This window comes from Chamaea fasciata, unplaced genomic scaffold, assembly GCF_029207755.1.
Source record: "Chamaea fasciata isolate MVZ Bird 193981 ecotype frontalis unplaced genomic scaffold, bChaFas1.0.hap1 SCAF_7, whole genome shotgun sequence".
NCBI classification, from domain to species: domain Eukaryota; kingdom Metazoa; phylum Chordata; class Aves; order Passeriformes; family Sylviidae; genus Chamaea; species Chamaea fasciata.
In genome coordinates, this window is record NW_027094092.1 from 15,659,859 (window position 1) to 15,730,247 (window position 70,389).

The 70,389-nt window shown below is 47.2% G+C and overlaps 3 protein-coding genes across 3 annotated transcripts in view; all 3 read left to right on the top strand.

Moving 5' to 3' along the window:
- Positions 1 to 14,215: 14,215 nt before the first annotated feature.
- TH (tyrosine hydroxylase) lies at positions 14,216 to 37,047 on the top strand. Its single transcript, XM_066187698.1, has 13 exons — positions 14,216 to 14,314; positions 18,766 to 18,969; positions 21,813 to 21,987; positions 22,779 to 22,867; positions 23,089 to 23,156; positions 24,917 to 24,967; positions 25,745 to 25,890; positions 26,251 to 26,386; positions 26,520 to 26,589; positions 26,888 to 26,944; positions 27,526 to 27,621; positions 27,785 to 27,918; positions 30,231 to 37,047. The coding sequence occupies exons 1-13, from the start codon at positions 14,225 to 14,227 to the stop codon at positions 30,388 to 30,390; spliced, it is 1,476 nt and encodes a 491-aa protein (XP_066043795.1). The 5' UTR covers positions 14,216 to 14,224; the 3' UTR covers positions 30,391 to 37,047.
- Positions 37,048 to 45,565: 8,518 nt separating this feature from the next.
- INS (insulin) lies at positions 45,566 to 48,870 on the top strand. The gene is made up of 3 exons (XM_066186869.1): positions 45,566 to 45,638; positions 46,147 to 46,350; positions 48,631 to 48,870. The coding sequence occupies exons 1-3, from the start codon at positions 45,566 to 45,568 to the stop codon at positions 48,765 to 48,767; spliced, it is 414 nt and encodes a 137-aa protein (XP_066042966.1). The 3' UTR covers positions 48,768 to 48,870.
- A 19,319-nt stretch (positions 48,871 to 68,189) lies between these two features.
- The window catches only part of IGF2 (insulin like growth factor 2), a 16,768-nt gene continuing 14,568 nt past the window's right edge, over positions 68,190 to 70,389 (top strand). The window contains exon 1 of the mRNA XM_066187699.1: positions 68,190 to 68,677. Coding sequence (XP_066043796.1) covers positions 68,570 to 68,677 — 108 coding nt within the window. The 5' untranslated portion in view covers positions 68,190 to 68,569. The remainder of the gene's footprint in view (positions 68,678 to 70,389) is intronic.

Here is a 70,389-nt window from a genome sequence, read left to right on the forward strand (position 1 = left end):
GGACTTCTGCCTAATAAAAGGCTGCAAAATGCCAGCACATCCCTGAGCCACTTCAGCAGGTCACCATTTAATGCTGAAAAGAAATGCAGTGAAGCAAAACTGACCCATGTCTCCACTTACAAGGAAAGTAGTAACAACAGAGAAAAGAAGGAAAAAGCAAGTTTAAAAATTACATTACAAGGAACAAGGGGTTTAAAACATTTTAGAAATAGTTTCAGATGAAGCCTGTGGCCCTGTTTTTCACAGCAGAAAGGTAATTTTTAAAGGTTACCTTAGTGTCCAGCTTTTCCAAAAATCAGGCCCAGAACACTCGCTTCAATACAGGGGTCTGAACTGAAACCTTTTTGGGTGGCACGGATTTTGAGTGTGGCGAAAGGGAGAGGGGAAGTGACAAGTTCTGCTCTGGCCTGCCCTCCTGTGGGATATGCTCATCTTTGGAGCTGTTCCCTGTCTGCTGTCAGGATATATCCCCGGGCTGCAGGGGGGCTGATGGGGAAGGAGAAGCAGATGCCCATTCCCAGAGATTATTGACAGTCACCCTTGAAGTGAAGCAGGATCCCATTGGAAGAGTGAAAATGAGGGTGAAAGAGGGTGAGCAAACATGCTGTCATGAGAAGATGGGGGACAGGGAGTTTCTGTGGGCTGGGGCTGTGCATCCAGCTGGAATCAGCATGCTTGGCTTCCTGGAAATTCAACACGGGAATGAGATTTCAGGCTCCCTCATGCCCATCTCCACCCATTAAACAAATGAATGTTTACTGAAAGGCAGAAAGCTGTTCCAAGTCCCTCTTGTTTCAGGAAAACACTTCTTTAAGGACATCTCCTGAGTTCATAAGAAGCATCTGTCAGTGGAAAGGAGAACAGGAGCATGCTTGAGTGCTGCCCAAGTTTTGCAATCTTCCTTTGATGTATCCCCCCCATCAAGGCAGAGCTTGATGCCAGGGCATGAGGGCCCCGGGAGCAGCTCCAGCCTTCTGCCTCCCACTTCAACCCCTGGCTGACCATCAGCAACCTGTGACAGAAGGGAGGCTTCAGAGAAGTGTGAGCAGAAACTTGCAACATCAGGAACATTTTTGACCAATTCCTTTTGTGGAAGGTGAGTCAGGGATGCTGAGAGGATGGTTTGGATTTCACTTCCTCCCGGATGTGTCTCTGATTACATCTCCTTGAGACCTAACAGAATTTTGATAGCACTGACCAAAAGGCAGGGTGGAGATGGCCATGGGACTTTATACCTGATTTTCATACAAAATAAACACAGAAGGTTTCTACATCAGCTTTACTTCCTATTTTAAGGCAAGTTGGCCCTCAGAAGGAGATTCCAGGTTCAGGACCATCTTGCAGAGTTCTCCAGGCCACCAGTTCTCAGGAAACACAAGAATGGAGTTTCTTTCAACCATGCACGTGGGGGTGTGAGCAGAAATTTTTGTCCTGCACAGCTACGGACTCTGGGAGAAGCTGGTCTGCTTTTCAGGCCTTGCTAGCAAGAGTAGAAGCCCAGAGACTGACCTACCCATGGTCTATCCTACCACCTACAGTGAGACTGGAGAATAACAGAGGGATCATGAGAGCTGGTGAGGCACCACTAGGAAATCAGCCTGTTTCTCTCACCCTGTAGAGCAACCATTATGGGAGACAGGGAGGGGAGCAGTGTGTGGTTGTCATGATTACAGAAGGGCCTTAGAAAGGATGTGAATATGACTTTATGCCACTATTGAACAGAAATACAGCACCTTCCTGTTCTAGGAACTCCAAAGCCCTTACAGTGATGGACAAAGAACAGCCACCTTCTGAAGAATCCCATGAACCACCATTTGTCCTGGCCTACCTGTACTTCCAAGGCTGGAGGATGTGATGGAAGGTTCCCTGGCTGTGACTCAGTGTGGGGCCAGCCTGGAGCACTGAGTCACTCTGTGCCAGTGGAGGTGACAGGCCAGCAGGCACGTCACAAGCAGCAGCCTGTCACCTGTTCCCGTGCTCACTTGGCCCTGCCATGAGTCCATCTCCACAGCTCAGAACTGCTTCGTGGGCATCAGGGAACCAATGGGATCCACAGAGCCCCGTGGCTGATCTGGAAGTAACTGCAATGTGTCATTGCAATCAGAAACAGGTAGTAAGGTGTCATATTATTAACTAGGGCACTAAGTGGTCCTTATATAGAAATTTTCCCAGCAAACTGAAAAGTGTGTTGGCCAGCTGGAGGGAAGGAGACTTTCTTTTTTCATTCTTTTATTTTGCTTGCTTTAGGGTTTTTTAAATTTTTGGGGGAGAGACTGTTTCAGGTGGGCTTTTGAAGAGGATTTTTTTCAAGCATTGCTATATTCCTCTTCTTTTTTATTCTCTCCTCTGATGATCCCAGAGTGGCAGAGTGGTTGAAATTGGAAGGGATCTTAAGATTGCCCTGTTTTGTTCCCCGCTTGGGCAGAGCAGCTGCATGGGGCTGGGTACAGCTGAGCCCACCTGTACCCCTAGGACCTACTGTGCAAAGCTGCTTTCCAGCCGGTTGGCTCCCAGTATGTGCTGGGGCATGGGATTATTCCCCTGCAGGGGCAGGACTTTGCACTGTCACTTGCTGGGGCTGACGACTTCTTCAGCCTGAGAAGGTCCTTTGGAAGGGCACCATGGCCATCTGGCCATTCAGTGTGTCACATGTCACCTGGGGAACGGAGGATAGCCTCATTTCTATTCTAGTTTTTAAGCCCTTTTCAGGAATGAGGAGTCCCCCAGGTCCTTTTTGGGCCTGTAGAGGTGACCAAAAAGAGACCAGTGGGAATTACCCACAATGTGTTTTCCATCTTGGAGCATGGATTTCTCTGACAGAGATGTTCTAAACACCTTCTCACCTGACTAGCCCCAAACATGCTCCAAGGGCTGCTTGCACAGAAGGCCTTTCAAATAGATCTGGACCAGATAGGTTAATTTGTGAAAACAAGAAGCTAGGAAGGATAATCTAAGGATAACCAGTCTCACCCTTGCACTCAGGCCCCCATTATCTCTCTGTGACTAAGCTTCACTTCTTTGACCATGGTTTGGTGACTGCCTGCTTCTCTCTAGGTGGGAGAACAGTGCCAGGAGAGGAGGACTTGTGCACAGCTATATCCCACTGCTGGGTCCCCAAGCTGTGCTGGAAGAGAAGAGCATTCCTTCTCAGGAATATTATCCTCAAGGAGTAAACCAGGGGGCAGCATTTTATTTCAGCCATGCTCTCCACTGCCTGGCAGCTGCAAATCTGCAAATTGCCATGGAGACACCCTGTGAGTGGAAACAGGTGCTAAGCTGAGGGGGGACCACGAGAGGGAGACCAGGCATTCTGCCCATCCCAGGTGTGGCATGGCCTGTATTGCTCCTGCCCTGGATGATGTCCCTGAGTCCACGTGAGAAAGGTCTGGCACTTGGGAGGGGGGTGAGAAGGGTGGGATGGTGACCCAAAACAGACAGTGGAGCCACACCAACTCTGCACCATTTGCTCATTTAAGATGCCCCAGGCTGTCATCTTCCTGCAGCAGGGAGGCATTCCAAATAGTGCTGGTCCTGATCAAGCAGGACCTTAACAGAAGCCTTCTCTGGGAGCTGCCAGGGCTGAAAAGCAACCCTACACCATGGAACAGGGGGAAAACCAGGCAGTTGTCCCTGCTCCTGGCTCGCACTGCTTATCGGTGGCACAGTGGGAACAGCTCCATTGAGGGATGTTTGCTCTGCCTGACTGTGGCAGTGTGATAGGGAACATGGAGAGACATCAGGGCCCTGTCACTCCCCACTGCCACTGTCAGTGCTATGGACAGCCTGTGCAAAGGCAGATCCTCACTCCCAGCTTCACTGGGTCCAGCCCACGGCCATGTGCCCACCTCTTCCATGCTTTCAAGCACACCTGCACTGCTTAAATTTGTCCTGTCCACCCCAACCTAACCTCCACAATGGGGTGTGGGGAAGCCCCCTCCCCACCTCCTAACCCCTTAATCTCTTTGAAAAGCAAAAAGGAACACTCATCTTTTGCTCAGTTATCTGCAAAACCCCGGTACAAGGAGAGGAAGCTGGTTCTGCATGTGGTGCTGGGGTTGCACCTCAGTCTAGACCTGCTCTGAGCTCCCCTTGGTTCCTCCTCACCTCATCCTCACCAGTTTCTCTGCCAATTTCAGGAATTAACCTCTGGCTAGTGGCAGGGGACTCTGATTCAGTGCATGCCTTAATAACAGGTTATCGGCCATATTGATCCTGCTCCCATTTCTGGGTGCTGGAGAGGTGGTTGCAGCTCTCCTGCAACTCCAAGAAAATGATCCCCGTGACATCCTTCTGGAGCCTGTGTACCCCAGGCCAGCCTTTAGGACATGGAGAGCTTCCTTGGGATGATGGGGACTCTTGGAAGAGTTGGGGCTGGGTGTCTCTTTTGTGCTGTCATGGAGGGGACCAACTTTCTGCATTTTGGACACCATTTTTGAGCATGGAAATAGGGGGTCTGGATGGGATATTACTTGCTGTGCTGTCCCTTGCCTGCCAGGTAATTCCTGAATGGATGGAGAGCTCTCATTAGGGCATGTTCTCTCCTAGTGATGCTGCACTTGTGTCTCTCGGGGGTCAAAAAGTGCCCTGCACTTTCTTTGAGATTCTTTTGTGGAGATGCTTCTCAGCATCCCTATAAAATGAAATCTATTCTAGTGGACAGAAAACTGCTGTAAGATGGAATGCTTGGGGACCTGGAGGGATGTTAGGTGCTGAAACCAAGGGGATAAGTCCTTTTATACCCAAAGCTGTAAATTTTGAGTTATGCTATAGCTCAGTCTGCAGAAAAAAAATAGAAAATATGTCAATCTGTAGAAAGATCCCTGTTTTTCATGACAGGAGCCTTTGATCCTCCTAGTTATGTCACATGAGTGACTTGGGAAGCAGAGGTTTGGTTACAGTCCTGAAGAATATGGGATCTGTAACAGCCAAACCAACCTTAGGAAAGTGTTAAACTAACCTTCTGCCATCCCATTATCAAAAAAGAAAAGAATAAAAAAGGAGATAATCCTTGTTTAAATATCACAAGCAGCAGCTGAGTCAGTGGGAGCTTTAGACTGGAAATGTCAGGGAGGAATTTAGATTTTCAGAGCAGTCGCTGCTCTGCAATTATCATAAGGCACTTACAAGGACCCCTTGTCTCCTGTTGCCCTCAGCATGCATCTGCTGAGAGGGGGAGCAGAGAAAAAACACATGGCCCTACCGGGGACAGATAAGGAAAACCAAACTCCATCCCACTAAAGGCACAAGGCAAATCCCTTCAGGCTATGGTCAGGCTTCTGCTGCTGTTCAGGTCAAACGTAGGGAGGAAGGGAGCGGGGAGGTGGGGGAAGGCAAACCCACAGGAGAGGCAGGGAAGCAATATGAGAAAGAGGAGAAAATCACATCCTGCCTCCTCCTATAAAGGTATTTATTTGCTTTTGGTGATGTTTCGGAAGTAGGAACGAGAAGAGAGACAGAACAATGAAGATCCAGGGAGTTTTTAGCCTCTTCTCCGTAGTGCTTTTCCTCCTGAACCATCCCACCTCGTTGCCATCCAGCACGTCCCTGATGTAAATTAAATAAGTGAAAGTACTATTAAACCTCCTGATGCAGGCACTGCCAGCACCAAAGGGAAAGGGGAAAGGATGAGCACTCAAACCACGTAATATCTACCACACTAAGTGATGCAGAGAGATTAATTTTCCTAGCTGGTACGTAGGGAAAGGCCAAAGGCTTCCTCTGCAGGGGTGATGTAGTCTCACCTGTCTTTTCTCAGGAAAAATACGAGGTTTCTGAGACCAGTCTTGGCCAGGTGCAAGGTGGAAAGACCTCAGCCATGCAGGGCTAGTGGGTCCTGGTAGGGATCTACCTTGCCTTCCTGGGGCTTCCTGGCTGGGGGCAGTAGGTTCCCCTGTCCCAGCTTTGTGCCTTGTGGGTCATCACAGCTGGGTCTCCTCCTCCTGCACAGCTCGCAGGCTGTCCACCCCCATTAGTCTTACCCTGACCTGTCCCAGACAAAACCTTCACGTGAGGACCTGTTCTGGTTAGGACAGCTCAGGCAAAGGGGAACATGGTATTCCCAATGCTTGGTTGCCATCACTATTAAAAATAGATGTCCTACTGCTGACTTGAACTTTTCTTCTTTGCCTAACTTTCAGCTATTGATCTTTTTGTTCTCTTCTCCGCTAAGACCTGTATGAATCTAAAGATCCGTAGGGATCTGTGTGTGTAACCAGCAGTCCCACCATTTGGGAGGATAGGAAAAATAATCTCTTAAATGCTTTTCCATGGCGTCATCCCAGCAGTTTAATGGCAGAAGTATTGAAGTCAGGCATATTGTTCCAGTAGAGATCCCAGACTCTTTTCTTTCTTTACTTTCCATGACTGTGAATCAATAAAACATTGTTGATACACCTTGAAGATCCAGAAAAGAAGCACAGGGCTTTGATGACTCATCCCCTTAAGCCTGCTGGGTGGAATGAACCTTGCCATGGATGATGCATTTACATTCATCCTCTGAAAAGGAGAGGAAAATATTTTCTCATGCTCTTTTTCATGTATTTATTTACTTGATGACTACCTGTTAGGAATAACAGATGAGATCCCAAGCAGATGTGAATCAGTAGGAAAGCACTGACTTCACTGTGAAATGATGGTGATAATTTCCAGTGGAGAACTGGTTGTGTCTTTGTAATAAATCTCACTGTTCTATGCTGAATGCAAAACAGCTTTCTGTGTATAAACAGAACAATGAATAAACGTTTGTATGAACTCAATATGGTGACATTTTCATAGGTCTGAGACCCTTTGTGTGACACGTAATGCTAAAATCACATCAGACCTTTTGTTTGACAGGTGGATGGTTTTTATCTTCCAGTGCCTGAGGAGACAGGGAGCTGACTGGGTAAGAAGTGGATGATTTGCTGTTCACATGGAAGTAGCACTGAGCTGCATTTTGCTGGTCCACCTTGGTGACCTGAGCTGTTGTTACAGAAGATGAGAAAAGGGGTGAGAGGAGGGGGAGGAAAATGTATCTATGTCAAAGAAGTTACATGTTCATGAAGATGGAGTGTGTTGGGCAAACACTGACAAAGTGCTGATGGAAAACCTTTGTCCTCTTCTAGCATCATTTGCTTCCACAGCTGGAACAGCAGGGATGTGTGGCCAGCGAACTGAGTGGAAAACAACACTCAGAGGAAGGGACCAAGAGCAGGCATGGGGCCAAGACCCATCCCAGCCACACTGTGCAGCCTTGCAGTGAGGTCCTAAGTCACAGGTGACTGTGGGCTGAAGTCCCTTCAGGTCCCCTGTCATCAGTTTTGGCCACGCTCAGACCAGTCCAACACACAGAGAAGGTTTCCTTCTGGAAGGGCAGTGGGAACTTGCTTTGGTACCTCACCAAGGCTCATCTTTCTCCTTTCTGATGCTGCTTTGAGTTACATAAATTCTGTCTTACTCCACGGTGAGGGTGAATAGGCAAGAATGTTAAACATGCCAGATACCATGGTCACCAGCCACGAAGAGACTAAATTCCCCAAAACCAGCTTTCAGGAATGAATGCAGCAGGACTTAATGAACTTGGCAATAAAATGGGGACATATCCTTAAATTTCTTTTTTCATCTACAGAAAGAGTTGAAAAATTGAAGTCACTGAAAACCTCTTGGTGCTGGGACTTCCAAGAGTCTGGAGAAAAATAAGCAGCAGCAGGAGTCGCTTTTCCACATGTATTCAGCACTGCAAAGACCTGGTGGACTATCAGGCATCAGGTGAGTGGAATGAAAGAAGGTGAGAGCCAAATATTTCTATTGATTTCTGCATCTCTTGCCCACCATTAACTGGTTCTTCACAGCTGAAGGTCACAGCAATTACCAGCCTGGTGGCAGAAGGCAGGAAACGAAGCAGTGAGTCAAATGACTTGCCCACGGCCATGAGCTGAGCTATCAGAAAAGCAGTCCCTGTTTTCTGTGTTCGTCGTTGGCAATAGAATTAGCTGTGGACATTTGATTCTTCTTGTCATAATGTTTTGGATGTTTTCTGGCTGCTCTTTTGCTGCACAATCTTTTTTTTTTTTCTCCCAAAAAAGCAAATTCACTGTCAAACTCAGTGTTCAAAAGTTCTGTGCCATATGATAATTACTGTTTCCTGAAGGTTTTTCCACCCTCTGGAGCTTGCAGAACCCTCTTCAGTCTTTCCTCACTTCTCAAAAGGGTTGCGTTTTTTTTTTTTTTTTTTTTTTTTTTTTTTTTTTTTTTTTTTTCAATTTTTTTATTTAAAGAAAGTAAACTCCAGGAACTGGGACTAAATTATTTGATATCACAGACTTACATAAAATCAGGAGTACTGGTGGTGCAGAAAATCTGTTGCAATACACATGAATTACCTTTCTGCACAAAGATACCATTCCCTGATGATCTTGTTAAAGAAATTGTCCACAAGTTGAAATACAGTTGGCCAGAGGTGTCATCAATTAATTTTACAACACCACTGAATGGCATCTTCCAAGAGATGTGCATTATATTCCGCCACCTGCCCCTGACTCTCTGCTTTCTGGCCTTATTTCCGAAGAGAAAATTGCTCCTAAGTGCTTCCCCATTGATCTGAGACAAGATGGTTGTTTTGCATTCTGCAATGGCAGGTGAATCATCAATACAATATTTCTGAATTTTCACTTGCCTGTTCCAGGTCCATTTGCCTAAAGAAAGAGCTGGGTTTGCTTCTGAAAACTCAGGGCTAAATTCTTAGTTCCTGGGAAAAGGCTGTTTAACCCCTGCATCCAGGTAGCCTCCAGTCCCTTTGAAAACTTTCCCCTAATAATTTGTCATTTTCCTGGAGATCAGGTTCTTTTCCTCTGAAAAGTTGATTGCTGCAAAAACTTCCCGGAATTCTATTTCCACTATTTTCCAGTGAGTGGAGATTCAATGGGTTTTGAGGCAAGATTTGAACAACATGAGTACAGAATTTTGTGTCTGAATGTGGAGATGAAAATAGAGTTATGACACCAGCCAGTCTCATGCTTCAAAGTAGGGGCAGAAGGACATTATTTTGTGGGTTGCAGGAATACTCTCAGGTTTAGCTAAGGATAATCTGGCCATCTGAAACATGGAATGTCTGACATGGATGTTTGAATTCCAGCTGCTGAGGGTATTGGCCTTGGTCCTGAAGCCACTGGTTGGCGTCTGTGGAGCAGATCTCTCCTGTACACTACATTGTGAAAATGTACTGGCACACACTGAGGCGAAATGTCACTGGAGGAGGTTGCATAGCCCTGCTCCATCATCCCTAGAAAAGTGCATGTTTTGCCTTTTGTTTGTTTTTTAACATAGTCGGGTGTTTTGGTTTTGCCTTGGAAGAGCAACCCCTGCATGGAGACACATCATGTCCCAGAGTCAGCCTCTGCAGTGGAGGGAATGGCAGAGCTTTTCTCCCAGGGTGGCACAAAGCATCTCGCTGCCCTGACTGGAGAGTTAGCACATCTCTGCTGCTTGCAGCCCCCCTTCCCCAGGGCTCATCTCTTGTGACACAGTGTGAGCACAGAACTCCATGTTTTCTAGATAATAGGAGGCTGCAAAGTTAAGAGGGAGGTGAGGATTTTAATTATCTCTTTTTTTTTTCTTTTTTTTCCTCCCGGTGCTGGCCCAGTCTCAGGGAGGATGCAATGATGTGAAGGCCTGAGGTGTCATTATGGGTTATTAAACTCCTTTGTGGCACTTGGGGATGTTGAATGGAGCTGTGAAGGGAGAAGAGGAAAAAACATCTCTTGATGGAGCTGGCTCACCCCCCTATAATTGCTTCAAAATTACGGTACACTGTAATTATTTGTGCTGTGGAGGGTAAGAGGCAGAGAGAGAGGGTGGGTGGAAGAAAGAGCAGTCAGGGGGCCTGGGTACCCCTCATGGCTAGCAGAGTTGCCTTGGTTGTGATGGGGGATGGCAGCTCACCCTCACATCAGAGTACCCTGTCCTTTTCTTTGGGCCTTGCTAGGGGACTGTCACAGCACAAACCCTGTCCCTGCAGCTCCCTGGCCCAGAAGAGAGACCCCCACCCTTGCCCAGTGCCTTTGCCACTGGTTCACCCTGGGACTTGCATCAAGAATATAGGTTGGTTCATGGAGATCTCTCCAGCTCCCCACAATTAGCAATGGGTGTTTGGCAGGTGGGGTTTTCCCTTGGTCCCCATACCCAAGGTGCCCAGAAATGGTAATTATTGTACAGCAAACAATGCTTGAGGATGCACAAACTGATTTCAGGGATCCAGCCACAGATATTATTATCTTGTTTCTATCTCTGCACCACCAACCCCACATCCAGTGGCAGGTGAAACGAGCCTCCACAGGACCAGCAGTACTTTGCACCTCAAGGCCATTCCTGGATTGTTTTTGGGTCTGCTTCACCCTTGAGGGAAGCACAGTTACAGCATTCCAGTTTATGGACTTTTCTGTCTGGGGACTGGTGCAGTGAAGCAGTGTCCAACCGTGTTTGCTGTGGCTGCTTTATGTCAGATTAATCCCTTAAAACACACAGCTGGATACACACGGCACCCACACACATTCAAGGATGGTCGTGTGGTTGGGGTATAAAAAACAAAGCAGTGATGAAGACCCATCCATCTGTCGTATTTCCTTTGTGGAGCTTCCTAAAAGCTTCTCTTCCCTATTAGCAAATCTGGTAATTACTCAAACATGACAAAGGCTGAGACAAACCTGTCTTGGTTTAACCAAATAGGCTTACACCCCCCAAAAGTCATGTCTGGTATCAGCAGAACTTAAACATGGACCCAGGCAGGTGGTTTATAGAATGTAGACCCATGAAGAGATGAAAAATTCTAAGATATAGCTGGTTTCCAAAGAGATGGGAATTTGCCTGTGAAGGACACAGGTGGAAAATGTTGAACAGCTTTGCACTGAAGTGTCTGGTAAAAAAGTAATGCCTGTCCTTTTGCAGCTGTGCTGATATTTGCTCTTAAGGACATCCACCTACCTTGCTGTCCAAAAGGAGGACACGCTGCCACATGGTTTCTCCCAGCTTCCCTCCTCTGTCAGCTCCTCCAAGACAGGAGAACCAACCTGATTTTCCACTCTTATCAGAGTGAAATTCTTACCATAGCAATTCCCTCATGGCAGTCTGGAAATTTTGCCCTTGGTTGCATGGAAAGCAGAACTTCGGCTGTATGCTGGACAGCATTTCCATACAATGCAGGACTCTCATCACCAGACAGGAATGGGACAGGCAGATTAGCAGGGCTTAAAAAAGAAGAGAGTTGTATGACCAATTTGCCAACAGTGGGAAGACAGAGGATTAAAAATCAAGGGCTTTGGGATAACTAGGTAGAAGGACTGGTGATCTTGAATAAAGTACTGAATTTCACAAGGGAAGTAACATCATGTAACGACATAAAAGGAAAGCAGAAGATCTAGTCAGAGAAATTCCATCTAGTCATACAGTAATCTTGAAAACTTGTCTGATGTTATTGGCACATTTTAAAGCCTCTGCTTGTCAGAAGAGTTTTCATATGTGATCTCTGAATAGGTTACAGCCTCCAGGAAGGCAGAGTGGCTCATTCTGTTCCCTTGTTTATTATTTTGCCAATTTTCTCAATTCTTTACATGAACTGACATTTTAAGTCTATCCTCTTAGCAAATTTATTACAGATTTGGATAACTGGAACTTGCTGTGATGACCGATTTTAGGTTTATCATCACTGGCAGATACTTCTCTAAAGAGACCTTTAAACTAAGTCAGTTTCCAAAAATAAGAGGTGTAGCAAAAAGATTTCTCTTTCTGACTTTAAGGTAAGAAAACAGCATGAAGGAAAATGAATTAAATTAATCAGTTAATTTTAATTTTGTCTTTGTTCTTAAATTGAACTGAAAACCTCAAATGAAAAATGCTGTAATTCCATATTCTACATGCTGTTTTAAAGTGCAAGCCAGAATAATTCATCCACAGTTAAAACTTGGTTTGGTAAATATATTCAAATGCAATCCTTGTAACCCTCTTCCTACCCAAGTCCCTTTTTCCTTTCCAAATGAAATCCCACCAAAGCTGGTCCAATCTTGGCAAGGCCCTTCACTGACAATGCTTCTTTTTAACAGGGTATTTCACTAGCAAAGTCTCTGAATAGTTTTAACTGAATATTTCTGGAGTACCTAGTGTAACTATGGCTTTTCATCCTTAATATCCCTGCAGCTTCATCCTAGATTTTGAGGAAGAGCCCTGTCCTTTGTCCTCTTTATATGTCAGCTTTACTGCCATTAATGGTGTCACAGAATCCCCACTGAAGTCTCCTCACTGGTGCCTACCATGAAAGACATGTGAGTGTTATTTTTGTGGCCACTTTTGGAGTGGGTCCTTTTGTCCTTACAGTCTTCAAAGCCTTGTTCCTGGCACCCCAGCCTGTCCAGCAACTATGGTTCACCTCAGTCAGCAACACAAAAATAAATCAAACATAGCATTGTCCTAATCTGTATTCCCCAGCAGGAGGGTCCCTAAAGCCACCGCAACAGACAGGAGGTGACTGAGCCTGCAATGCTGCTCCTTTGACTACCTTCTGGGCTGAGGAGTGCCTTGGAACCTGCTCCCAAAATATTTTCCGAGAAAATCTTGCAACACCAGGCAGCATTACCCTCGGTCAGTTTGGTGGGGTTTTATCTTGTGTTTTGAGCATCCAGGGCTTAGCAGAGAGCAAATAGACAGTTTAGGAGACTCAGGGGGGATTAGAGATGAAATTAAAGCAGAAGCAAGGGCTGTTCTCAGTGTGTGAGGTGATACCACAGGGAGGGACACAGGGGCTGGGGATGGATGAGCCATGATGGCTGCTTAACTCCTTCCTCTGGTTTGTCCTGTACTGAACAGCCAAGTGCCCTCAGCACCTGCAATAAGAGAAAATACTCCACATGACTTAAAATCAATTTTGTCTCAACACTGGACCAATCCTTAGCTGCTGCCAAATGCTTACTGCAGCTTCAACTTCTACCAATGAGCTTCCCTAGCTGCCTTGGTGGGGCTGGCAGTGTTGGTCATGCTGCCTGCTCCCTGGTGTTTGGCAAACATCAACAGCTTTGCATCCTCCAGGAAGTCCACAGGCTGTTGGTCCTCCAAAGTTTTTGGCACTGCAAAAGTCATCAGTAGGCTGGGATGGACTCAGCTGTCCTGCAGAGTGCAGGATGAGCCACCAACCCTACCAGATGCCAGTGCCATGGTCAGCAAGGTTGTGGGTGAGCTCTCAGGCAGTCAACTGGTGAAAGGTCACCAGCTTCCCTGCCACACGGATTTGTGCCAGTCAGTGGCTTGTCAGCAGGATGGTGGTGGCTCACACAAAGCACGGCCATGCATTCCTGCAGCACTTGTTTGGGTGGGACAGCTGCTGCAGATCTAACCAGTGAAAAATGCCAGTTTTACTAGCAACAAAGCAGACACCCTGAGATGGATCTGACCTGTCACACTCTGTCACAGCCCCAGCTGTACTCAAGCGTTTGGTCTCTTAGGTATTACTGCAAGAGGAGCAAAGCACTCAGGAAGGCAGGACTGAGAGGGTTTTTCCGGGTTATTTCCTCTAAAGCCTTTTTCGTTTCTGAGGAGTCAGATTCTGCCCTCCTGCTGTCAGAGTGACATGGCCAAATCAGGCTCTGATGTGGTGGGGGAGCCCGGGAAGGCACAGCATTGTCAGTAGCCAGGCACCAGGAGGTGCATACATGAGAACGGCATCCAGTCCCGCAGCTGCCTTGCGGGAATCAGTGTTATTTTCCTATTACTTTACTGCCTCTATGACAAGGCAAACAAGGGGGGAAATAAGGCTGGAGAGGGCTAAATCTCTCCCTTCCTTTTGTTTCATCCTTCCACACACCAGAATCCTTTCATGCAACCCCCAAGCTGGGGAAGCAAATGTGTTGGACTGAAATATGTATTGAGAATAAACTCCATCCAGAAGTGGGGGGGAAAGGGAAAGGAGAAAAGGGGTAAATTAGAGAAGAAATCTTTTGGACGCAGGAAAACAGGTGGGGGATTGTCTGGTCTGTGAAGGCAGGGTGTCTGCAATCTTTGTAGCGATTAGATTTAATGGGACAGACACGTTTCTCTCCTTCACATCCCCTCCTCCTCCCAGCCTGAGGGGGAGAAAGGAGGGAGGTGGTGATGGGGAGGTGGCAGGGGAAGAGAAGATTTGAAAGAGTCTTTGACGTCATCCCTGCCCTATAAAAAGCTGGCAAGGAGCTGGAAAGCAGACAGCAGAGCTCGTGGAAGAGCAAAGATGCCAACCCCGAACATCTCCACCTCTGCAGCCAAAGGCTTCCGCAGGGCGGTGTCGGAGCTGGACTCCAAGCAAGCCGAGGCCATCATGGTAAGACAACCCTACCCCACTTCTTTCCCTCCCCCTCCAAAAACCACAACCTCTTCAATAGCTATAGGCAGAGGCAGGCAGGGATAGATGGACCAACACTTTGTGGGACTTCCCCAACATGGCACATCTGGGCTCGAGTCTGGCAAAGGGAAATTACTCCAGCTCTTCTCTCTACATACTGATACATGTGAAATTACAACATTTAAGGGGGTGAAAACTTGAAATAACAAAACCACCTCAACCAAAAGTAAGGTGAATAACCCACAGACCTAAGTCAATAATAACAAGGAATCCCCCTCTGAAAGGCAATTTGAAGATCTTAATGATTTCCAGTTTTCAAGGCATTCAACTGCAGAGATTTCACCTGTTCTAGCATAATAAAAAAAGTGGGCCTGTCATTTCAGGCAGCACACAAGGCACAAGCAGTTTAACTTGTTTGTTCATGGCTGTTGTGTCCAGTTTATCCCCCAGAACATCCTTCCCACATTTCTCTTCCCAGTCCTCCTTGGTGTGTTCTCAGCCCTGTGTTTAGCCCAGAGAAAGCTTCTGCACACACCAGATCTGAGTGTGCCAGGGAAGGGAGAAGAAAACTTCCCTCTGAGCTGTCCAGTGTCTTTAGAAAGCCAAGCCTGGCCAACCCCTCAGACTTGCTGTAGGGACAGGGACATTTCAGCTCTTAACTTCAAAGCCTTGCCAGGCAGGATAAGCATGAAGACTTCCAATATTGGATGGTCCTGTGGGGCAAAGATGTGGATAGGCAGCAGGTGACAATGCAGGAGCCAGAGCAGCCAGTGGCAATGGGTGCACCAGGAGGGGACCCCCTTGGGATGCTTGGCAGGAGGAAACTTAGGAACAGAGGCGGGTTAGGTAGCAGATATGTTTGGTAGATGACTGCAGTGTGACTCCAGCAGGTCACTTTTAGAGCTCCCCATTTCTCTCCCTGTTGCCTTTTTCACCCACTCTCCTCTTAACCCCGTGCAATGCTCTGCCTCACTAAAATCAACCACTACACTGGAAGAAAGGTGTTTTGGAAAGTGGAGTTTTCTGGAAAAGAAGGGAAACATTTATGAAACAAGGAGGTAAGCTTGCTTTCTCTAATAAAAGGAAATCAGGGAAGACTTCCCTCTGACACAGTCCTTTTCATTCTCGTGAAATAATGAACACTTGAGTGGCCCTTGAAAACCTTATATTTTCCAGGCAACTTGTAAAATCAGTATTTGAGATGCTCAGTGTCGAGAGAAATGAAGAGTGTTTGGTTATTACACCCTCTGGGGTGCTGCTCTGTGTTTTATGAAAAAATGGGCCACTGAACATAGGGGCCAGGGGAGTTCAGGTTCAACAGGTGGGCTGACAGGAGTGAGGCAACCTGCTTGGGGTGAGTGGCTCCTCCAGCCTGGATGGTACATAAAACCTTAGCCTGTGTTTGGTTTTGAATGAAAATTTTCAGGAAAGGGAAAACAAATAAAATTAAAACTTTGCCCTGCCCTTTGCTCTGAGAGTTGGATGCATGAAAAGCTTTTGTGTTTGCTCTCACCTAGCACAGGAGATCTCCACAACCCTGGCTTCTGCCTGGAAAGAGGCATGACTCTGCATTTGTATGTGATGTGTCATGTCCCTGGCCCTCAAGTTGTCACTGTGACTGTGGGTTATCTGCCACACAGCCATCACCCACCATCACATCACCTCCAGCAGGTCTGAGGTGTTCCCTTGCCAGGGGAACTGCAAACTGGGGGAAAAATCTAGACCTTTTCAATCCCAAACTCCTCTACACCAGCAGGTATTTTACATGTCAGCTGGGCCAGCCAAACATCAAACTCCGTGGGAAAACCTTTGGTTACATATTAAGTTTTTCTGCTGCTAATAGTTTTTGCAAGAGACCCTGGGACTGTAGCTGGGGTAGAGTTTGGTTACAGAGCCAGGCAGGAGGCAGCCATTGGAGCCAAAAAAGCAAGAAAAAGCACCCAGGAAAGCAGGGGTGGGACATCATTGTCCCCAGTTTTCACAATCCTTCCTGATTGCTGCAAATAATGAGCTGGGGCTAAAAAGCAACGGAATAGCTCGGGACACAGTATTTTTAATGAAAATATGCAGGCTAGGCACTCTGAGTTGCAGCAAATCCAAGGAAGGAAAAATGAACAAACCCTTCATAACAGGCGCAAACTAACCTTCAGAAGAGGTGAATGAGTCAGGCCCTGGTTAGCAAATAAATGCTTTGCAAAATCAAATTACAGTTCTCACTGTAGCTGGATAGGCACTCAGGGAGCGGGTCTGCAAGAAAATTCAGAAATGCCATATAATGGTGCCTTTTGAAGGAAGGAAGGATAGCATTTATCATGGGATCAGTTTGGTTAATATATATGCCACATTCCTAATTTCCAGCTAAAGGAGATAATAGCCCAGTGATCATAAATGTGAGGGGCAGAGTTAAGGACAGTGAGGTGGGGAACATGCAGTCAGGCAGCCTCCACCTGCCAGAGGAGGCAGCAGGCAGGCAGTCCCCTCCTAGCCCTCTTTTCCTAAGCAAAATTCAGCCTTTTTCTGCTTTTTTTTTTTTTTTTTTTTTTTTTTTTTTTTTTTTTCCAATTTACCTACTTAAACTATGTCACCATGCAGCAGCTAAAAAACTTCCAGGACCCCCTGACAGGAACCAAAGCCCCCACTCCTGCCTGCCAGGGGCCACCCAGTCCCAGCACTGGTGTAGGACTGGTTGAGTCTGCTTCTCCTGGTGCAGCTTTCCAGTTACCCAACTGTGGCATTTTAAACCCCACCCTGTTGGATTTTAACCTGATTTAAAGCCTAATTATGGGGGTCTAATTTCCCTCCTCTACCCTTCTCTAATCCAGAAGTAAAATCCTGCTGTGCCTCGGGGCACAGTGTGACAAAGCACCCTTAGGTAAAGCACTGCCAGGCTTGGGATGGCTGTGGAGCTCATTTTCTCTGGCTGGCACAGGGTTGTTTGCCCTGCTTATTGCAGGCACTTTAAAGTAAACACCAGCTTAGCTTAAAACACTGCAGTGATGGAAAACACATGCTTAAAGCCGAGCACATGCTCACAAGATTTTTAAAGTTATGAATGAGGTCACTTGTTAGATGCCTGCTCTCTTTGGGCATGAATATCACCAAATTAGACAAGTAGTAGCATGCACTTATTTGTTAAAAGGTTTTTCTGTGCCCTGAGGAATAAAGGGTGGCTCAGGAAACAGCATTTCAGAGGGGTATCTTTGCTGAAAAAGGGCCAGATAGAGGTCCGTGGGCTGGTGCCTCGATGTGCTGACTTTTTGAGGCTGTGTTTAAAATGTCATCTTTATACCACTGAAACATTCAAGAGGATTCTCCCAGGAAACATAAGTTACTGATAGTGAGCTTTGAATATCAGAGAGAAAATAAACTCAGTTGTCAATCAGAGTGTCTTTTTAAAAGGAAAACACTCTTAATTTTCACAAGAGAAAGCAGTGCTTAGTTAGCACGTGTGTCTTTTCTAAATATTTTCAATGCAATCACAAGGAAAACTGCAGCCAGTCCCACTCTGTGTCCTTCTTCAGTGCTGCCCCAGGTTTCTTTCAGCAAGCTCTGGAGGTTTGTCATCTGGTTTGGGTCTTGAACACAGAAAACTGGAACCAGATGCTTTGCCTTGAAATAGAAAATTGGTTGTAAAAAGACCAAGAACAAATAAGTTGGTATATGAGCTCTTTGTATAACAAAAGAAACAGCAGTGATTGAAATAGTTTGTAGTTCACTATAAATATAAACAGGTGTCCTAACATGACCTCAGGCACAGAGTTGCATTTTAGGTTCAATTCCAAGTAAGAGAAATCCGCAGGAGTTTGTTGAGACAAAACAAATCTACAGATAAGTGGGAGGAATTTATTTTCTGGGATATATGGTTGTGGTTTCAATTACACTTCAATGGATAAGCATCCACTTAATGTCTAAAGTAAATGTCATATTGGATCCTAGGAGCAGCTTTGCTAAGCTGCCCTGCTAATACACCTGCAAACAGTTCATGTTTCCTGGCCAGGCCACAGCTGTGGGCTTCACTTGTCCCTCACAAAGTATCTTTCCTCAGATGACTTCAGGTTTATCTGGTGTCTCTCCGGTTGAATTCATCAGACACCTGAAAACCACATGAGACTGTTTCTGGGTTTGGTTTTTTGGAGGGTATTGAAAACTGTTGCTAAGGGAGGTGAGGGGAGAAGCCCACTCTCCAGTTATGCTAGAAAGCTATTTTACACAGGTTTTTTTCCCCCCAAAGCCCCACATTTCTGAAAGTTCAATTCTAAAACCTCAGTCCTTATGAGCAGATCTTCCTCTACAAAGCCAGGCAAGTCAGTCCAGCCTTTCCCTGCTTCCTCTGCTGATACACACCTGTCACATCTCATCCAGCTGCTAGGAATGCCTCTGATCTCCTACCTCTTTGTAAGCAGTGCTATTTATCTCTGTTCTGCCTTCAGTCTCCACGGTTCATTGGAAGACGTCAGAGCCTCATTGAAGATGCCAGGAAGGAACGAGAGGCTGCAGCTGCAGCCACTGATGCTGCAGAGGCTACAGAGACCATTGTATTCGAGGAGAAGGATGGCAGAGCCATGCTGAACCTCTTCTTCATGCTCAAGGGAGCCAAGACTTCACCACTGTCTCGTGTCCTTAAGGTATTTGAGGTGAGTACATAACCTGTTGTGTGGTACCCAAGGAACACATTTCAGGTTTCATGACTGGGCTGTGAGAAGCATCACTTCACTGTAATAAAGAGGACTCAGACTAGGTGTGCCTACTTCAAATTATCAGTTAATTGTCTGATATCTCTGAAATCATGCTTTGCTGATGCCCCAGTGTGTTCTCACTTGCCATCACTAAGAAGGAGGTAAACCTCTCTCTCTTGTTAAGTTTTGGCCTTAATTTTGCTTATTATTTTCAGTTTCATACTCACATTCTAATGGATTGTAGCATACTTTGATAGGCCTCCCCACTGCTCAGCAGTTCAACTTCAGGCATAGGGCTCTGATCCAACATTCAAAGCAAGCTGTGTCCCCTGCCTGTCTACAGACCAAACTCACCTCACTTGTGAGTCATTACCACACTGGTCCTCAGCCAAACAGTTACAGAAGCAGCTTTGCCCTGGGTGTAAAACCGGCATATTTATTTCAAAATTGCCTCTCTACTTCAAGGATTATTCTGATTCACATGTTAAATGTTCTGTTGGTTCCCCTCAGAGATGCATCCTGTCTATGCCTTTACTACCAAGGAAAACTGGTAACTGAGCTTTTCCCCCCTAGCCAGCAATGTAATGTTGCATTATATACGATCTCAGTGCCATGAATGGAAAGGCTGAGATAACTCTGCCTATTTAAACAGTAATCCAAGCATGACATCTTACATTCATGTAGTGTGTTTTCATCCAAGATGATTCAAAAGTGTTTTGCAAACTGAGGTTCTGAGATGTGTTTTATCTATGGTAGTTTAATTTCATTGACTTCAGCAGTGAGAGAAGAGGACAATTTGTTCCTATTAATCAGTCACGTGGCTTGTAAGGCCCCTGGATGTCTCTGGTCCGACCTCCTGCTCAAAGCAGGTCCAGTCACAGCAGGTTGGTTGGTGCTATGTACGCTATACAGTAAACCTCCTACTTAAAACTGTGAACATACAAAAAGTGTGTTTGGAGGATAAATATTTCCCTGAAATTGTAGGGCATTGTAGTTATTCATTGCCCATTTAGTATTACCTCTGATAACTTTATGAAAAATATCTATGTCTTCAGCAATTACAATTCCTCTAAAGAACTGTTGCAAGAAAAGCTGTTTTCTGGGCAAAATATAGTTCTTGTCTCAAGACTGAAAGAACCTTTATGACAAGTTTTCAGACAAAACACGTGTTGTGATGACTGGGGTCTCCTTCCTAGAAGCACACAGAATGCCAGATAGAGCATGACAAATCCATCAATGTAACATTCAACAGGCTGCTCAGTGGGTATGAAACAGATGTGTAAACTCTTGTACTTGGTAGATTTTATGTTATACTGCATTTAAACTATGTAATTTAAACAATTTTAAAACATCAAGCGAGAAGCCATGGCAGCTTATGTTCAAATATTGTTTGTTTCTTCCTGGAGCAAAAAAAAAGCTCTTTGAGCTTGTCACAGAGAGAGCTTTAAATATAATAAAAAGACAAGCATGTCAAGTCCCAACAGAGGACGATTCATTTCCCAGATCCCTCTGGCAATGCAGGTACAAGATATGAAAGCAGACGGGCATAATGACATTTGCCTCATCATGAACCAGGCTTCAGGGAAGCTGGATTCACTCTTCTGTATGTGTTACATGCAGCTGAAGCATAGGTAATGCAATCACGGCTGTCAGATTATTGCAAAGGTATCGACTGTTGAGGGGACAATGTAATAGTGAAGTTGGTAGGTACATTAAAAAACACCATCCTAAACTTAATTTACCTGTGGCATCCCATCTGTTCCTTCTCATCGTTTTGCCTCTGATTAACAAAAGAAATCATGTCCTTTCCTCTATCAAAGGTCTTGAGGGAACTTTGGGAAGGTTGGGTCACTGCCTAGAGCCTTGGGGCTTGTACTTACAGTTTTTTACCGAGCTAAAGAAAATTCCCACAAGTCTACCAGGGCCCCTTTGGGAGACTACAGACATCATTTCGTCTCCTTATTCCGTGGGGGAGGTCAGTCCCGATAGTGAGTCCAGATGACATCGGCGCTGGTAGTGACCCCAGAGGCTGCCCCGGCGTTCAGCACCACGGTCAGCGCCGTGCCGCCGGCCCGCCCGGGCAGCGTCCGCCCCGCGGGACCCGGACCCGCGCCAACACACCCTCGGGAGGGGCTGGGGCGGGGAAATGCGCTCTGCCGCATCCACGGCTTCTCTTGGTCTTCTTTGCCGTGGTGGAAGTCTTCTGTTGGTAGTTACTGAACAGCCTCGGTGTTTGTGCAGAAGGAAAAAAGTGTGGAATTAAGGGGTAAGTGTGTTTATATGGGAGGGAGGTGGGGGCATGAAGAAAACGACAAGAAGAAATCCATCCCAGACTGGGATTGTTCATACTGGAGAAGAGAAGGCTTCTTGGTGACCTAATTGCAGCCCCCTAATAACTGAAGGGGATCTAAGGGAAAGATGGAGAGACCTTTTGCAAGAGCACATCGTGTCATGACAGGGAGGATGGATTCAAACTGAAAGTGAGTAGGTTTAGGTCAGATAGTAGGAAAAAATTGTTTACTATGAGGGTGATGAGGCACTGGAATAGGTTGCCCAGAGTTGTGGATGCTCCATCCCTGGAGTGTAAATGGTCTGGTTGGATGGAGCTCCAAGCAACCTGGTCTAGTGAAAGGTGTCCCTGTCCATAGCAGGGAGGTTAGAATGAGACAATATTTTAGGTCCCTTCCAACCCAAACCATTCAATATTTCTGTGTCCATATGGACATATTTGGGTAGTAACAGAAGGTGTTTCAAATGTTGCTTATTTTTATTTTTTTTCCTTCCTTTCCATGTCTCAAAAGACATTTGAAGCTAAAATTCACCACCTGGAGACCAGGCTTAGCCGAAAGCCCCGTGAAGGGACCGCTGAACTAGAATACTTTGTGCGCTGTGAAGTCCACAGCTCTGACCTCAATACTTTCATTAGCTCCCTCAAGAGGGTAGCAGAAGATGTGAGGACCACTAAGGAAGACAAATGTAAGGAACTTACAAAAATTTTCACTTGTGCGGAGAGGCCGAGCTCTCCCTGTAGAAACAGGGTGGACACTTTTTTATTCCCAGTAAAGGGAAAGGGCTGCTGTGTGCTGAATTTGAGCAAACCAGAAGGGACTGCCTCTGGGATACCTGAAACCTGAAAGTAATTTCCCTCCTTGCCCTTTTCTCAACAGACTCCATTGTTCATGGCCTATTGTTCTGGTAAAAGATTGAAAAAAAAATGAAATAGGAGTTTCAATGTCGTGCTTTGCTCACACCTCTCCTAATGAGTTCTTCATCCCTATTCCAGCATTTTATATTATAAATGCAAAGTAGTTTCCTACCTACGTATTAGGACCTCTGTACAGATTAAAGCACTAATCTACAAGACACTTCCTGTGCCATCCTGTTCTGAAGATAGGATGATAATAGTAGAATAATATTGTAGGAAAATATCCCTAGAGATCCCTAGAGATCAATGACCAGGAGGATCTCTGGGTGTTTTTTAACGTGAATCATTCAGTAAAATCTAATTTTCATCTTCTTTAATTTTGTCACAAAATACTCTGCTGAGAGATGGGCAAGGAAGTCATGAAATGCTGATCATGGCATTAGACATGACTCCAGGAAAAGAGCATTGAGATTGTGAAACTACTGCCTGGAAGTAGCTGCGCCATGTTGTACGTGTGGATTTGGTACACCAGAGCAGCTGTATCTTATTCAGCCTCAGAGCCCCTCCTCTTTTGGGGACCTTCACTTCCACAGACAGACTGTCACTTTCTCTCTCCCCACAGTTCACTGGTTTCCCAGAAAAATCTGTGAACTGGACAAGTGCCACCACTTGGTCACCAAGTTTGACCCTGACTTGGATCTGGATCACCCGGTGAGTCAGTCTGTGCGTGCACCCCCTCATGCTGAGCTCCTGAGCCATCCCTGAGAAGCAGGGAGCTGGGAACACCTCCCAGAATTAGTGCAGCTGATCAGGGGACTGGAGTGTGATTGCTGCCTTGAGAGAAGTCCCTCCAGCCAGTGATGAATTTTTCTGGGTGAGAAACTTTAGTAACTGATTAAAAGTCCTGTCTCTCTTCCTATTTGTCACAACAGGGCTACTCTGACCAAGTATATCGCCAGAGAAGGAAATCAATAGCAGAGATTGCTTTTCACTATAAGCAGTAAGTCTCCTTCCTAATATTCATGTGGGGATGATGACATGTCAATGAGCCTATTGGCAAGTCATTCTGCTACCTTCATGACACCTCTCTTCCTTTATGTTCTGTCTCCCCATTCAGCCTTTCCAGCTCCTTTCGTGTCTCTCTTCTCTCTTTGCATTCCAGTCTCTCTTTAATTTGAAAATATCTGTTGTCATTAATTCATTCATTAGTAAGGGTATAGTAAGAATAAACCTCCTGCACAACAAAAGTCAAATATATATATCCATCAGACCTCAAACTTCATTTGGAAATGTAGCATCTCTCTAGAACGGCATCTAACTGATGCCGTTCTTGTACTTCTTCAAGTACAAGAAACACTTGACTTCAGTGTTTCAAGTACTGAAAAAGCTGCCCCATGCCCAGAAAATTTGTTCCAAGGGTTCATTATCCTAGCTGTGAAAAAAAAAAGTGGGTTTTATTTCTAAGCTGGACTTTGATAGCTTTAGCTATTACCCAGTGGATCACACATCTACTAGATAAAATACTGCTATCAGATTTTTTTTTGTTATGAAGGTATTTATAGGATAAATGATTCACCTCCTAACTCTATCTGCTAAATTAAATAGATTCCAGTAATGTTCTCATCATTGTCTTATATAGATTTAAGGCATGTCTTGTACTCTTACTTAATACTTCTATTCTAATATGTGCAGTGATAGCATTCAGTGTGTTCACTACAACATCAAACAGAGTCTATATTCAGTTAGGTTTGTAAAATATTCCCCAGATCCTATTCAGTTATGCTGCCTTTCACTGTAGCATTCTCTCTCTGAGCAGGACTTTAAATGCTGAAAGCAGACTACAGAAATTATCTGGGTCACCTGATTGAGCAACCCCTGCAACTGGTGTGATCCCAGCAAGGGTTTCTACTATTGTTTTTCACGTTCTTTGCCAATTTGAAGCCCAGAATATGGACATAGATGTTTTTATCCTGTTCAAATACTAAACGCACAGAAAGCCACGGTTCCAGAGGAAGAGTCCCAAGTGACACAGGGATAAATACTGTCCGAAGATGAGGCACCAGTTTAAGAGGTCTTCTCTAACATGTCACCTGCAGGTTAGCATTTATGAGCCTGTGTATTTATGAGCATTTATGTGTAGCATCCCTTCAAGCACGCCTTCAGGAACTGTTCTTTACAATATTTGAATATCTCATTTGTCCAAACACAAAAAAGAAAGATTTAGGAATTACAATTGATAACTATGATGACAAAAAGCAAAATTTTCAGTCTTCTTTCATCAGTGCCCATTTACATCAATGTTGAGATTTCCTCTTCCTGCCATCCTTAATCTTGCTGACAATATATTTTCCTGCAGGTCAAATGCATTCAGTTTTCCTTATTATCTGCTTTTATTTCCCAGCCACTGGTTCATTCTTGGAGCCATCAGCTCCCTGAAGTCCAGACATATGAAATGAATTTATTTTCACACACAAAGTTTTTCAATTTTTTTCCAGTGAAAATGATTTTTTTTTCCTGGTAAATGTTACACCTGCTAAACTCTTGCTCATCCCTTGTTCATTTACAATCTCTGACTCCTGTTTTTCTTTGCATCTATATATTTGTTACACCTGTACTAAGGTTTTGTCTTTCCTGTCACCCCCTTCTTTGGTTTTTAAAGATTGATAACCACCATGCAGAGCTTCTCCAAAGTGCTTCCTTCTCAGAGGGAAGAGGAGCCTGACTGGGGCTCTGCTCAGTAATGGTGCCTTTGCCTTGCAGTGGGGACCCAATCCCCCATGTGGAGTACACGGCGGAGGAGACAGCCACCTGGTGAGTGCTGATCCCATTATTAGTGCTGATTTTACTATCAGTGCTTCACCACTAGAAGCTGGCAGTCAAACCCCAAGCATTTATGGCATGACCTTTTGAAAAATGCATCAGCAGTGCAAGCATCCTACTCAATGACTTGTTATGAAAAACACTTTCATGCTGCAGCCCCACAGGAGCTTCCTCCAAAGGAGCCTCTCCACAGAGCAAGGTAGATAATTTGGAGTCACACTTCTCTAAGGGTCCTAACGCAGTAGCAGCCTCCAAACAAGGAGCAGTTATCACAGCATAACTGCAGGAAGAAGTATGATACCCATGGTGACTATCTGTGTGATACCTCATGGGCCTCACTTAGGAAAACCCTCACTTTGAGTGTGATTTTTCCAGGAGTGTTCCTGCAGGAGTGTTTCTGAAAACAAGGCCACCTCATATGAGCTGAGTACACAGGCTTCTCAACAAGGTCATTTCCTAGTGCTATTGAGTCTCCACAGTGGAACTTCAGGAGTTAACCAACAGGGAATATTTTAATTCCAGTTAATACCTTTTATACAGTCATCTGTATAGGTCTGTGCAGACACAGCTGCTGCCTTTGCAGGTTGATTTGAATGTGTATCTGTATGTTTGCATACCTCCATCAATGTGCCGAGACATAGACTTAGGTGGAGAAAGGCAGAAGGACACAGAACCTAAAGACATGAGTCCCTGATAGTGCACAGCCAGACCACAGGAGAGGGACAGGGCACATTAACCACTGAATGTCTGCCATTTCTCCTCCTGAAGGAAGGAGGTGTACAGCACCCTGAAGAGTCTGTACCCCACCCATGCCTGCAAGGAGTATCTTGAAGCTTTCAGTCTACTGGAGAAATTCTGTGGCTACAATGAGAACAACATCCCTCAACTGGAAGAGGTTTCGCGCTTCCTGAAAGGTGGGTACGAGGCTGGGGGACCCAGGATCAGGGTCTGCCAGTGGGAGCAGATACAGATGGAAAGGCTGAACCCAAAGGAGTAGAGTGTGAGCTGAGGTTTAGGAGGAGAGCTGGTGACTTGTGCATTGCCCACAGAGGATAGAGGTAGAGCCCAGGTGGTGGGGTCTGCAGCTAAACACAGCGGGCTGTAACTGAAGGGCAGGACCATGGTCAAATGATCCTACCGAGCACCTGAAGAGCACGTGATGTTGTTCCTAGTAGGAGCAGATAGATTAGGTTGGTGTAGCCCTTTTGCTCCCAGTGCTGGGAGCAGCAGCCTGTGGGCTGTGCACCTTGCACAGATGGTGTGTGTTGTTTCAGAGAGGACCGGGTTCCAGCTCCGGCCGGTGGCTGGCCTGCTGTCAGCACGGGACTTCCTGGCCAGCCTGGCCTTCCGCGTCTTCCAGTGCACGCAGTACATCCGCCACGCCTCCTCGCCCATGCACTCCCCCGAGCCGTGAGTATCCCCCAGCCCCATGGCCTCCCTGCCCACACAGCCCCAGCTGGCCAGCAATCACCCTTTTCCCCCCACAGACACGCCCTGTCTGCTGCTGACTGTGTTTTCCTCCTTTCCCCCCTCCCGTCGGCAGGGATTGCTGTCACGAGCTGCTGGGGCACGTCCCGATGCTGGCTGATAAGACGTTTGCCCAGTTCTCTCAGGTAAGGTGTTATCTGCTTTCTGCCCCTTGAGAGGTGGGAATCCAAACCCCGGTGTTGTTGCCTAAACCTTTCTTCTCTTATTAACCATGGTGTTCCAGAGTTCTAGTGATGGACCAAGACCCTAATACTGACTCTGCAGCAACATGGTTTTAGTCTGAGCACGATAAAGTCCCAGCAGATGCCTGGCACTGCAGACCAGCAATATGTGTGTTCTTGAGACAATAAAACAGAGCAATCAATGTTTAAGGCCCTCAGACCAAACCTGTCCTGATGTTTGACCCTTCCCTTTTCTTCCTAGGACATTGGGCTGGCGTCTCTGGGAGCAACTGATGAAGAAATTGAGAAACTATCAACGGTAAGATTTTCCCTTTGCTGGATGGGGGGTACAACACCTCCAGCGATGCATCTGTGGTATCAAGGGGACTGGTCCAGCCTGGTATTCCAAGATTTGCAGGCTCAGAGCTCCCACCCAAGCTGCCCCAGCCCTGCTATTTTCATGATGACTGTGCAGACCAGAGATCAGTTAAACAGCAGAGCTCACTTGCACATTAACCCAATTTCCTCAGGCACCAGTAGTATCATCAAGCATCGTATTTCCAACAGCAGCACTGCTGGGACTCTTTGGGATGGGATTAAATGACATCTGCTTCCTTTAGCTCTCCCTCAGCAAGGTGACCTGTCCTGTTCCAAGGACACCAAACAACAGCATCTCAGGGCAGGTGGAACAAGCCCAGGGAGACAGACTCTGTCCTGGTGTAGCAGCAACTTACTTTAGCACTTTTCTCTGAAAGCAAAATGTGGAGAGGGAACAAAGAGGCAGGTGCCTGTTCCTTTAAACAACCCCAGACACTGGCCATGATTCAAGGGCTCAGAAATGACAGGGAGATGAAGATGAGGATCTGTGTCCCTCAGGAATTTTTCTTTTTCTTTTCACAGCTTTACTGGTTTACAGTGGAGTTTGGGCTCTGCAGACAGAATGGAATAGTCAAAGCCTACGGAGCCGGGCTCCTCTCTTCCTATGGGGAGCTCATAGTAAGTCTCACCATAACTTGCCTCTGCTCTAGACCCTGTAGAGAAAAACACCTTCTGCTTCTGCCCAATGACTTTCCTCAGTCTGTTCTCCACCTTTGCCTACCCCATAAGTGCTCCCCAATCCCCTGAGTTTCATGCTGGATTTTTTCTGCCGTGTCCGTAGCACTCCTTGTCAGACGAACCGGAGGTGCGGGACTTCGACCCTGATGCTGCAGCTGTCCAGCCCTACCAGGACCAGAACTATCAGCCCGTTTATTTTGTGTCTGAGAGCTTCAGTGATGCCAAAAACAAATTGAGGTAGGACTAGGCAATAAGAGAGACCCAAACAATAGGAAATTAAGATGTTATATTTTGAAATAGGGCTTGACATTATGGCTGCTTTCAGTCCAAGTTCTCAGAAGTGCTCTGAAAACTTTGATCAGGTCTCCCAAAGTAAAGCAGTTCTCCAGTTCCTACAGGGAACATGCTTGATATTAATAGATCTATCCAGGGGGAAAAATGAACTTTTGCCTCCTAGGCTGGTTGACATTTGTTAGTGGACCCCAGACAGCATCCCACCATGGTAATTGGATTTCATCATCCCATGGGACTGCAGAGGATGGTAAGGGTCAGCTCTACCCACAAACATGTGTTCAGAAGAGCATTTTCTTGGTCATACCCACAACTGCCCACAGGAGGAACGCTCAGTCCTTGGATTGCTTTGATTGACAGAGGAAAACTTTGCCTATACCATTTTTATCTTTGCTTAAGAAAGAGACAGGATGAGGTGAACATGACGTACATGACTTTACAGTTCCTGCAAGAGGGGTATTTAATATAAATAACGTGGTGAGGGCTGCTATATTTCAACTTCTGCTTTTATTACCCTCACTTTCACTGTTCATTCAACCTGGAGTCCAGCTGCTCAAAAGCAAGCACCGGGGGAGCCCGTGCTCACACACACACACACACACTAGGCTGTTTTAAAAAATCCCGAACTCCTGCCTAATGAGTCATTTCCTTGCATTTAAAAAGGGAAAATACACCACATACACAGCCAAGATTAGGCTAGAGGGTCTTGACTGTGACAAGCACTGTAAATGATCCTCTTTAAAGAGCTCAGAGACCACACAGATGCTACTCTATGAGGTGAAAACATTAAAGCATCGTCTCTTCTGCATTACTGCAGCTGCCATCACGGGCCTGACTATCAGTGTTACGTCTGGAGAAAAACCTCTTCTCTCTCTCTTCTCTCTGGAAGGACGCACTCCCCAGGGCCCTTCCAAAGCAGCCATGCTGTATCTATATACTTTAAAAGGTGTCAAGTGAGCACACCCATTTTAGAGGGCAGGTTTTTTGCCATTAGCAGCTGTGCTATGAGCCATCGCTGCGGCTGATGACATTAACAAGAGAGGCGAGCAGGACTTTGCCCGGTAGAAGTGAGAGGAACCACATCTTTTAGGACGAGGACAATGTGAGTATGCAGAAACCTCCTTTGTTTACACTTTTTTTGATGTTGTTTTCCTGCAATGGCATGGCAGCTCCTTGCCAGTGCCAGCCTGCGCCTTGGACCGTGTTTCTCCTTGGCCGTCTGTGCTGTGTTTTCCTCCAGATCCCTCCAATTCCGGCCTAGGCATGAAGTACCAGCTAGAGGAACATCTGTCTCCTTTGGAGAAAGGGCTGCGCTTCCCCGAGCCCTTGTGCAGAGCCAGAGCAGACCCGCGATAGCCACAAGAGGGTAGCCTAAGCTAAGCAATTCAGGAGCGAAAGGGTGAAGCCTCAGCAAAGGGCAGGAGCATGCCTGCTGTTAGCGCTGTTTGTCTCCTCATGTTCCCAAGCCTTTCCAGCATGGGTCTGCAGCCATAAGCACCTAACTATAGATTTTCAGCTCCATATTCACACAACCCCCACATGAAAAAACCCTCCCTTGTCAAGTACACAAATCTTAGTGCTGGAAGTGAGTGTGGGCGACTTTGGGCAAAGCCTACCCTTGATTTGCTTTCACTTGACCACAAACTTCTCCATTAGAAAGGCAGCAACAAGGTCTTGCTCTTGAGAGATACCAGTAAAGTCAAGTTCATCACTGAGATTCAGGCTGCCATTGGCTTTGGGTACAGCAGTGCAGCTTTGCTGAAGCACAAGGCTCTGGTGACACTGTTCTCATCCTCTAGCTCAGGTCTGAGCCACTGCCTGTCAAGTCTATCCTCAATGTGCCACACAGCTAGTTCCCCCCTCCCCAAGCAGAGATTAGTCAGTAAATGCATGTCAGAAAGGATTTAGTAATATAATACGATAATACCACGGGCTTTCCCTGCAATTAGCTTCTAAATCTCCTTGGCATTTTTGAACAAGGAATTGCAGCCGAGGATGCCTGGCAATGGCCATGGAAGTGACCTGTTTGATGTACCCTCCTGTTTGGTACAGCCCACAGAAAGCCACATTCAAACTCATGGTGCTCCTTGACAAACAGAAGAGATCTCATCTACTGCTCTAGTGGGGCTGGAAAGGTGAAAACTCTGCCTAAAGGAGGCATTAACCCGTGGTGATCTTCCTGGGTAAATGGTGGTAAGTAGGAGGGAGACTCAGGACACATCTGTTGTACCCAGCCTGCTTGCACCCTTCCCTTGCAGGAGCTATGCGGCGCACATCAAGCGGCCCTTCTCGGTGAAATACGAGCCCTACACCCACAGCATCGAGCTCCTGGACAGCCCTCAGACGATCTGCCACTCCCTGGAGAGCATGAGGGATGAGCTTCACTCGCTGATTAACGCGCTCAATGTTATCAGTTAATACAAGAACTGAGCGATTTCCGTCCCCTCTCAGCCCAACCCAGCGTGCCCGCCCTGCCCTGACCTAGTTTCCAGCTGATAATTCCTACCTGTCCTCTCCAAACATTGGCACTGCTGCCTGTCACCATGCAACCCCAACAGCTTTTCACTTTTGTATGTATGGCCAGCTCGGAGGAGGGCAGCGGGATGCACCCAAGGCCTACTGGCGTTTTGGGTAGCTTTTCTATTGACTTCTGGAAGAGGCTTAGCGGAGACAAAAAGCATGGCCAAGCTAAAAAGTTGAAGTCAAGAGCTGTGTGCTAGGTTCCTGGGTGCAAGGAAGAGGAGAAAATCTACTTTATTTAAAAAGAAAAAAAAAAAAAAAGAAAAAAAAAAAAGAAGAAGAGATAATTTTTTTAACTGCAATTTGAGAGAAAAAAAATCTGTCTTTTTTTTTTTTTTTTTTTTAATCCCAAAAGCAACTCCATGAGTCTTGTTTTTAGTTATCCTAATTTTAGTATCACCTGATGTAACTCAGGTGTGTGGCTACTGCTGGCCATTTCCAAGGAAGGTAAACGTCTGGCTTGGGTGCTCAAACCCAGTTTCATGCAGTTTACAGTGTAGATATTAATGGCTTGATCTGACCCAAAGCTCTCAGTTTTCCTCCCCCTGCTTTTGCCCTTCTTATCTTCTTGCAGGCTGTCTCATAACTTAGCGGTTTGCTCAGAAGTTTGGCCCAAGGTTATGCAGCTGTGCAGTATCAGAGCTGGGCTTGGGATGTGTAGAGGCTGCTAAACAGCTGTGGGGGACAGCGAAGGGGAGAATTACACAGAGTTGTTTGCATGATCATTTATAACATTTCTGTGTTGACTTCTGCCACCCTTATCCACAATATATGATTTTTATAATTTCCTCTTTAAAGAACTGCAAGACTTGGCAGTGAAGTTTTGGCTATTAACACGGCTAGCATTGTTCTCCAGTGTTACTTCTATTGTGGCTCAGTCATAATAGTTTACAATCCATTACTCTTTATCCCATTTCAGACTTCCACATATATATGCTTTACCCCCAGTTCGCTCAAATTTTAACTCCTTAGCTACTAACAGCACTTAGTCTCCTGCCTGCTTCAATCTCTCCTTTCTGTTTCTTTTCTTATTTGACCCTTCCTCCTAAATTCCTCCTAAATTGCTTAAAAGGCCATTACTGAAATCAGCAGTTCGACACCAGGGCTAGCTGCTTTTCCTCAAGCTGTTCCTTCTCATCAGATTTTCCTGTAAACTGATAAAACTACTGAGTTCATTCAGTTATTGTCATTTTAGAGCACTTTTTCCAAAACTGCAGCTATGATTTCCCAATCTGGGTGGATTCAGATCATGAGCTGTAACTCTCAAGACTCCCTTAAGAGCTGTAACAATTTTTCATTTGGGTACTTCAGATATTACTATTAGATTAAGTAGCTGGATCAAGATACACAAGACTAAAGCAGTCTAGGTCATAGTTTAGCTATTTAGCCATGAAAATCTTACTGGTGACTTCAGTAAAACAGACTAAAACAAAAACAAAAACAAAAACAAAAACAAAAACAAAAACAAAAACAGATATAAGACAAACAGGAAAGCTATAACAATTAAGTCTGTGTAGTTAATGCATGGGTTATGACCTTGTTAACAAGACCAGTGCCACTTTACTTCTCTGCAGGTTGCTGTTTCTCCTCTCCTTTGGTAGTGCCCAGCTCCTGGGTTGCTGCCCGTGAGTGCAGTAAGGATGCTCCAAACCCTGCAGCAATGCCAGGCTCCTGATCAGGACCAGGCAGGGAATCTCTGTGGAGGCCTTTGCTTTCTGGTCTGGCCTCCAGAACTGTAAAGGTCTGAAGGTGATCATCTCTAGGTCCCCAAAGCACTTCACAGTCATTATCTGCCTTCACAAATATCAAAAATTAATGCAATTTGTAAAAAGACCAAACATGTTAACATGGAGTGAAAAGCCAATTTAGAAATCCTTGCAACTGCAGGAGATCTAAACTCCTGTGCCTTGCCTTGGAGTTTGCATTGCTGTTCCCTGACTCTGTCAGCTGCTGCTTTTTTGAGGAGCTGTAGTAAAATCTGCTGTCCTGCAAAAATAGCGAATAAGCAAAGTCTGCAGCGTACCCCAGCACCGTGAGTATGCAAGCACACAAACAGATGTGCTGCAGCCGGGGGAAGGGGAGCAGCAGGAGGGTTGCCCTCCCCTGCTTTTGGGACACGAGGCTGAGCTGGGCAGGCTCTGAGTGCAGGGGCTCCAGCTGCACAGGCGCCAGAGGGCCCTCTTTGGGCCATTTTTGGTGTCTCTGTTCTTGACAAATTCGTGACAGATTCCAGAATTTTTTGGCCCCTTAGGGAGAAATCTGAGAAACATGAACCTGCTTCTATTTACTATTGACCTCATCTATTTAATATCTTAGAGGATTTATCTTATTAGTAACTTAATAGGTCCCCTTTAACTTTGTCTCTAAGCCTTGTTCCTTTTTATCTGTTTTCAAATACATTACTTGGCCCCTTATTTCAGAAGCCATGACTTGGAGCCTTGCTTTCTCATTTTACACATTTTTCTCATGTTGCTTCTTCTACCAGAGCATTGCTTTCTTCTTTATCTAGCCATAATATTTTACGCTCTTAGACACAGGGCCACTAAGAGACAGGCTATCCAAACAAAATATGGTAGAGTTGTAAACCAAGCTTGCTTTAAAGCTTCTGATAGTGAGGTTAACTTTTTAGCCCATCATTTTGGAGATTGTCCTACAATTGTCTTTAGATTCTTTTTAATAATCTGACTCATTTCTTTCTACCATTCTGAGTGATTGCAGGTGGTAGGGTTTATACAGTCCTTGCTTAATCCCCAGGCTAGTTATTAAGACTCGAATTCTTCACTTAAAACCTCCTCCTTCCCAACCCTCCCCTCTGTTCATCTTATCCTGTCTCAGGTGCTGTTCCACACCTAGGAACAATTTTCTGTAACATCATTTTTACAGTTCCAGCAGTTGCATTCCTTTTAGGTGGAAGAACCTCAGCCTTCCCCAGAAAGGTATTTATTTTCTGATACTCTTCTTTAGTTTGTGACAGTTTATTGGAGTGTTCCCTTGGCAGAGTTTGTTGCAGTCTTTAGTTTAGCCAATGCAGTAGAGTTGGCAGCTTTCTTTTACTAGTACACTTTTGCATGCCTTATGCAATTTTTATTTATGTCCTATGTTTCTTGCTTCATTTGAGGCCAAGTATAAACTCTTTGGACTCTTTTCAGAGTGCCCTACACTTTTTATGTAGCTCATTATGACAGTTACCTTATACTGTCATAATGAGCTACATAAAGAAGCGTAGAATGCTCTTATTTGACTGGCCACACTATCCATGCCACCTTTTTTAGCTGACACCTGGTTGGGGCTGCAGTAAACAAAGTCTGAGTTAATTTATCTACTTGCTCACTAAATTATTTCTCAGTATTGCTTGTAACCTTCACATTACTTTAACTCCTTTACATATTTTTTTTCCCACTGTCCGTCTAAGATTGTAAAGTAGATCTCCTGTTTTCTTCATAGGTGTCCCACCATGTTCTTGCCATTGCTTTTCTCCCCATTAAGCAACCAGTATTTTGTTCTACTACCAAATAGTAGCTATCTGTAGAGAGATGTTGGTAGAAGCCTGTAAGCTCTTTGGCATGATCCCTTCTCTAGTTTGCCCACTATTTGTTCCCTCATTCCACTGATAGGGGTGTCTTTGTTTTTTTTTCCTCTTTGTTCAAATGTAGCACTCCCATGAGTGTGCAGTACTTTGGTTCATTCCTGGTTTCCATTTAAAGGATATCCATGTCAATATCCATTTCTTCCCTTTGTGTGTAAAAGCAGAGTAGGGGCAGACTGGGGTACAACTGCACTGTCAAGGGCAAATGCCTCGAACTTCATCACAGCCCAGACTGCCTCTAACCAGCTTTTCTCACGGCCAAGGAAATTTTGGTCCAGCCACTGGAAAGGACTCATATGCTACTGGTATCCATTTTCCTCCACTATTTCTCTGTAACAGCACTACTCCCACAGTATCAACTCGTGTTGAAATTCTTGTTATGAATAATTTTCCTTTAACTGGGAATTTGAGTGCAGAAGCTTTTCAAGCAGCTTCTTTCATGTCAGATAAGGCACTGTTTTGGTCTTTGCTCCAGCTCCCTCTCTGATTCTTTTCCTGTCATTTCCATAATGCTCTGCTGCTATTAGCAAAGATGGATACACTGCCATAAGATACTAGCACAGCTATAGATATGCTGCCATAAGAAATTAAATTCTCCCAGCACTCTTCAGAGTTGGGATTGATCAGTGGGAGTCTTTATTTCACAGAAAGCTTAACCTTTCTAGCATTTATCCATCTTCTTGTTTCACCAGTTTCAGAGTCCGGGCATTTAACTCAAAGTTGTTTTAATTTTGCCATATTCAAGTTGACATTAAATCCCGTTTGGTCTATGAATTTTAAAACTCAGCTACATCTCTCTTGTACCTCTTCTTCTGTAGCTGCTGTTCCCCAAATACCATCAGATAAGGCAATCACTTTTTCTTTGTCCCCCACACACATCGTTCAAACCCTTTGCTCACACGAGCATGTGCAGCAGGGCAGGTGCTCGGCCCTGTGGGATGCAAGTAAAGGTATATTGTTTGTCTCTTAATGTGAAAGCAACTCAGTCAATTGCTTCTTCCCCTGCATTTTGCCATATGGAAACTTAGTGTGAATCGTGGGGGTGCACTTATGCCACTACCTCTCCTAATTCATCTGCTGTACAAGGCACCTGACTCAGCCTCAGGGCTGCCAGGGACCATGGAGATACCTGTGCTCCACTGGGAGTGGGTGGTATCTCCATGGTATTATGCCCTGCTGCTCATGTCCACAACATTTGACCAGTTCCCTATCAGTTTATTAAAGACTCTCCATCTTCCTCGAGCTTATGGACTGGTATTGATTGTTCCGAATGGATCCTTCTCTTACCATCCTGCTGGGCAATTCGATTAAATGCCCCTGGCAGCAAGATTGAAGGTTTATCAAGGAGGTGCCCGATGTACAATGGATAAAAACTGGTGGAGCACAAACTCTAATCAATTTACCACTTAATCCCCATTTAATTCTAAATATAAGCGGTTTCTCAGCTGTTGTGCTTCCTTTCAGTGGCTTCATATCTGCAGCTACCTGCCTTGGGGTCATTTTTTTTTTTCATTTTAACAGCTCCAGCAGTTTGATCTGCCATACCCATCTACCCCGGGACAGCATTTGGAGTCTTTGTGGGATAGGCTGCTATTCTCAACTTCTCTTTCTTTTCCCATTTGCCCATATCATCCTTGAAATCATCTTCCTGTGATGGCTCCCCATCCAGTTCTCTACACCACTTTCTGGAACTCCAGCAGTTATTTTTAATTTTTGCATCCCAATCTGCTTTTGCAAGTGTCTAATTTTAGCTTTGCATTTACTATGATCAGGTCCCTTTTGAGCTCTCCCCTGCTCCAGGGCAAATCACTGCACTATATATGTTAATCATCCTCCTTACTTCTGTAGTTTTTCCTTCTCTTTTTCTAAATTCATCTGATTCTCTAATTACCATTGCACATCCTTATTGCCTTTTTGGGCCACTAGATGGTATTCCTTTTCTAAAGACGAGCTTATTTCAAGTCACTGGATAGAGCCTTTCAAAACACAATTTTCCCATTGAAGCAGCTGATGTTCTGGTGTTGCCTTGGTATAGATTATTGCTGTTTCCCGTAACAGTCCCACTAATAGAAGTGGTGAATACTTGAGTCTCTTTTCATCCACTCTCCTATCAGGAAACATTTGGTCTCTATCACCCATCGGCTTCCTGTGGGCTAGAGAGGCGCCCACAGCCCCTTCTGTAATCTCTGATATTGTTGGGATTTCCTGCAGCCCTCCAGTATTCCTGGTTTTAGGCTTTTTCCTGAGTTGTCTTGGATTTTTCCCATGCTTTCCATTTCATCGTAAGGTATCCCTCCAGTATTGTGTACAAGGCTGGCTAGGTTTGTAGAGCTGCCTTGAATGAGATCATAGAATCACAGAATGGTTTGGTTTCCAACCCCCTGCCACGAGCAGGGAACCTTCCACTAGACCAGGTTCCTCAGAGCTCCATACAGCTTGGCCTTGAGATCACCCAGAGATAAAGACTTTGAGGATCTACCCAGTCACACCTTTCACTTAAAAGATGTTATGAATTCCCTTTTCCTAATTGTGGAGCAGATTTGTAGGATTATATGGTTGCTTAGAGCTAAGCACGAGCTCATGCCCTTTGGGTGGGTCACGGGATCCTTCACACCATTCCCCCAGACCTCACCAAATGTGACTGCAAGCCCTACAAGAAGTGACTGGGGAAAATCAAAAGTGATGGGTCAGCCCAGGTGAAACCTCCCCTAGATGGAGCATGGGCTGGCAAGGGAGGAAGAGAGGGGAAAAGCCTTCCTCAGAGCCAGGCCCCACCACCCCTCTGGTGTGTGCCTGTCTCAGTGCCTCGCTGAGTGGTCTCACTGTTGTCACTGCTGCTGCTGCTGTGGGTGGATCTGTCTGTCTGTCTCTCTGTGTAAAGAAATATGAAACAGAATTATTTTTCATTTTGGAATCGTGCTGCTGCTCACATGATATTAAGAATAAAAAAATATATTTCTGGTCTAGCATCCTGAGTTTGACTCTTGCATCCTTCTGCTGTCCAGATTCAGGTTGGCTGCCTTGCCTGCGGACAATATGCAAAATCCAGCCTGGGGCACGTCATGGTGGGAGACCTGCAACTTGTGCTCGTGCAAAATGTTTATTTGGAGGTGGAAAATGCTTTGCAGATGAGATGATCTAAGCTTTTCTTTGGCAGGATATTACCAATTGCACAATTATTCATGAAACAGTAGTTGGGAGGTCTCTTTTAAACAGTAAAACACCAAGGGACTTTGCTTCACTAAATACATTTTCTCCCATCATTTCTCACTATTTCTGTGTCTGCTGCATCCATGTCGATGGGGTACAGGATGCCCAGGAAACAAGATGCACATCCAGAGACCAGAAGATAACACCCAATCACATAAGTGTTTCCTACTACAGAGTTATCCTCATGTTAAAGGAAACTAATTCCAGTCACTGCTGCAAGCTTGGCTTTTACATGAAAGCCAGACCCTTTCTCTTGTTAAAATCCCTTCCAGAAACATGCACAGAGGTGGATTAATGTATGGCTGGTGCAGATCTGGGCCGTGCATCCAGGCACCCCAGCACACTCTGAGAGGGAGTTTCCTAATTTAGGACTTGTAAGGATACCCTGTATCTTCACAGTGCTCGTTAAAGTGTTACAGCTGTAATGAATTCATCTTCATTACATGCTTGGGAGGTAGAGGAGTACTCTTGTCCCTGTAAAAAGCTGACAGATAAAAGGAGGAAGAGAATCAGAAACTCAGACCAGGCACAGAGCCGGAAAAGTAATTACATGCCTAAACAGCTTTGGGAAGAAGCGTCTAAGTGGCAGATCTGGGGCTTGAACCTCTGTCAGCCCCCTCAGGACCAAATCTTTCTTCTTGTGCTGTGGTGGTGGGGATCAGAAGAACTCAATTATTTACAAATCCTATCGCCGCAGGTATGTGCGCACACACGCACCACCTCCCCGGAGAGGGGAATTGATTCGGATAAGGCTGCGGCTGACCTGAGCTGTCATTCGTGCTGCTAATCCAGCTCAAATCAGACTGGGTTTTTTCCCCAGGGACCAGAATGGGTACTGCACTTTCCACTTACAGGAATTTGTTTTCAGTTTTCCAACACTTGTTCGTTACAATGCTTGGAAGAGCGCTAGGTTTGCTAGGTGGAAAGATGATCTTTTGACATTTTTCTGGCACAGCTGAAAGCAGAAAGTATCTGAAATGCCTTGAAAACTGAACGAGAGGGGGTTTTGGGTGGTGATTATTTTTGTTTTATTTTGTTCTGGTTTTGTCGTTTTTAACTGAATAGAGATGTTTGCAAAGATTAGGTAAGGGATTGAAAAACCCCACGTGTCTGCACCCCAGATGTGCTACTGTAGTCTTGCAGCACTCTCATTGTGCAGCTGGTGGGGCTGGCGGTGACAGGTCAATAAAAAAAGCGTTTGGAGATTAGATGCTTTTCGGTCTAGCAAGTGCTGTACTCCAAATGGATGAGTATTTCTTCCTCTGTCTCTTAACCAATTCACTTTACATCTTGTGTAAAGTGTGAATCACTCAGGGGCAGCTGTAGCACATGCACATATGTACTTCTGTTAACAGCGAACCTCCCAAAAACCATGCACACCCCAACAGGGATGGATGTGACACACACAGACTCCTCGTGCATCTCCTGAATGCTCTACTCCAGAGCTGTAGAGGGTTTGGGTTTCAATCTAAATTTTCCCAAATCCAAAATACTCCCTCCAGCTCCAACCAGCCACTGTATATGTGTTTCTGTATATTGTGTTCAGAGGTTTATCTTTAGTTGCTTGGGAAGAAGCAACTGCTTTTCATACTCATGATACAAAGATTTGAATTAAACCTGAACTACAGCGATGCAAAACTTAACAGGCTAAGTGGCGAACTCCATTCTCTGATGGATTCAAGGCCCATCGTCATTGATTTTTCTGGAGGAATAATGACAGAAAAATCTTTTTTTTTTTTTTTTTTTTTTTTTTTTACTCCTGACATTAGTTCTACTTGGTGTCTTTGTGATTATTTTCTCTGGGCACAGCAGGGTGAGTTGATCTACAAAATATTTTCAGGGATGGTGGAGGATTAAGTATCTTGCACAGATACTTCAATGCAACAGTTGTTACCCAGGACTGTGAGAGAATAACAGGGTGGGGTAAGGGAGTTGTTCATTTTCCTTCCACTAAGGTCAGCCTTAAATAACTCTCCCACCTCCCTCGGAGGCTGAGACAAGATAATAAGACAAAAATGTCAGAGCAAAGCACGGGGCCCCTCTATTTACAGCAAAGGCCAAATCGCTAACCAACAGATCGGAGTTTGCTCTCTAAACACCGATAAGCGGCAACTTTGAATTAACAGCCCCGGTTCCTCTGCTGCTGTAAATCAGCCTGACCCCGACTGCCCGCAGCACCCCAGTGCCTCCCCCCAGCCAGGGGCTCTCCAGCAGGAGGAGGGGGCTGCAGCAGTGGGCTTAACCCTCCCGGCCCCGGAGATCCCTGTGCCTGGCTCCAAACAGCCCCCCTTCTTCCCCTCCCCAGCCCCCTATCACTAACAAACCTTATCAGCAGGATTTACACCTCCTTGTCTAGGAACCCATAGGAAAGCCTATGGGCTAGTTACCGACGTGCATCCAAATCCCTAAAGTAGCTTTAAGTGCTCAAAACAATCCACTTACCCAGCGATAATTAATGGTATCAGACCTGGGAGTTCCTGTACCCTGGCAGGGGAGATCAGAACACTCTACAGAGGGGTCCAGCCGACCACAAGCAGAAACGGGGGCAGCCCTGCTGCAAGTCCTCGGCACCTCCTGGCCCCAGTGGAGCATCCTGGGAGTGAGGAATGACAATGCCAGGAAGATGGATGCCTGGGAGCAACCACAGCTCACAAGAGCAACGGTGAACTGGGTTTCTTTTCACTGCCACATGCAGAGTTAGGAAAGGTGCTTTGACACGGAGCTGTGCCAGTCAGCAAAACACCAAATACCACATGGATGATGCTGTAGGGCTGAGGGGGAAGGAGGAAAAAATCACAGCTCCTGTCTCAGGTCCCAACCCAGCTGGAGGAACCTGAAGTGCTGAAGCTCGAGGTATACCCCATGAAGGTGAAGGAGCAAGCAGCACCTCCAGAAGTCATGGAGAAAAATGGGTTTTTAGGTCAAAGTGCAGTGACGAAAAACACAGAAGTATGTGACACAATGATTTCTTTTCAATCCATGAGACCACTTTACAGCTGGGACAGATCCAGTGTGAGCCAGTAAAAAACATTCCTTTGTTTTTTGGCATTTCCCTTCTTACCCACTATCTGTTTCAACTGCTTATAGCACCCAGTTTTAGCATTCGACACTTTCTGCTGCATCTGCCCATCCTTTCCAGCACTGTGACCAAGGACCAGGTCATCCTCTCCTCTATTTTACCAAGACTTCTCCAGGTCCACGGGGTACCCGTGATGCCACCTGTTGTGGAAATCATGGTGGTGGTACTATGAGACTTTAGTGTCTACAATTCTGGACACTGGAGAAAACTCTCTGACAGACTCAGTGTCCTCTCTCTCTCACGGCTGCTTCCTGAGGATTGGGTCAAGATCCTCTCTGTTCTCATGGACTCGACGACACAAAGGACAGACGTGGTATCAGTGCTGAAAATGGGTATTTTTAGATTGGTGCTGATCAGGCTACTTTTCCAGTGCTCCTCCACTCAGTGGAAGTTATTTGTTACTTTTGTTTCTCAGTACTTGTCCTCTGGCAGGGTGTCATCACCTCTTCTAATGTTTCTCCATCTCCACCAAGGATTACTTTTGGGCCATTAATAGCCACAGATTTAATCTTCTCCTCATTGATAAACAAACTAATTTGTTCTGCTGTGTCTGCTAATAGCTGTTTCTAGGAACTAATAACAGCTCTTAGGTGCTATTTTCTTTTTTACCTTCTCAAAAAACATGTGGCTGTTAATATTTTCATAGGGTTAAAAGAAGCATAGCTGTTTTTTCCATCTCTATTTATAACCTTGCATATGCTCTTCCCAAAGTGGATGGGAAAGATTTTGGGAGCTTTACGCTGGAGTTCATTAAATTTGGTTGAGCTCACTTGGGTAGCTGCACTTGTGGAGAGGTTTGAGCCTGCAGAGGCCAGGGGGATTTGAGCAAGGTGCAGCCAAACTAATTTCCAAATTCTGTGGTCCCTGGTGAGCTGGGCTTGCAAAGGGCACCATTTCCCTGTGAAAGGCATTATGTACTCTGTGGCCAGAGGGTTTATGCCTCAGGAGGCTGTTCTCAGAGCTGCAGCACACCTGGGAACCTCCTTTGCTCACTAAGGAAAGCTACTGGCTCTTTGGAATTGCTCCCTGGAGCATCTTCTTCCAGTGAGCTGCATCTCCAGGGGTGTGCCTGTACTCACAGTCCTCTCTGCTCTTCGCAGCCAACCCAGAGCTGGTGGGAACCAATGGGTCAGACCTGGTTGGTTACACTGAGCTTTGGGATACCCCCTGCTGTTTTATAAACCCATCCTTTGTGTTGTAAGCAACAGGACCATGTTCCTGACCTGGAAGAGCCTGGAAAATTGTGAAGTCCACAGTCCAGCAGGAGCATCTTGCTTGAGTCTGGTGGCCGGTGGGGCAATGGGAGTGGCTCACATGCCCTGCAGCCAGGATTAGTTTATGGAAGCAGCCATAACAGATTACTTGTATCACAGTGAGCATCCCCCTGCTCTGTTTGCACAATGCCCCCTCTGAAGCAAGGGCATCTCTCACTGTGTGACTTCAGATAAGCCAAAGCCTCACCCTTTGCTGTAGCAGCCCCTTCTCTCCCCAAGGCCACATACCTTTGCAGGCATCTTTGCAAGTATTCTCAGGGTTAATCCCCCTCCACTATGCCAGGTTCATCTCTCTGCCCTTCATCTCACACCAGTGCCACTGTGCATGTATGTGGACACGTCAGTGGGAATAAAGCAGCTGGAAACCACGTGGAAACAGGGAGCACCAAGGATGCTGGTCACCCCCAAAACCTGCTTTTGGGACTGCAGACCCCTCAGGGTGATTTGGGCTGTGTTGCAGCAGGCTGCTGACACAGCACAGATGAGCACTGGGGCTATTTGCTTCAAAAGCCACTGAATTTACCCCACAGGGAAGAGGAGTCATGGCCACTGCTGTGTGGATCCCTGCTACCCCTCTGGGACAATGCACACGCAGGCATGGGAAGGAGAGTGGCAGCAACCACAGGACATCAGAGCAGCAAGGGGGATGTGGGTGGCATTTTGGGGTCCCTTGGTGCTGAGAACTCGCTTGCCTCCAGTCCTGACCTTTGCTATCACTATAACTTGCACAGACTTGTTAACTAGTTCCCCCATAGAAGGCTTGTTATTTTTTCAGGACAGGGTTTGAAAATGCAAGACATCTACAGTAGTAAAGATTTTATTGTGCTGGCAGCGGACTGCAAAACTCGATTACATGACACTGGGGATTGCCTAAACCTTGTTCCCACTGATGCAACTGCTCAGGCTTTGGGGGGGATGTGAGGAAGGGAGGTGGTTTTGAGTCACGTCTGGAGGTGCTTTAGCTTGAAGGGCAGGAGCAGCCCACTCCCACCCAGCCACTCCCACCCTTCAGCCAAGTGAGCCCTATGTGGACCTGAGGATCTGGGGAATCTCAAGAGGCATGCATAGCTGAAACAATGCATGGGTGCTTGGCTCATCACTGCCTAATGACATGAAAATCACAGGGAAGCTCAGCCTGGAAGGAGTAAGCAGAGATTTTTTTTCTGTGAAATAAGCTTTTCCATCTAGGAATGGGCTCCCCTGTTGGCCCCCTCTCTCAGTTCACTGCTGACATGGGAGTTTTCCCTCTAAGACAAAACTTTCCGCAGTTTGTATCCATTTTATATCCATTTATATGACTGCTAGCATTTTTCATATTCCAGAGGACCATTTATGGTAAGAAAATACGTTTTCCAATAAATAATCAAAGTGATCATATTTTGGAAGGGGAAAAAAATCGTAGTAGGAAACTTTTGAAAAAAAAATTGGCCTGTGCTGAACGTTGAGCCAGCATGATATCTTTTTTCCTTCCAATAAATCTTCTGGCTTATTTCTGTACCCAAACTACAGTGAGCCAAGAGGAATTCCTGAACACTCGGGTACAGTCAGCCCTTCCCCTGCTGTGGCATGCTGCAGGAATGCCACGAGCTTTTTGAAGCTACCTCCAGGATTTGGTTTAGCCAAGAGTAAGAGAAGAAACAAGCTAAGAACATGGTACATTCAAAGCAGAATAAAGCAGTATTTTTGTGACATCAGTGGTGTAAGCCTCAGGGAAGGGGAGAGTCTGTCAAGGAAGCTACCTAGAAGGGAGACAATAGTGGATGGAGGAGTCTCCTTACAAAATCCCTCTGTCAATAAAACATGAGTTCAGGTGAGCTCAGGTAACATTCAAAAGTGCAAGCAGGAAAGCCCTAAATGGCAAATCTCAGCATGTGATTAACCTGGGGAGCACCCTGCTCAGGAGCCTTTCCAAGGCAATCACTTGAGTGAGGTCCCTTGAACCTCGAGCAGTGTGATGACTGCAGGCAAATGATTGCCAAGGGGATCTGTAGAGCAATTCTGAGTGTTGACCACTTTGTGTGAGATTCCAGGTGCAAGGTCTCTGCTCCAGAGGAAGCATGAGTCACACAAGGCTTCTGCTGCTGGCTTTGGCAACCTACTTCAGTTGGGGTAAAATGCCAGGTTTTATCCTATGTAGCTGCTAATTCCCCACCTTTACCCAGTAGTAAGAAGGTCTCAGTAGGTGAATTCACTGAACTCCTATCTTGCTGAAACCTGAGCTCCTCTCCATGGGTATACCACTAGGTCATCCAAGTACATCCAATATCTTTTTTGAGGGGAAGAGAGGCAGAGATTGTGTTACACATTGTGCAGAAATGCTATTAACTGTAGTTGAGCATCGCAACTTGGATTTATTAGCAGGGGGCTGAAAGACCTACATGGCAGGGGATGTAACTGATAACCTTGTCTTGCATCCGTTTGAGCAAATGGGTCCCGTCCCTGTGGTGCTCATCAGAGATTTAGCGCTTCTCAGGAGCCTTTTTGCAATCACAGTCATTTAGCAAACATATGATACTTCGCACTCACAGGGGCATATTGGCACTTCCTACCTCCCAAAGGCTGATGGGTGGAATTGCTTTGACTATTCAAGGAATCAAAGGCCCAGTTCAAATCTCAAGGCCTTGCACTGATTTCGGTGAACTTCCTCTGATCTGTCCTGGGTATGGGAAATCAGGATTATTCTAAGTTAAACAAGCAAGACAGTTCGAACAGATGAAAATGTCTCCTACTCAGTGGTCCTGAGCACTTGCAGTCTCAAAAGTTGGAGCAATGGGAATTTTGAAGATGATCTCATCACCAGCATTTAAAATGGGCCTTTTCAGGCAGGAAAAAAAGTAAAAGGAGAAAAGAAAAAGAAAGTATACTTTAAGCAGAAAAAAGTACAAGTTCGTTATTGGTGGCAGAAAAGTTGAACACAAAGGTACTAAAAAATTGGATGTTGTGAAAAAGAGCAAGAGCTAGATCTGTAGCCAAAATCAGACCCATAAAAGCCAGCGGACCACTGCTGACCCACCATCTATGTCCTTTTAAAAGCAAACTTACCAGCCTGAATGGAGATAATCAGATATCTCCTGGTTTTCACTGGGATTCACCAGAAAGGTTTCTTGGTGGTGAAGGCACCATTTTGGACAGAGCCCCAGAGAGAAGAGCTGAGACACTCAGCAGTCCCACCTGCAAATGGCAGAGACTGAGCTTTTACTCTGCTTAGTCCCAAACAGAAATTTGAAGGGACAGGTGAAGGAGGGAACCTGCCCTTCAGTGGGAGAACGGGAAAAGCCTTATTTTTTTTTCACAGACACAATTTCAAATGCTCAAACTCTGGCGCTGTGCTGAGCCAAAACAACCACCCAAGGTCTCCTGCAAAATGCAGGTGTTATTCCTCCCCCTGCCCAAGCTGTGGGCGCGTGTCCCTCAGTGTGCACCGTGTGGCCAGTGAGCCTGAGCACAATAATGTGTTTTCCTTCTCCTAACACCTGACAGTAGCATGATTTCATCAACCACTTGGTCCCATTGCTGCATACTTTCCAAGGTGATATAAATCAAACAGATTAACATGTTTGCTTTTAATTTTACATTTTAGAAACAGCTGTTGAACCACCTCAATGCCAACAGTGTCTATTGCCGGCATTAGTGTCATTAGTAGTCATTGCAGCTGTAATAGCACCATTATCTCCTGCTAAAAGGGTCACTGATGGCTTAGGACAGAGCTTCGGGGAAGTGAAGAGAGCAGACTAAATGAGATGGAAACTGCAAACAGTTGCTTCTATCTTAACTTGCACAAAGACCTGTGGATGCTACGCAGAGGGAAATTAATTTGCACAAGTAGCAAAAATTTGGGCTGGAGTGTCATCAAGGAGGAGGGGCTCTTGGTAGCTCTTGTGTCACTTGGGCTAACGTGAAGTGTATAAATATGGGAAAGAGAGAATGGGGACATTACTACCAACCATCTTCATCCCTCAGAGTGAACTGCTCTCCACCTCTTGCTGCCACCTCTTGGGTAAGTTGGATTGCCTCCCTTTCACTTTCTATCTGCGGTGCAGACCTGTCTTCTTAGGTTGATGAAGCAGCCATTAACAAGTGTGGCTCGTTTACCCAAGAAAATGAGGCCTCCTCAGGTCTTCGAGGACATTGTGCTGGTTTTGGGCCATCATCACACATTACAGCCCCCTGAATGGGCAGACAGGGTTTTTCCTATGAAGGGGTCTCAAGGGCAGGTATGATATATGGCTTGGTGGGATGGCTCTGCCAGACTTTTGAGGCAAAACAGCGGGGAGCCTGAGACTGATGAAGCATGAAGATGGACTCATGGTTATAGTTAGTAGTCATTTAATGTCACTTGTAAATCCTGGTGGCAGAAAACTCTCCTTCCTTCTCAAACCAGAAGGTCCATCTCCTATTTTGGTCTCATTTCCATGCCAGAGGAGCTGAAAGATGCAGGATGTTTGATTACAACCTATTTTTTACCTCCTAGATTTCCCTGTGTCTCCTCTGCCTCTTAACCCTAGGCCCCAGCCTGCCCGCCATGGCTCTGTGGATCCGGTCGCTGCCCCTGCTGGCCCTCCTGGCCCTGTCCGGCCCTGGGAGCAGCCACGGGGCTGTCAACCAGCACCTCTGCGGTTCCCACCTGGTGGAGGCTCTGTACCTGGTGTGTGGGGAGCGGGGCTTCTTCTACCAGCCCAAGGCTCGGCGGGATGTGGAACAGCCTCTGGGTGAGTGGGGCTGACGGTGAAAGCCGTGGCGTGCTGTGCGGTGAGAGATGCAGCAACTGCCCCTCTTCGACAGGGACACCAGGAATGTCCTTCACGGGGAATGCCAGGAATACCTTCGGCATACCAACAGCATCACATTGCCAGTGAAAAGCTCTGCAGGTTGAAAAGGCTGACAGGAGGGCAGGCAGGGAGAGAGGATTTATGAGGCAAAAAGAATTGTGCCTGAAAGCTCAAACTCGTCTGTTTCTTTGTGTGGCTGTTACACCAGTCTGGGAGTATTCATAGAAAATAAAGGTGGGAGGGTCTCAAGAAGCCTCTTTCTGCCCTAAGACAGGATCAGTTTTCCCCATTTTATTTCCTAGCCATGTTTGTCTGGTACATTCATAAAAACCTCCAGAGAGAAAGCTTCTTCTGCCTTCTGGAGCAGCCCATTGCCAAGCTTAACTGGCCTTCTTCTTGAGTGTTTCTTCCCAATATCTAACTTGAGCATCCCCTGCTGTAAATTATTTCTTGTCTTCTCAATAGTGGACATGGGGAAGAGCCCAATCCTTTCATCTTTATGATTGCTTTTCAAAATATTTGAGGCCTGTTCCCATACCTAGTTTTCACCTTTCCTCAGCTACACAACCCTACTGCCTTCCTAGGTCATATTTTCTAGATCTCTAAACATGCAATTCTGCATTTGTCCAGATCTTTGCTGACTGGTGAGGCCTGGAGAAGCACATTGAACATTCTGTCTTCCAAGCTTCTAATCGAGACTATGAATAGATGAAGGAGAGACCCCTGTCCAAACTGCATCCATTTCAATCCTCTTGTTTCAAGATCGACCTTTACTTACCATCCCCTGACTACAATACATGTCTCCCACCATTTCTCTTCCCATCACCTACTGTTTTCATCCATATCCAATTCCCTCTCCTGTGTATGTAACCATCCTGTGAAACAGTCTTCGGGGTCTTTGTAAGGTGAAACAAGATAATGCCCTAGTAGAGGGGTTGCCATGATTTGTTTGGGATGTCATTTGCTCCATTCTCTGATTATTCATTTCTGGAGACCACCACAAATGTGTTGGAGGTTTCATTAGCCAAATTACCTAAATACTGTACAGCAAATTTTCATCGTGCCACCCAGAATGCAAGTATTTGAGAATTTTCTACTTCTTTCTATCCTTCTTTTGAGGATTCTTTCTTTTCAGTTTTGCCTGAGCCACCACCTCTTTGTCACACAATCTGGTTATGTTTACAGTCTGCTCACAGCTGGCTTGAAGGATGGAGACAAGTAAATCACAAAACATTGACTAGCTATTTCCTCTTCTACTTTAAATTGGACAAATTTTTTCCCAAATTTCCCTTCTAGCACACTAGAATAATGATTTTGTGTTTCTCTTGTGCCTTGTTCATTGACTCACGCTTTGGGAGCTCGGGGATTTTGCATCTTGTACTGTACTTGTATTGCCCTAGAAACCACATCTCATTCTCACTTTCCAGGCATTTTCTCTTTGTTGTTAAGGGCTGTTTTCCTCCTGCCAGAAAATCTCACTGATTTATTTACCATTTTCCATATTTTCATTGGGCAACTAAAACCTGAACAGATCTGTGCACAAGTTTTCACGTTCTCACCAGCAAATAAGATATTCTGTTGAGTATTATCTGTGTCCAAATACCCTAATTCATCATTGCTTCTAAAAACTTGCCCCCAGCTGTGAACACAGACACACACAAATGCTTTTGCTGTCAGCTTGGGGCTATATCCAGGCAGCCAACTGAATCAGGCTGTTCAGGAACAGCTGGGAAATGCACCCAGCTGCAGAACTGGACTGTCCCCACAATCCTACGAATATCCCAGTTGTCTGCCCAGGCTCCCAGATGACTGGCTAACTGCCTAAAGGGCTCTGCAGTCCCAAACTCTTCTCTACAGAGCAGACAATCCCATTTTATCATCGCACTTACTAGTTGCTCACCCCAGGGAGGGTGCAGGATTTCCCTTCTCCACACAGCTTCCCCAATAAAGCCCCTGTATCCCTTTATCCCTCACACTGCTGACAGCCACTCAGCTTGGCATCTTCTGAACACCACAGGATTTTTTGAGGAGAGGAAACAGGGAGCCTGAAGGTGCTACAGGAAGCATCAACCCAGGGAAACCTGTGCAACTTCCTTCCCATTTTCCAACCAACACTGGATCAAAAATCTGGTGCCTGCTAAGGGGGGGAATCTTCAGGGCTCAAGAGCCAGGGCTGATGCGGTGTGATGTCCCACAACTTCTCTCCTTCTTCCCTAGCAGTGAGCGGTCCCTTGCATGGTGAGTTGGGAGAGCTGCCTTTCCAGCAGGAGGAGTTTGAGAAAGTGAAGAGAGGGATCGTTGAGCAATGCTGCCACAACACCTGCTCCCTCTACCAGCTGGAAAACTACTGCAATTAGCAGCAGGGCTGGCGCTGGGGAGCTCATGGGCCCTGGGCAGAAACATGCACTTATGCTACTGCACCTTCAAAGCAATTGAATAAATGTTGTGGATCTATTGGAAGGACTGCGCTGGTTCGTGTGTCCACATCTTTTTGTCTGCTTTAGAGTGTCAGTGTCCATGCTTGGGTAAGGCAGTTTTCAGCCATCACTTTAGATTATCCTTCTGCCACATGACTGAACTCCATGGGAGTGAGGGAGGGGAGGGGTATTACACAGCTTTGGAGCAGGCATATGGAGCATCCTGCACGTCCAGCGCTTGGAGAAGGAGAAGGCAGAGAGGTTTGAACAAGACTTCTCTTGCTAGGGAAACATTACATCTGTAACAATGTCATGCTGGTCAACTTCCTGCAGTTCACAGCCCAAATATAGCCAGGCAGCTGGAGACCGAACTTCCTCAGCTACATAATGGAAACAGTAAAGATTAAGCAAAGAATTATGTCACCTATTCATTGTACTCAGAAAAATCATGGATGACCACCATGGCCAATTCAGAAAGTGTGTCTAGTTCCTATTTCTGCTTGTGGGCAGCCCAGGGAGAGTCCCTGCTGTGGGATGTGCTTGTTGTACACAAGGATATGACAAGCCATGTACTGAAAGTGGGTTTAATCCAGAAGGAGTTCTGAATCTCTTGGCCATGTGCTGGGCAGTATCCTTTCTCCTGATGCTGCAAACCTCTTTCAAGTATCTGGTACCAAAATTGCCCCTTTCTGTGAGGAAAATCTGCCCAGAAGTGCCAGCTGGCAAGAGTGTCCCAGAGTGTAGGGAAAGGCTGTGTTCCCTCTGCCGAGGGACTCCTGTGGCAGTCTACTGAAAGCCAGGCAGAGGGGCTCTGTGGGATGGGCTCAGCCTGGCAGAGGTGACAGCAGCAGCAGCCATGGCTGCATTTTGCTGGTGACAGATTTCGAAAGTTGGTCTGAGAGGAGCCTGTGGTTTTAACAGCCTCATTTCCCAAACCAGTTCCGACTGCCTCCAGTGGAGCTGCACAGATGGAAGCTGCCATCTCATCCCTGCCAGGATGCATTACTCCCGATCCTATCACAAGCACAAAACTGGCCAAACCACGACAAACTGAAAGGCTGGAAGAGCAGCTGGAGGAGCTGCTGAAAAGAAGATACAGACATAAAAAATGAAATCTGAAATCTCATGATACCCAGTGGTGACCTTCCATACAAATTCCCTTGATGCAGCCAAAAGCCCAAGACAGAGGCCTCCTCCTGCAGGTGCCACACCAGTGTTGCAGTACTACTCAGCCAGTCCTGCTCTCCCTCATCACCTTTTCATCCCTCTCCAACACCCTTTCTGCTGGGCCTCACTGAATATTCCCAGCAGTAGAGCTTTCAACTGTGACAAGCAGCTTCGGGCCAAAATCATGTGGTTATGAAAGCACAGCAAGATGTATTCTGTTCCCGAGCTACTCGGCTCCCATCAAACCTCACAGTGTATCGCTCCAGTGGTTTCTAGAGGGGACTCCCTCAAAGCAATTCTCCAACCCGTCCTGGGGAACCATGAGATCACGACAAGTGTTACTGGGAAGAAAAAAAAAAAAAGCTGAGTTATTTCTCATTGTAAGGCCACCAACATATTCAGGCATGCAGCCAAGCACCAGCAATCCCATCCGTCCAGGAGATACACCCAAGGCAGATGTTCAGGTCTGCTTGGATGCTCTTGAGGGAACAGACATCCAGCCACAGTGGTTTCTCCATCTGGCACAGCCCTGCCTATCTGCTGGCACTCCTGCCCGGGCAGCAATGCTCTTCTCAGGTGAGGACAGCTCTTCAGAGATGCCCAGCTCATTTCCTGCCCTCTGCCATTGTTTGGTCTGATCCTTTGTTTGTTTTCTTTTTCTGAATGCTCTCAATTAAGACTTGTTGGGAAATTGCAAATGCCACTTTTTCTGCTGGAAAATGTTGATTCATCAAGATCAGCACACCCCGCAGGACTGAACTGGTTTTAGCAAGGCAGGATTTGAAAGAAGGAAGGGACATAGAAGGTCCAGGTGCCTGATCTTCATCTTTTGCATCCAATTGCCCAAGACCACAAGCCAACCACCAGGCTCTGGGCTACCCAAGGGTGGAGGTTTTTGCTCCTACTGAAAGATTCCAGAAGGTGACAAGAGAGAGATAGATGTCCCTATGTCCACTTCAGGGACCCAAGATATCTGAGCTCTCTGCAGAGCACATACAGGTGCTGTTGCTTCCTTCCTCCCCAAAGCAAGAGGTGTCCTGGAGATGAGTGGCATACAGTGTGCTACACTGCTCTCCAGGAGGTGCAGGAGAAAATAATGCATTGATTTTAAAACTGTAGAAAACCTAAAAGAAAAAAGTTCTACACTTTTGCTTTCCCAAATGGAAAATAACATAAAGGGCCAGCTCTTTACTTTTTAAAATCTGCAGTAAGGTGAAGACCAAAGGAGAACTTTTTCTGGAACTCCAGGGAAGAGTTTTTCTGGAACTCCGGGGAAGAAAGCCTGAAGGCAACCCTGCGCATTTTCCACAACGGAGCACATGGCTCCCTGGCTTGCAAACGTGATGCTGCTGGCTTCCTGACCCTGTGCTGTGGCAGGGCAGGCAGCTTTAGCCCCCTACCCCACCAAAACCCAAGAGTGAGCGTCCTTAAGGTCCTTCCTGACGTCTTTAATGGTGGTCCAGGATGAAATTCCTTTATAAACCTCCTGCAAATCCTTGTGCCCTTGCCCAGGCCATTCCCTGTTCTCAGATTTGCTTTGGAGATGCCAGATCTTACAAATTCCTGCAGGAGAGATGATTCAAGGACAGGGAATGCTGCATCCACTGACCTCCCTCCCTCCTTCTCCTCTTGCCAGGCTTTGCATTGTGATCTTTGGGAAGCAAATGCATCCAGTCCCCTTTATTCTGACTCAGCAGTTGCTCTGAAGTGATTTTTGCGGTAGCGGTGGGGCATCATGCCTGACTAAAATATCTTGGCTCTGCTACTCTTGCAACAAACTTCCAAAGGTCTCATGCTCGTGGTGGAGGGCAATTTGAAGAGAATGCAAATAAAGGCTTCGGCTCATTCATGCTGTTGAATAGAGAATAGAAAGCTGAGCCGCAGAGGGGATTGCAAGGCAAATTCTTTGGGCTGCTGAGTTGTTAACACTGCCTAGAAAAGAAAGGAGACCAAAGTTGCCCCTGTCTGCCACGTGCACAAACTCTCGTCCAAAAGGGCAGCGCTACAGTTTCGAGGAAAGGGGAATGATGTGCACAGGAATGGGAATGGAGGGGAGCCTCTGCAGGGCACTGGCCATTGGGGTCCTAGGTGATCGGGTGGCAGATCATGTCCCCCAGGTTGCCGGATGGGCTCTGCTGCTCCAGCTTATCTGGAGAGGAAGGGAAGGCTGACACTTTCCCGGAGCTAATCCGACTGTATTATTTCCTTTCCGGGAAACCACAGATAGAGAACTCTCTGTCACTCTGGGAACTTAAGAGGTTCACTTTAAGAAATAGTCAGACTATACTCTGGGATTTATTTCTTTTTAACCATCTTATCAGTATTTTAGGAAATTTTAAACCTGCTTACAGCCTCTCTCCTTATCTGCAGAGTGATCCCTAATAAGAGACTTGCAGCAATGACTTGAGCTGGAAAGCATGCACTGAGCAAATTCAATGTTAAGACCTCAAATTTACTCTGGTTTAGACCAATCTCACCAAAGACGCCTATCTTGAACAAAAAACAGTCCTTCTTTTTTCTCCTTTCACTCTGGACAGGAAGAAAACTTTAGGTTAGGCTATAAATTGATCTGGAAAGTCACTGCCAGCACATTGTCTCTGGCAGAATTATTCCTGCATGCTGTGGGGAGGAAGGAGGCTGTTTTTTTCCAAGCCCAATGCCAGGCTGGCTCTCACATGCCCCCAGTCCTGTTGGGCAGAGCAGGCAGGAGCAGATCCAGGACAATAACGGGAAGTGAAGCACAGGAGTACACAAGGAAATGATCTGAGCCTCAATCATTTCCCTCCATCCCTCAATCCTTTCCCTCCATTCCCAGTCGTCTTCAGGACTGTCAAGAAAAGGTGGACAAACCTCCTGAACTCCTCCAACCTCCTTTCTGTTGCAGAAACAGACAAAATGCCACTTTGTTTATTTATTTATTTTCATGCCTGGTACATGCCAGAATTGCCAGGATCTCCAGAATGCATGTAGTTGCTCACACTAAAATTTCTCACAAATGTTTTCAGATTTTGGAAGAAAATGGATAACAAAAACAAATTTGGCTTTTGATTTCCAGGTTGTTGTCGTTTGGGCTTTGTAATGCTGGATTTTGGCAGTGGGGGTGTTTTACATAACTGCCAACTTCTGAAATGTAACTTTTTGTCAGAAAATAATGCAGCTTCCTCTTTTCTAATCAGAAAACGGAAAATCAAATATAAATGACACCACCCACCCTACACTGACGATAAACCATTCTGTGGAAGTTTCAATGGAAAAAATTCTACCCTTTTTTCCCCTTATCAGAAACCTCCTCCACTTTGGAGACTGAGACCCAGCAGGGTCCTGGCTCTGCAGACTTGCCTGCCAGCAGGTCTTGCACACCCAAGTTTCACAGCTTTTCCTATGTGTTTTGGGAGATTTTTAAAACTTATCCCAAATAAATGCTGTCCTGGCCCCTGGGCTTCTACTGATTTCAGTGGCAAAAAAAAGAAATCAGCAAGTAAAAAAGACCATCACCTTGTCAAAGCAAGCCCAGGTTGCACACCACACCCTGCTCCTCTCCTGCTTCTGAAATTGCTTTTTTTCAGTGTGTCTGCAGCCTAAACCTGGCCATATTTTTCCAAAAGCTGGCACCTTGTCCCAAAATAATGAATTTCAACCCCAAATAAGGAAAAAAACCAGCCCCCATGAAATTCTGATGAAATGTGGACAGGTCATTTTTCAGTCCTAGTCCTGGTGCAGATGTTCTGAGGCAGGTGTTCAATGTGCAAGCCTGTGCTGCCACAGTGTTTTGGCTCACCAAAACATGGGTTCTTCTCTCAGGTGTGACAGGGAGGGGACAAGGTCACCCTTCAGCCCCTGCATCCAGAGTGCAGAGGGGTCATCTGGCTCAGCCTGGCTTACGCCTTAAGCCTGTGGGAGGACTACCATAGGCTGAAGTCCCTCTTGTTAAACACTCCTCCAGCAGCAGCTCTTTTGCCCTGCCAGATCCCTGACCTCACCCCAGGAACAGTGAGCAGCACTGAGCACTGACATCATGCCCGTTTCTCCTTTATGGTTTTGACTACAGAGCCCGGATATCATTCTCCAGATGCTTGCCCTTCCTCACCCTGTGGAGCTTTTGCTTTGACTGCCCCATTTCTCTGTGCATCCCATTTAAGAGCACAGGACTGGGAGCGACTTTCAAGCCAGTTGCCTTGTACCATGACAACCTCACATCACTGTCTTCTTCATCTCCAAAAAGACTTTAACCTCCCAATTTCTCCCTTTAGCCTGCATGCAGTTCTAGTTTCTGGAACCTTTCCTGAGGAATTCATCCTCTCCTGTTGGGCTTCACAGTCCTCACAACCTGGAAAAGATCCCGAGGTTTCACATATCTGTTCAGAGCAAAGCAATTATCCGTGGCTCTGTCACTGAAATAGGGCAACACAAAAATGTTGGGAATCTGTTAAAGCCAGATTCCTGCGAGGGCTTTCCCTTCTCCTGCAGTCCCAGCTGCTGCCAGGGGATGGAGCGCAGGTCAGCCCACAACTGGATCCCACACCCCTGCCTGCAGCTGCCCGGCACCACCGTCTAGGTCAGGGCACGGTGACACGGCCACCGGGGACCCGCAAAAGCAGGTGAGAAAAACTGAATAAATACAGACCGTGTTGGAGAAAAAACTCACTGGAGATGTGATGCTGGAGTAATGCTTTGCACCAAGGCCATGGGGCCAGCAGGGCTGGGGCAGCAAGGAGACGGCTGGAACAATGAAAACAAACTGCCCCTCAACCCACAGGCCGCTCCTGGCATGGCCAGAGACCTGCAGGGATGATGGGCTGGGTTGCCAATGCTGCCCTTGCTCTTCTCCTTGTTTAAATCTGGTATTCCCTCAAGGAAGATTTTGGTTGCCTTTCTTAACCTCCTTGGAGCTGGGACTGCCAACCTCACTCTCACATTCCAGGGCACCCTCAGCACCAGCTCACTGTCACCCTGCAGTCCACCTCCTTTCTGTGCACTCTGCCCAATATTTCCTGTGATACAGCAGGGATCTATGACCCATTTTGAGTTGCATGGGCCTGTGTTTTCAGGTCACAAATCACCTTTTTGAGCAGATCAAGGCTGAGGTCTGCAATAACCTCCAGCTGCAAAGAACACCCGGTGCAACAACACCCTGGGCTCTTGTGGCTCGTCCTGGCACTGAAGGGATGCCAGAGCATAGATATATATCCTGAATGGAAACATTCAAGTTTCAAACTAGGACTTCTCCATGCCCAACTTTGTCACAGGGCTGGTGCTCAAATCTTCACCCCACACATCACGTTTCATGGGATCATGGTCCTCATCCTTGGTCGTGATACAACTTTGCCCAGCTATTCTGCTGTTGAGGACAGCCATTACTCCAGCCAGCATCTCCTCATGGGGGATGAGGCACTAATGAGGGTTATGAAATGATGCTACAGCCAGCAGAGGGAGTGCTCAGAGCTCCAGGATGCGCAGGAATACCTTGAGAAGCGCCAAGAAAATGTACTAAACCCAAAGTAGGAGTGATGGGGTGCTGAAACAGAGGTTTTCCCTGGCTCAGCTGCCACCCTGGTGGTCCTCAGCTGAGGAGATGATGGGGAAATGGATCTGCCATGAACCCTCCTGGGAACCTCGGGTACTGGATGAGCCATAGATGAGGAGCCACAGTGAGAGACATGCCTGAGCCTCTTAGACTTGAGGAATTTTGCAGAGTCTGTTCTAAACTGCCAAGTGAAACCCCCTCATTCTTTCAGTTCTGGCTTTGGGCTCTTAACTTTGGGCTTTGGGTTTTCCAGATGAAGTTATTGGTGCATCTCAATTAGCAAGGAATCACTCCTATGGCATTTTATTTCCAAAGCAATTCTCCTTGTGCCTCACGTAGGTGCTGGAATCAGGAGGTAGACTGTGGGCTGGGAGTTAAGGGAAGCTAAGGCTTGGCTCTGCCCACCAAACAAACATTTTAAGCAGATCTTCATTTGATTTTAGGCGAAACAGAGCAATTTGTATCAATTTAGTGAATTTGGCAATATCCAAAACAGTCCCTTTTATTAGGGAAAGGGTCTAAATTATTCTCCAATAAATGCCTCAGTGGCGATGGGGCCTCTCCACTCACACACAATATTAGAAATATAATTTGTTTCCCAAATGCACACCATCAAAGGCTCATGCCTGGTCCCTTCCTAGCCACGTGGATTCCCCAGATTTTTAAATGAAGGCGTTTCAAGCGCCAATGGGCAATTTTGCAACTCGTCTCTAAGCAGATCAATAACTAAAAGCAGTGTAAGGAAGTCAGGTGTCTCTGGATTGTGTTAGGACAAACCCATGAGAGGATTCTGATGTGGATGAGATAAATTCTATTAAATCACTTGCAGGGTGAGGTTTAAGTGGGGAAAGCCTAGCACTGAGTGTTAGGAAGGTGTTGTGCATGGTGAGCACCACCGCCGGCTGATTAACACTGCATGTGAACCCTATTGCAAACCTGATAAAGGACAATGGGACACATTTTCACCACTAAATGCATCAGGGATGAAAGGAAGTCGGGAGCTTGGGGAAGAAGCAGAAAAGAGCAGCAGAAATGACCTGACCTGCCTGAAATCTGCTTTGCTACTGGAGAGCAAGGAAGCTTGCTCCACATATCTGAAAGAAAAAAAGAAAAAAAAGAAAAAAAAAAAAAAAAGTTGAGAAAGACTTGGTGGCAACCAAGATGGTGGTTCTGAGAAGAGTCCTGATGGTGCACAGTGGCCAAATGCCTTCTGAGATTTAAGGCCTAGAAGGTGATGTTAAGCCCATCTGGACTGGTGTTTGGTGAGCAAGAGGCAACTACTCAGAGGGATAGTCCAGTTGTCAACAGAGAAGATCTGTAGGATTTGAATCAATGGAAGATGACACATGTTCTGTGGAACGGAGCCAAGGCCAGAGAAGGTCTCTGCTTGAAACCCCTCCCTTTTGCAGCCATACCCTGTTATTACAGCTGAGATGGGGCAGTGAACCCTGCCCCCAGCCCAGGCAATCTGTTGACCTTACTATTCCCTTCTCAATGCCAGGATCAAATGAGGAGAATAAATCCATAGGAAGGAAATGCTATGCAGTTGCCTTCCAATTCAATCTTTCTCCCTGGTCAGGAGAAATCTCATGCAGCTCTGCAGTAGAAGACACTGTCTGTCCCATCAACTCTGTCAGGTGCTGTGAGTTGGTCCCAGATTGTAGGTGAAGGTGCCTTGACCCAAGACAGCCTTGTATTTCCAGCTTACAGATACTCAAAATAAATCTGAGAGGAAAGGCAACACATGCTTGTGATGTGGATGACTCCTTCCAAAGCTGAGCCTGTCTCATTCAAAGGACTGGGAAGCCTTCATGAAGATGGAAGGGCCAATCCTGTGATAGGTTCAATGAAGGAATAGGGAGAAAAGGCAATGCAAAATGGCTCAAGCAGTGATTCATTTTGACTTTTATTATGATTAACTCAAAGGCAGCAAGAACAACCAAGCTGTCAGTAAATCCATTTTAGGTATGAGCAGCCCTCTAAAATCAATCTTAGTCAGTAATATCTTCCACATGTGCTACTGCAAATCCACTTTTTGACAACACCTGATGGCTGGTGCAGAAGCAGGAGAAAACTCCATCCTGCAGGGTGGCAGGAGCTCTGGTGTGGTGCCTTTCCCCCTGACTGCCACACCCTGCCCCTGCAACCTGTGCTGCAAACCATTTTATTCGACCATATCTGAATGCCAAAGGGTGCATCCTCTGGGCAGCCCAGCAGAAATGTGGGCTCCAGCTTGGGCACTCACTGGGGCACAGTGAGGTTCAACACCCTAGGGCTTTCCTGACAGACACCTCTTGTCAGGGCTGCAGATCTTCCAGCTACACAGCAGAGCTGTTCTTCCTCACTCCATCTGGGATCCTGGCTTGCACACTTTACTTTACCTTCCTGACAAAGTCACAAATGGCAGAAGGGTGGCAGAGTTCAGGAACAGCCCATGGGGGAGAGGGTTGTCTGTCAGAGAGCCCTGGAGCAGCTTGTATCATGAAAAAGGCTGTGTCTGGTAGACTGACTCTCCACAACCTCTGCTGTGGCCACACCAGAGAAGAGGCAAGTGGGAAAGCTGGTGCTGTTTGGGTAAATGTGTGTCAGTGGTGTCTTCTCAGGCAAGTGTTGAACATTGGAGCCAGGTAGAGCACAGCCAGGTGGAACCAAGTGAAGCGCCCACACTACGTGGCCCACTCTGTTTGGTCTGAGTGGCTCTTGCAGCCTCCTGTACCTCCACCGCCCACCCCACAGCTAGCTCTGTGCCTGGAGCAGCTGGATTTGGGATGCAGAGATGCTGCTGCCTGCAAGGGAGCTCCATCCACCGTCTGGGCTTAAGACCTCAGGAGGTTCTTGCCCCATCAGATGGTCTTGCACAGCACCACAGGATCAATCCTGGTGCTGGAAATCAATGGGCAGATAGAGGTAGGACATAGAAGCTGGCATGCTGGTAACCAAAGGCCATAGCGGTAGTGGCAGGGATAAGAGAAGCCCCAAAGATGGGAACCACCACCAAAACCCTCCAAGCGTGGTGGAAGTGGCTTCCTCAGCCCCAGTTTTCTCGGTGGCCTTGTGCAGGTCATGTAGCCCACTTGTAAACTATCACCATTCCCTGGATCTCACACCCCATGAGTTACCCATCAGCAAGGACAGACCCTTCAAAGCAGTTACTGAAGCTCAAGGGCTGTTTTCCATTTTATTGCAGGGATCTGGGACTGTTTCTACTCTGACGACCAGAACATGGCTCCAGCCATTGCTATCCTGGAAGAATCATGCCCAGAAAAGCATGCTTAATTTAAAAGCCAAGTGCCAACATCCCAAGCTGGTTGTTTAGACTAAATGAAAGGTTTTCAGGAAAAAAAAAAAAAAATCAGTCTGACTTAAATTCCACCCCCCTTCCCCAGGAGATTACTCCCTATCTGGTTGCCTCCTGAAGGTGGGAGCAAAGGCTTAGCAGTGAGTCATCCTTTACTTTGTATACCCCAACAGTGCTATTACTGCTCTCATGTGGGTCTCTGGGAACGGCGGGGGTGGCGGTGGGTGGGAGAAAGCGGCCACGAAGCATCAGCCACCCGAGTGGGTTTGCACCCCAACTGCATTGCTGTGTGGGGGGGGATTAGGGAGGCATCCCCAGAGATATTGCCCTCCCCAAGACAGTTCTGGCTTAGGGCAGGCAGGACCTGCTGTCTTACATGAGTGGGGTTTCAATGGATTGGCATGGGAGCTGTTGAGACACCCCAGTGATTCAGGCAAATATGAAATGATGCTCATGTAAGTTAATTAGTGAGTGAGGGTAGTACTCAGCCTGCCCAAATGAGCCCAAGCCCCTGGGCTGACTCACTGGAAATAGTGAAGCTCCCCCAGAAAGGGATACTGAAGCAGCTCATAGGAATCAGCACTTGCAGGCAGTCATCATCTCCGATGACAGGAGCCCCGAGTGGGACCCAGCAGGTCTGGCCTGAAATAATTCCCCACCTTGGACACTCGGGTTTCTTGGAGAGAGAGAGCTACTTTCCTCTAAAAGGAAAGGGGATGCCTGCTATCCATTGCAGAATTTTTTAGAGACAAGGAATTCATTCTATCTCTGGAAAGCATCTTTTCTATTTTTTTTCTGCATTGGATTGGGTTCATGGAGAAGAGATTGTTCCAGTCTGGCACCTCTTGTGGTTACTGTGCTTGTTTTGACTAAAAAACACCCGTGTGATCTCTACATATTTGAGATGGTTGCCTTTAATGAAAAAAAAATTCTAAACAAAAATCTCTACAACTTACTTTCAGGCAAAACAAAAAGTTCTTTGACAGGAAGATTTACCTGGTGGACTGAGAAGGCTCAGCAAGGGATCCACCTGGAGAAATGGAGGGAGGAGAGGTGGGCAAGTTTGGAATAGGGACATGATTTCCATCACTGTCATTACACTTGCTGATCATTAGACATGTCTAGGTATTTGCATAGTTACAAGGGCTCACTACACTCACCTCTCATAATTAGGGGTGCCCTAAACTGGGACCAGCTGAAGTCAAGAGCATTATTTCCAAAAAGTTTTGTGTTGTCCCATTGAACATTTGCTCATGCAGGTGTTTTAATTGGTCTCTGCTATCACTGTCACAGCAGCACGGCTCAGATAAAGGCAGAGGGGCTGTCACAGGGCTGGGGAGGGCCTTGCACACAAGCAGTGTCACAGGCAAGCAGGGAGTCACCTCCAGCTCAAGGCACTGAGGGTGTGCATCCCATGAGCTCCGCCAGGAATACACGCACCGAGGTTAGAATCCCAGTGCCACAGGAGGTGGCTGATGGAGCCTATATCCACACATGGATTATGCAGGGAAAGGTTCGTGGGGGGTCTCCCTCGGCTGTGGTGATATCTTTCACTGCAGTTTTCTTTAAACTGTGGGGAAGTTGGATTAGGTGAGGAATTCCACAATTTCTTAGCTTTTCAAATAACATGTCTGCGATATCACCCAGCCTGACTTGAGCTCCCACCTGCCTTGGGAATACAGTTAACCCTTTGCACGTTGGCTTCACAGAGGGTGTCTCTGGAGCCCGCTATCTCTGGCTGACAAAGAGACGGGGGGACTCGAGTGACACCACCGGAGTGGTGCCGGAAATAGGGGGTAGCATCTGAATCACCTGCCATTTGGCTCTACCTACTCAGACAAGCACTCGCTTCCCCCTCAGCCCAAAAATACATTTGGACACACACACACACACACACACACACACGCACGCACGCACGCCTGCACGTGCTACGCAAGCATACCACCTGCTGTTTTGAAAAGCTTACATGCACGGGTTTTTGGGGAGGGTTACCTTCCAAGCAATTAGTAATTAGTTTAGCAGTCTCAGGGGTCCTACCCTGTGTGAGGTCTGCTCCAGAAGGGATGGGATCTTGGGGAAAATCCTTGCTTCTCTCACCAGAACCTTTCTGAAACACAGCTGGCACTATAAAAAGACTTCCTCCCCATCACACATGATTGTGTTATACCTACTTGCCCTGTGACACTACTCAGAGATGCCAACCCCAGCTATACACCTGTCCTTGAAGATGAAATAGCTATGAGCTGGTGACACGCCCAGGCCCACCCTGTCTGGGACCTGGCTCAGGGCACAATATCCAGCTTGGCTCTGCCAGCACCACACCACACGACTGCCACGCTCAGTGAATTTTTCAGCAGCAGAATATAAACATTTCTAGTGAAGTGCACTTAGTGTGAGTTGCTTTGCCAAGAGCTGTTGCCTCCCCTCCTTCACTATGATTATGAGAGAGAGTTCTGTTTAAGCAAGAAAACAAATTGTCCACATCTCCTCCCTCCCCACTGGGCATCCATCACCCAGGGCAAGGGCAGTGTGGTCCGGAGGGGATACTGGCAGCATGGGTGGGCACAGGGTGTCCCTGTGTTTCCTGCATCAGGAATGGGAATGAGGTGAGGGTGCAAGTTATTGCAAACTCCCGTACAGCACCTGCCAGCTGTAGGTGCTGGAAGTCCCAGCTGAAAAGACAACGAGGCAACAGGGGACAGACTTATCCCTGTCATGAACTGGTGCATGGGGAGGAAAACCAGAGAAAAAATTAAGTTACTTGCCCAAGGTGATGTGTGGATGCAGCGGCAGAGGAAGGTTCTGTATGAGCCCCCATGCTGGCCCTCATCCTCATGCCCATAGCCACCTGCCCATTGGATCCCAGCCCCACATCCTACTCTGGGGTCTTCACTGCTCAGCTCAGACAGGAGGGCATCAGTTTCTAGACCTGGCAGCACCTTTATCCTGCCCAAAAAGCCCTGGCCTGAAGAAGTGATCCCTGATAAGGTGTGAAGCCCTGGCCTGGAGGAGATGCTGCCACCCAACCCACCGACTGAAGACAATGAGAGCTGCGAACAAAGACCAGCACTGAAGCACAGCAGCAATGCCAAAAAAAAAAAAAAAAAAAAAAAAAAAAAGGAAGAAACGCCTGAAAGATACATAGCTGGGATTCCAGAACCCCTCAGAGGTATTTGGGCTTAGCCAACAGGCTCGGAGTTTTTTTTTCAAAGCCATTAATTACACAACAGAGACATATCTGCACCACTCCACCTCTCTGCGGCAAATAGGGGCCCCACATTTATTGTCTAAAATGTGTCACCCTCCGTGCCCCATGCTATCAGCTCCCTTGGGCACTTGGAAAAATAACCCATCCCATGGTGGTATTTGCAGCTGGCTCTTGTGTCTGATTTTCTGCAGAGCATTGAAAGGGTGCTCAAACCATGCACCTCCCAAGGGTGCATCTGAAATGCATGAGGTGCATCCATAGAGGCAGAGGGCTGGAAATCCCACCCTGATCACCTGGGCAGCTTTTCTGGGCTGATTGTACAATGAGGCCAAGGGAAATGTCTTCAAGAAGCTGCACCAAGGGAATACTAGTGCAAATAAGGACTGCAATCACCTCTGGCATAGTCCATCACTGGCATTGCCACTGGCCACCTAGCGATGCCTGTTCTGTTGGAGCTGCTGGGGAGGATCTCAGAAACAGCTGCTGTCTCATTTTTTGGGAAAGACCTTACTAAAAGCTCACTTGTTTTCTCTCATGAATCCTGCAATATGCAGCCAGACGGACCAGTTCATACTGATGCTCCTGTGAACAGGATAAAACATTTTGAAGGATGGTCCCTGAGTTTTCCAAGTGCAAACAGAGGAAAGTGGTGTGGATGAGGGTGCCTTGCTGGAAGATGAGATACAGACACCCTGAGAAGACATGGTGAGCTTCTGCTCAGCAGCAAGTGGCATCCCTGCACACCACCTTTCCACTGCTCAGCTCCTTCCTGGGAAATACAGGGATGCTTCCTACTAGTGCTGCCTTCCCAGAACATTCTCATCAGGCCATCCCTGCAGGGACACAGTGATGGGTCACAGTCTTCACCCCAAAAAACTCCTAGTCCAAAGGGTTTCCTGCCATCTTCTGTAATAAGTTTCATTTGCTGGATGTTTTGACTCTGAGCTTGCTCTGTAGACAGACCCATATTTGTACAATGCTGTAAAGAGCCAACTTCATCCCCTGGTGCTTGGAAGAACTAATTGTACCTGCTGGAGCTTTTATTGGTCATTAAACATTCTCAGACCACTTCTTCCCCATGACATTCCAATGGGTATTTTGATGGCAATGCTTAAAAAAAAAGGAAAACAGGAAATGGTGATGTGCTTAGTTGTTAATGTAGGAACAGACACATCTTACTTCTCTGCTACTCTGTTTGTTGCACATTTTTGACACAAATAATCAGACAAAACTTGGAGCCTTCTTTGCTCCCTCTGCAATGAAAAGAACCTGGGGAGAGGGCAGGAATTTCTCCTTTCTTACCCTATTCTACTCTTCTTGGAAATTCCTTTTGGGAAGCTGTTAGCTGAGCTGGAGTCCTCCTTGGCAACCAAGTATAACCAGGAGATGTTTGCTGTTCTACAGATGATGGGGAGAGAGGAGACACTTTCTGGGATGATCTGACCCTGGGCCCCTTGTCCTCCTTTTGGGCCTCGCTGCAGACAGCATCCCTACAAACAGACCCACCAAGACTCACTTGTTGAACATCATTTGTGCTTTTTCAATTCCTCCCTCACACTCGGCCACAAGGACACCTCTCTACCCCACATGCTCTTTCCTGCAGCCCCTTGAGCCATGTGAGGCTGCTCACACTGGAGCTTTTCTCTAGTCACTGGGGATGTTGAATTTTAAAAGACATTACAGGAATATCAAGTCTGTCCAGCCCATAAAAAAATGCATAGTTTGTCCTCCATATAAACAGGGGTGAAAACACTACCCTGTTTTCACTGACAGCTCCTTTTACCACTGTCACAAATTCCTCTGGCACAGTGCAATAACTTATGGTGGAATAACTTCATTTTTGCTTTGCTCAGCAACCTCCAGGTCCTTAGGAAGCAAATGCCAACACCTCTCTGGAACACCTTAGTCCAGTAAGTGCTCCAAGGCATCAGTAGATCTGGGCAGGAGTTGATATAAGAGTCCCTCTTTCTCTCTGAACATGCCAAAAAAGGTGCCCTGCTGATGCCTAAGGGCAACTGGCTTTTTCACTGCCCATAAAACAACCCTGCAGCAGAAACCCTCTAGGCTTGGAGCATGGCCTCAGAATGTTCTTGCTACCCAGGGGTGCCAGGAGTTCTAAAACAGAAGTGCCCAGCTTCTGCTTTTGTTTGTTCCTTGTTGACCACAGGCCCAGGTGAATTATTTCTCTCACTCTTAGTTCTTTGACTTCAATTTTTTGCATAGACCTTCCATATATCACATCCCCCTTTGCCAGTGAATCTTTCCTGTTCCAACAGTTTAGTGTGCCCCAGGATCAATATATCTCAGCATGCAAGGACACGGTGTTATTGTCAGGTTCCTGGATTGTACAAAGCAAAAGGTATCACTTTCTTAAAGCCACTGAAAGATGCTCTGGGCCAAGTATGCCTCAGCCAGTAAACAGATGCATACAGAACTCTGGCTAATCCCCCTCCTGTCTCACTAGGGTTGACTTCTTCTAGTCCTCAGTGATCCACAGCCCATCCTCACCTTTCTTTCAGCTCATCCTGGACATCTCAACCGAGATCTGTGGGGCATGTCAGTAAAGCAGTCTGGTTTCTCCTGGCTGTTCTCACTGTTGACATACAAGAATTTAGGGGGGCGTATGAGAATACAAACTGGGGTACCTTTGTAGTGCTGCAGGCAGAGCACATGAGCCATGCACTACAAATCCCTGCTCTGCCCATCTTGTCATTTGGACTGTAACTGTGAAATAAACAAAATGAGCATCACAGGATATCTTGGTTGGGCTGGGATTAGGTGACCTCTTCTCTCTTTGGAATCTAGGTGGGAGAAGAAGGGAAAAGTCAGGCAAATGCTCCCTTCCCTGAAGGTATCTGCTTGGCTCACCTCCTAGCAGCATCTCTAACATCCATCTTGGCCCAGGACCACTGTATTTCTGCAGTTATTTACATTCCTCTGCCTTTGCTGAAGTTCACATCCCTGTCTGCAATGTCCAGGCTGTCCCAAGCTTTCCGGTTCTTTCCCCTTTCCCTGGAAAGCTTTCCGGCCCAACGCCACATGTTGGTGGCCACCCACGAGACGCTTTGATCAGCTCAGACGGGCACTGCCGCCAGGAGGCTTTGCAGTCTGCCCCAATGCTTCCGAGCCTCTGCAGCAGCAGAGGTTTTTCCCTCTGAGCCCCTGACATCCCCAGGTCGTTTCAGGGCACCTTTCAGATATTCCTTTTATTTCAGCTCCCACTTAACCTTCACTTATTTTCAGCTTGCTTTGCTTGACTTTGCTTTGTGAACACTGTCCTTACTCCTTGCAAATTTAATGGGAACCCACAACTGTAATTTCTCTCTTGAACTGCACCTACCATCACAGAGGTCAGACAAATGCAAGAGGCAGTGGATTATTTTCACTGTACTTTCAATGTTTTCAGGGGATGCATTGCTGCAGCCCCATCCACTTTCAAACCAAAATGCTTCCTGGGATTTTGCAAGACCCTTGATGGTCAGTGCTGTGCCCTAGGGGCCTTCCTATCCCTCTCTGCCTCCCTGTCTACAGGTTTGCTGCGTCCTTGGCTTTATTGGTCCTTCTCCTGCTCCCCCTTGCCGGCCCTCCTCGCAGGCAAAGCCAAGGGCTGGAGTTTGGGGTGGAGGCAGCTATTGTTCCAGCTATCTGCAGTGTAATGTTCCTTATGACTGTATTAAATGAAGGGCGGAGGTCACACATCCCTAGTTTAAATTAGGTTTCGGCTGACCTTTAACAATATTACACTCGTGGATCCTCTCATAACTCACCGAATAAACTCCCGAAGGGTTTTACCACCTCACTCTTTTCTTCCTACTGTAAGGATGCCCGAGGCTTAATGTGCTTCTCTCCAATTTCGCTTTGATTTCTAATCCTATCCCCTTCCTCCCCCCTCCCCAATACAGATATATTCACTCCTTTAAAGATGCGGGGAAAGAACCTGTTCCTTTTCTCTTCTGGGCGACAGCTCTTTCTTTTGTGTCTCTTTCTTCCCTTCCCCGCCCCCCTCCTCTTTCTTGACACAATGCACTATTTATTTGCACTGAAGGATAACTAAGAAGCAATTAAAAGATCAAAAGGCACAAACACAAGTAGATCCAGTGGCAACTTGTGGGGTTTATTTTGCTGTGGCTGCTGCTTCTGCTGCTGCTGAATCTTCATCAAACTGCTGCCGTGTTTTTCCCCCAGCCATAGGACACCTCTCCTACTGGGTCTCCTCTTCCTCCAAACCGACTTTTTTATGATCGCTATTTTTCACCCCCATTGTTTGCTATTGCAGTTGTTTACTGGAAAATCACTTGTTTTTCTCAGGGAGATTAACCCTCCAAGCTTTCTTTTGTCTACTCTCAGGAGGTCCTGGGGCGAGCTGGGGGAAGGGAGCTGGGCTCCTTCATCTATTAACAGTAGCTTACAGCCCTGCTGACCCCCCTGCCAAGGTTGGGTCCTTTCCTTTGATGGGGTTCTGCTTTTACAGGGAGGAAAGGTGGTTTGCTCTTTGTTAAGACCACCTCTGCTGAGCAGTTTGTGAGGACCCACAACTCGGATTTACTAAGTCCTGAGCATCTACGAGAAACCCCAAAAGCCCAAGGTAAGGAGAAATCTGGAGCTCTGGCACATGCCGGCAGATGCTCAGTCTCGTTGACGGCCAGGTCACTTCTTTACATGTTTAAATGTCAGTGTAGGGGCTGAGAATTGATGCCTGTGGTTGAGTCTGTGATGTGCACGGAACTGCCTCCTCAGCATCCCCCAGATGTGCCGATGTTTCGGTTGCAGCCTACAACCCTGACACCAGGATTGCTGGGTGTGATGTGCAGCGACACATCCCAGAGGACAGCACAGCAAACAGAAGGATGCTAGGGAGGAAAGGAAAGGATGCCCAAAGCCTAGTGAGAAAGGATAATCCTGCCCACGTTTTCTTGGGCACGTTTAGGGCAATTCCGACTGCCGAGAGATGCACCAAACCTCCCATCCTTTGGGGGGGGAAAATAAAGTACAAACTTGAAAAAGGCAAAAAAATAAGGGTTTTTTTATTGCGTGCTGGGGTGAGGACTGCTGCATCCTTGCCCTTTCGCACTACTAGCTACGGCGAGCGCTACCCGAGGTGCGCCAACCGGCCGCTGAGGTCTCAGGTAGCCCTGCTCCTCTCTGCTCCAACAAGGGTGCGCGCCCGTGCAGAGGGGCACCCTCCGGGGCAGGGGTGCAGGCTGGGGACTGCCCGGGGACCAGAGGCTGCCTGGGGACTGCCTTTGGAAACCAGCGGGGTTCCTTCCCCGGGCCAGGCTTGGAAGGCAGATCGTGGGGAGCGGGCGAGTGCCGGCCGATGCAGCCCGGTGTGCCTGCCTTGCAGCAGCGCAGAGCGGCGGGAGCGCGTTCTGCCCGCGCTGCTGCACACGCACGGCAAAGCCTGGGAAAAGTCCCTTTGGCTCAGAGGCGGCAGTGCTCGCCTGCAGGAGCCGGCGGGAAGCAGAGGCGACCCAGCCAGCGGGAACCGCGGCGGGAAGGTGCTGTGCGAGGTGCAAGATCCGGGTGCGGAGGGGCAGCGTCCATGTTGTCCACACGGACACGCGGGGGTGGCGGCGGGGGCTCGCTGCCGCCCAGGCGGGGCTCGCTGCCCGCAGCGGGGCCGGGCGGGAATGCCCGTGCCTTTGCCGGGGAGCTCCTCCGAGCTGTTCGGACACCTGTGCTCGTGTGCACCTAGAGGGGGACCCGAGAGAGAACGGATAGGGCGATCTCCCCTCTCTCACCCCGCCGGGACTCGGGGCTCGCCACCTCGCAGGGAGAGGCGCTCAAGGGGTGCTCCCCGGTATTTTAGGCAGGGGCTCGGGGTGCGGATCCACAGCTCTTCCCCTCACCTGCGGGGCGGCCGCGGATGCGCGTAGCCCCCCTCCCACCCGGGGCCGGCAGAGGGGGTAAAGCCCCCACCTCGGGTAGCAGCACGCAAAGAAACCGTGCGGCAGAAACTTTCTGTCCCCTCTTCCCTCCCGAACTGGACTCCGGAGGGTTACGAGGGAGAAGGAGGGAAGAAAGGAAAGGAGGGAGGGAAGAGAGGGGGTTAGACCGCTCTGCAACATTATTGGCTGCGTGGCCGGGCTGGTGCTCGCCGGGAGAGCATGCCCATTGAGGGGGGTATAAAAGGTATAAAAGCCGGAGCGCCCTGCTTGTCTCCTCGCTCGTGGGGCAGCAGCCGGGAGCAGCGGGTAGTGAGGCAGCCGGCTCCTTCGCCCCGACCAAAGGGACGGACTCAGTAAACACAAAAGTGAGAGCCACCCAAGGGGCAGCCAAAGCAGCAGAGAAAGAGAAGGGAAGAAAAACAAAAAAGGGCGAAAAACAACCCAGAAAAAAAAGAAAGGAAAAGGAGAGGAAAGGAAAGGAAAGCATTCGCTCGCTCTTTCTCTAGACTAACAAAATACCTGATCGTAACAAAATAACATCCTTCAGACAAAATCCAGCAGGGACTTGACATACCAAAAAGGCAAGGCGAGGAGAACGTGCCAGGGCGCGGGGAAGGCAAGCCAAAGCCGCGATCGCTGCCAGGGCAGGAGAGCAGCATGTCAAGCGCCGGGGCACACACGGATGAGCGCTGCCGGCAGCCCGCCTTCCTCCCCGGCCCGCCGCCGCCGCCGCAAGAAGTTGAGAGTAGCAGCAGCAGTGCCAAGGTAAGCGCCGCTCCGCGCTGCTCCTCGGCGGGTAGAGCCCGGTGGCATTCCCCGCGCCGCTCCGAGCCGAGCCGCGCCGCCCCGGGCACCGCTGAGCCATCCCGAGCAGAGCCGCGCCAGCCCCGCCGCCCGCCGTCCCCACGCGTGTCACTAGAGGGACCCCGAGCGCCGGCCCAGCCGCGGCCGGCGGGGCGGCCCCGCTGCGGTGGGGTGCGCGGGGTATCCCCGGGGTGCCGCCCGCGCCCGCCGCCGGGGATGCTGCCGCCGGGGATGCTGCCGCCGGGGCCGCCCGGGCGGAGGCGCGGTCCCGCGTGGGGAGCGGCGGAGGGGCGGCAGCGCGCGTGTGCGGGCGGCCGCGGCCGTGCGGGGGACGGGCCGGGGCTATGCGAGGTCACGCAGGGCTGAGCGGCCCCCGGCTGCCCGCCGCGCTCCCTCCGCGCCGGGCGGCTGCGGGAGCCCGGAGACGCGCGGGGAGGGGAGCGGTGGTTCTCCGGCTCCAGAGACCGGGGAGATTATTAAACTCTCTTCTGCAAAACACTGCGGTGTGTTTGGTCTCGGGAGGGATAAAAATACAGAGAGGAAAAACAAGAAAGCGAAGCCAAAATGGAGTGAGAGTTAATGGTTGGCGTGCAGCCTTCGACTTTCTGTGATTTTTTTTTTTTTTTTAATTTTGTTTTTTTCTTCTTCTTCTTCCTTCCCAATTGCTTTTCCCTACAGTAATTGTTTTAAGAGCGCAACTTGGAAAGGTTTTAGCACTCAGTTGAGCAGTAGGGAATTGGGGCACATGAGGGAACTCGGATTTAGCGTAACTGTACCAGCAGATGTGGCTGCCTCGTCTCCAGCCAGGGGCACTTCAGCAGGGCTGCTGATACGCCAGGTCTCACTAGGGTGGCGTGGAGCAATCAAGTGTAAAAACAAGGTTTGTGTGGGTGGTTTTAAACAGACACCTCGGGAGAGCCTCTGCTTTCAACCCAGGCTTCCTATACAAAATCTGTAGTTTTCTTCCAAATGCTGGGATGTGCTTGGGAGACTGAGGCCTATTTTTCTTTGGGTTTGTTTATTGTCAGGTTGTGTGTGTATGTGGGTGGCTTTTTTTTTTTTTTCCCTTTTACTTTGCAGGGTTCAGCGTGTTGGGATTTTTATTCCTCCTCTTGCCTTGATTTAGAGTGGAGTTGAGGAGCCTGGGTTGTGGGGTTTTGTTAAGGATGACTTTGTGCTAAGGACATCTGGAGGTATAAAACTGACTGACACTTCTGATTTGAGTTCCACTGTGCTGTTTTGGACCCAACTTGACAATTTTGGTGGGGGTGAATGGGTCAGAGCTGTAAATCTTGCTCCGTGTTGTTGACACCCACACAAGTTCACTCAGCCTTTCAAAGGGGCTATCCCAGCTCCTGTGAAAATTCATTAAGGGATAAAAGATTTGACACCGCGGGTCCCCTCCCACCGCTACATGAAATTTGAGAGCCAAAATGTGTCTGCGTGTGTGTCCCAGCACTCTTTCTGACAGGTGATCTTTTTTTCAGCCTGGCTGGAGGGCTGCTGCTTTGACCAGTCAACTCGGAGTTGTCAGTGCGTGTCTTCCCCTTGATTCCTATAGGCTTCAGCACGAGCCCAGCTTGCCTCATGGAGCACCAGAGAAAAGCATTTCTGTACTTTTCTTTTTTTAAATAAAGCAAACACAGCAGGTGAGGTCTTATTTTTAGAGGGAC

What these genes read in the sequence shown, in the direction of transcription:
- TH (XM_066187698.1), top strand. Translation starts at nt 14,225, where the DNA reads ATGCCAACCCCGAACATCTCCACCTCTGCAGCCAAAGGCTTCCGCAGG. An exon ending in CCCATGCACTCCCCCGAGCC is followed by an intron (nt 26,387 to 26,519) that starts GTGAGTATCCCC and finishes TCCCGTCGGCAG; the next exon opens with GGATTGCTGTCACGAGCTGC. An exon ending in AAATTGAGAAACTATCAACG is followed by an intron (nt 26,945 to 27,525) that starts GTAAGATTTTCC and finishes TTCTTTTCACAG; the next exon opens with CTTTACTGGTTTACAGTGGA.
- INS (XM_066186869.1), top strand. Translation starts at nt 45,566, where the DNA reads ATGGGGACATTACTACCAACCATCTTCATCCCTCAGAGTGAACTGCTC. An exon ending in CTCTTGCTGCCACCTCTTGG is followed by an intron (nt 45,639 to 46,146) that starts GTAAGTTGGATT and finishes TCTTAACCCTAG; the next exon opens with GCCCCAGCCTGCCCGCCATG. An exon ending in GGATGTGGAACAGCCTCTGG is followed by an intron (nt 46,351 to 48,630) that starts GTGAGTGGGGCT and finishes CTTCCCTAGCAG; the next exon opens with TGAGCGGTCCCTTGCATGGT.